This window comes from Stegodyphus dumicola, chromosome 12 (assembly GCF_044657685.1).
Source record: "Stegodyphus dumicola isolate Sdum_Otavi_A_Nest chromosome 12, ASM4465768v1".
NCBI lineage: Eukaryota > Metazoa > Arthropoda > Arachnida > Araneae > Eresidae > Stegodyphus > Stegodyphus dumicola.
Genome location: NC_140779.1, coordinates 34291150 through 34363238, shown reverse-complemented (window position 1 = coordinate 34363238; position 72089 = coordinate 34291150).

Below are 72089 nucleotides of genomic sequence, written 5' to 3'. Positions count from 1 at the left end.
AATAATGAGCGGGAAGTTCTTGAAAAAGAAGATAGAATTTCAACCGGATCGGAAGATACTGTATCTTATATCGCTGACAACGTACTGTCCTTTATTAATGAAAACTCTAAAGAATTGGATGAGGTTTTAGTAACCCATCTGATAAGGTGAACAAATCTGTAGGTAATAAAATTAGAGAAATATTTAGAAAACTGCAGAATGCAATGAATAATGTTCTTATTGAAAATGGTGAACTAAGAGGAAGATTGGCCGAAAGAGAAAATATTATAAGAGGAAAGCATAAAAAGCAAGCTGCTACTTATGCAGAAAAAGTTCAACAAAGATCAAGATCACGATCTAGAACAAAACGTTTTAAGAAACAAGAAGTAGAATTTGTGACTCTAATATATCCTAAAGAAAGGAATCAAACTTCTGAACAAGTAAAGGAGAAATTAATTAAAAACATTTCTCCAACTGATCTTAAAATAGGTGTGCAGAGAGTACAAAAAATAAAAAATGGTGGAGTATTGATTAAGGTCACTAAATACGACGATTTGTCAATAATTGAAAATGCAATAAGAGAAAATAGTACATTGAAAGAAGAATTGGATGTAAAAAGACCTAAGAAAATACATCCACGAATTATGATTTATAATGTTGATCCTGCCTTGAATGGAGAGGAAATAAAGGATTTACTGAAATCTCAGAATGTCGTTCTAGAGAATGCGATTATAGAACCGAGATTCAATATGAAATCAAATATGGGATGTCATTGGATCGTTTCCTTGGACCCACAATCATTTAATCTGGTTATGAAAGACAAGAAAATTTATTTAAAATAGACAAGGCACCAGATTAAAGAGTTACCAGATGCTTCCGATGTTATGGTTTTGGACACACTAAAAAAGCTTGTACATAAACCTCTATTTGTAATAAATGCGGTTTAGAAGGTCACTCTCAAACTGAACGTACCGCAACAGATTATAAATGTTATAATTGTACAATAGCAAATTCGAGATTTGGACTGGGCCTTAATGCTAAACATGAAAATACATTTAAAGAATGTCCTTGTTATATTAGACAAGTTGATTTATTGACCAAAAAATTGATTATGGCTTGTAAATCTCATACAATGAAAAGTTGTCAAATCAATTTACATCAGGCAATCAAGGCCACAGAACAATTGAGAGTTGAGGTTACAGAAAGTGATACTGATCTGATCTGCATACAAGAACCTTATGTTTATCAAGGAAAGATCTATGGTTTACCAATAAGTGCCAGAGCATATTATAATAAAGGTGAGAACATAAGATCTGGTGTCTTTGTATTCAAAGAAAATTTATCCATTTTACAAATTTATGCTTCTAAAGACATAGTTGCTGTTTTGGTGGATGGAAAAAGTCCTTTTTTTTCCCGTCAGAAACTATTGATGATCATTTACGTTGTTTATCTTCTTTGTTTGATAGATTTAAAAATACTTCATTAGTAATAAATGGTGATGTTAATTGTAAACATCCATTGTGGGGCCAAAACCACATGGATTCAAGGGGAAAAAATTAGCAGAATTTCTGCTTGAAAATAACTTTGTTGTAAACAAATAGAAACAGTTTTCCCACATACACTTCAGTATTAGGAAATTCATGGATTGATATTACTGCTTCCAGATTGATTAAAGACATTGAGATATGTAATTGGCAAGTTTCTGATAAAATTAGCCTTAGTGATCATAATTATATTCATTTTGAGATTAGAAATGTGATAATTGATGATACGCAAAATAACCAAATTAAGTTGAAGAGATTGAACTGGATTGCTCTAAAGGAGCTTATGTTTGAAAATTTTTCTGGTATTGAAATCAATGAAGATATAGAATCTCAATTACATGAAATTAATTCAATCATATGTGACATATGTGAAAATGTTCGGTTTAATTATAACAATACAGGAAAAAAGGAAAACTATTCTCCATGGTGGAATAATGGATTAATTACTGAAAGGAAAAAAGTTCGAGCTTCTAGAAGAAGACTTCAAAATTCTTGTGGCGAAGATAGATTAAATTATACAAAAAATTATTGTAAACATCTTGCAATATATAGAAAGAACATTAGAATTGCAAAGGAAAATCACTGGATTAAAATATGGGATAAATTGTCTCTGCAAAGTCCCTTTGGCACGCATTTTAAAATTGCCACAGATAAGCAGATGAATCCTGTCACTTTTACTGCTATCCGTAAAAGTAATGGTACTTACACAGAAAATAGACAAGATACAATAAAGGAAATTAATTATGAACTTCCACTTTGTGGAAGATAAAGAAGAGGAGGATGAAAGTGAACATCGGGATATCCGAAGGAAAATAAAATTTGATTTGGAATCTTTTAATGATGTTTTGTTTACTGCCGATGAGCTTTCTGCAGCTCTGGAGAGTATGAAAATGAATAAAGCTCCCGGTCATGATAACATTCCTTTGGAAATTTATAAGGAACTTTATTATGTAAATAGGAAATTCATTTTGGATCTATTTAATATTTGTTTTCAACGGGGACATTTTCCTGAGACATGGTTGGTTGGTTTATTGGTTTATTAGATTACGGGAAAGCACTCAAGGGCTATCTGCCTTAAGGGAGGGATGCCTTCGTGGAGGACTTTTTAAGGGAACCTGGCTCGTATACACATTACACATGGGGAAAACCACGAAAACACCCATGCAGACAGACCGTTCGCGGGATTCGAACCTCGGACCGAACTACCAGTGTTCAGCGACTTTACCGCTCGGCCGCTGGTGGGCCCCTGAGACATGGAAGATTGGCAAATTGGTTTTCCTTTTAAAACAAGATAAACCTTCTGAGCAAACGGCTTCTTACAGGCCGATTTGTTTATTACCCACTTTGGGTAAAGTTCTCGATAAATTGATTAACAATAGGCTTGTTTATTTTCTTGGTAGCAATAATCTACTAAATGCAAATCAATATGGATTTACGCCAGGAAAAGATACTATCTTGGCAATTAATAATATTATTGACACTATAAGAATTAATAAGATAAAGAATTTACATACTACTTTGATTGCAATCGACATTATCAATGCCTTTAATAGCTTATGGTGGTCCAGCATCAAATCAAGATTTAAAATGTCCTCAAAACCTCTTCAATAATTTTAATAGTTATCTAAATAATAGGAAAATTATTTACAGAAGAAATAATATAAATATTGGAAAATATTATAATAAAGGTGCTCCTCAGGGTTCTGTTTTAGGCCCTGCACTTTGGAACCTGGTGGCTGATACTGCCTTACAATTGAAATTTGAAAAGGATGTATTTTTGCAGGCTTATGCTGACGATTTTGTGTTGGTGATTTCTGGAAGTAATAGATTAATTATAGAAGAAAAAGCAAAGAATGCTCTAGATAAACTTTATAACTGGTGTAAAGTAAATAAGCTGGATATTAGTCAAGATAAAATGGCTATGATAACAATCCCAAAAGGCTCAAAATTAATCAGATTACCTTTATTGACGGGGAATGGAAAAAGAATCCGCAGCGAAAAAACACTCAAATACTTAGGTATAATTTTGGATACAAATTTAAGTTGGTTGCCACATTTAACTAAATTGAAAAAAAAAATTTTAAGATTATGAATAAGATGAATAGATTATTATGTATGGATTCTTTTAAAAGTAAAAGTATTTTAAAAGAATTATACAATAGAGGAATTGAACGAATAATCTTGTATGGCTCACCCGTTTGATGGACTGGAACGGAAAGGGTGAGAAATAAATTGCTACAGATTCAGAGGGTTGCAATGTTACCCATTACGGGATGCTACAGAACAGTCTCTACCACCAGCCTACAGGTCTTAGCTGGGGTTACACCTATAGACTTAGTAGCTGAAGCTGAAACGCTGATTTATAAAGCTGTTCATATGAAGAAGAATATAGATTATTGTGACCTGAAGATTTCTAATAGAGAAATTGATCCAAAATTAGAAAAGTTTTATTTTCATCCGGCACAATTTAAAGAGGTTACCTGGAAGACACTTCTTCCAACTGGTGTTGGTTTGGAATTATTCTCTGATGGCTCCGTGATTGATAAAAATGTTGGAGCAGCATTTGTTGCTTTTGCAAATAATAAATTTGTACATAAATCTAAATTAAGATTGAATAATAATTCAACTATTTTTGATGCAGAACTTATTGCCTTTGAAAACGCCATAAGATGGGCTAATGAGGAGGAAAATAAGAAATATATTACAAATTCGGAGATTTCGGTGTTCACAGATTCCCAGAGCATCCTTAGAGTTCTTAATTCTAGAAAATGTTTATCTGCAAAAGTAGAAAAAGTCAGAAATTATATTCACAATATTAATTCAAAAATGAAATTACATGTAAATTGGATAAAAGGACATTCGAATATTTATGGAAATGAAGCAGCAGATTCTGCTGCTAAGGAAGCATGCTATAATACAGATATTGATATCACGGTTCCTTTATCTCTTAATTATATTAAGAGTGTACTACATGACAAGATTCGCCACACATGGCAACAGAGATGGCATTATGACAAAACTGGACGAAAGGTTTATAAAATATTTCCTGTTGTCAAAGAGTAAAGATTAAGTTACAATAGATTGCTAAATCAATTGATAACAGGACATGGCCAATTTCCAGAATATCTAAAAAGGTTTCATGGGAAAGATATTCATTGCCGATGTGGTCAGATGCATCTGGAGCATCTAATGGACATTACATTTGGGACTGTGCCTTAACGAAGGAAATTAGAGGAGAATATTTTCGAAATATAGCTATAAATAATGAAAAATATCTATATAGTAATAATAAAGCTAAATTAGGACTTATAAAAATTATTACCAATTTGAATAATTATGTATATTTCGATCCTTTCGTTTAATTGCTTAAATTTTTGAGTTGAATTGCATAAATTATAATGTAATTTGTATACATACAATGTATAATTTACTGAAAACTGTAAATGCTTATTATTCGTTAAGCTAGGCAATATTTGTATTTTATAATTGTTGTTTAGGTTAGCAGTTGTCTTGAGTTCAATTTAATCATTTTATGTTAAGAAATAGGTGGTTTCTATTCTGAATGAAGGTCGAGATGACCCGTTGACGGCGCCGACACATCTCCAGCGGAGGATGAGGTTTTGGATAAGTAGTCCTATTCTGTTGTAGTGTTTATCCAGTTATCTTTCAGTTTGTTTCTTTTAAATTGCCGGTTGTGCCAATTTTGGCGGTACGGCTTATTTTCTTAGATTAGATTAGATATCTGGAATTTTCTTTTCCTGGATATGCTTCAATTTAATTAATAACTTTCTCATTCTTCATCTTACTTTATCATAAAATTTAGACTAAACGAAAGTTCCTAAAAATTTGATTTTTTAGTCTTAAATACTCTACTTCAGAGCCTCGACTTACCAAATTTGTTACTAAGTCCTCACTGTTATCTGGTGAATACTAAAGCAAACGTCACAGAATAGAAAGTATTAATCAAAATAAAAATGCAACATAAGATTATTGTCTTGTCTGTATTTCCTGTACATACACTGAAGTGACAAAAGTCATAGGATAGCTATATGCAAATATTATAGGCAGTATTATCGCGTAGAAAATGTATTCATGCGAAGTGCTTCGGCAGGGCTTTCATTTGTGTTCAAGTTATTCATGTTAAGAGGCTTTGACGTGATTATGGCCGCACGACGAGAATTAACAGACTTTGACCGCGGAATGGTAGTTGAAGCTGGAGGCATGGGTCATTCTATATCGGATATCGTTAGGGAATTCAACATTCCGAGATCCACAGTGTCAAGAGTGTGCCGAGAGTATCGAATTTCAGGCATAACATCCCACCATGGACAGCGCAGTGGCCGACCACCTACACTTAACGACCGAGACCAGCGACGTCTGCGTAGAGATGTCAATCTTCACAGACAAGCAACACTGCGTCAAATAACCGCAGAAATCAATGTGGGACGTACGAGGGACGTGTCCGATAGGGGTGGCTCACGTCCGTGGGCTCGTGAGCATATCGGTTGGTCCCTAAACGAATGGAAAACCGTGGCTTGGTCAGATGAGTCACGATTTCAGTTGGTAAGAGCTGATGGTAGGGTTCGAGTGTGGCGCAGACCCCTCGAAGCCATGGACCCAAGTTGTCAACAAGGCACTGTTCAAGCTGGTGGTGGTTCCATAATGGTCTGGGCTGTTTTACATGGCATGGACTCGGTCCTCTGGTGCAACTGAACCGATCATTGACTGGAAATGGATACCTTCAGCTACTTGGAGATCACTTACAGCCATTCATGGACTTCACGTTCTCAAACAACGATGGGATTTTTATGGATGACAATGCGCCATGTCACCGGGCCACAATTGTTCGCGATTGGTTAGAAGAACATTCTGGACAATTCCAGCGAATGATCTGGCCACCTAGATCGCCCGACATGAATCCCATCGATCATTTATGGGACATTATCGAGAGGTCAATTCGTGCCCAAAACCCTGCACCGTCAACACTTTCACAATTATGGACGTCTATAGAGGCAGCATGGCCCAATATTCCTGCAGGGGACTTCCAACGACTTGTTGAGTCCATGCCACGTCGAGTTGCTGCACTTCGCCGGGCAAAAGGAGGACCGACAAAATATTAGGAGGTATCCCATGACTTTTGTCACTTCAGTGTATGTAGTATTCTGTTTTACATAGTTTTCATTATCATTAATATCATACCAATCGCGCATGTGTAGAATTTAAAATGTATTTTCAAATGATGATTTTATTGCTCTCGTTACTTCTAAATTAAAGTTTTTCCTAAACTTTCATGCAGAATTTATTAACGGAAATATTTACACATATTAGACATTCACAAAAACGTTTCCTTTTAAATTTTCTATAATTATTTGAAATTTGATCGGATGAAATGATTTGGATGAAACTGATATTGTTTCCATAAAGTAATAGATGGTAATAATGAAAAAAAATAAACTCAGATAAATTTAAAATCTATTTGTTATAGTGATTGATTAAAAAGTTAATAAAGTGATAGGACTACCGGAAACTTTTTCTTTCCATCATCATAATCAGCATTCAAATTCTGAACAAGATTTTCTTATATTCTTTAATAATTTCTGCAGATTTCGCATTAGATAAAGTAAGCGTAATCAGTATTTAATATACAGTTAAGGAAGAAGAACAACTTTGTGTTTCCCCCGATTATTTGGAATTTGGTTACTCAGGCGGTATCTGTGATATAATTTGCAAGGTAATTATAGTTTCTTATTTTTATGTGTTTCTTTAATGGGACTATCACAATATTCAACCATTTAGATTATCTTAATGTAATAAATATTAATAAACAAATAAGACTTTATTAAATATTAATCTCACACAATGTTTTGGTTTATCTTACCAACATCTACGTCTGAGGCAGGTCGGAGATGCGAAAAAGTTGTATATCTGAGCTGTAGCGCCACCTAGCTGCAAAGCAGACAGGTTTTGATGGTATCTCTTCGTCTGATGCGGAAACAAAAATATTTGTGGAAAAGATTATCTAAGATCTCACCATCTTTACATTAAGCCGTATAAACACGTCCGCGAGCTTACAGGGCTAATTATCTTCAAAAGAAACAAACGCGTTACTTAAGTAATGTTTCCAGACTTGCAAGAAAAAGATTTTGGAATTTGATATGCTTCATATTTCATCTCAGAATTTTCTGTAATTTTCTGAACAGCAGTACATTTTGCGGATGGCAACCGAGTTTGCTCCAGGGGCATGAATACCAGGTTCTGTGTAATGTTTTGAGTTATTAATATTTCTTTTGTAGCATACTATAATGTGTAAGGAAAGAGTCAGAATTTAATAAAATCCAAAATCGCAAATTAATTTAGGAGGTATTTTTCATCATTATTTTACTGATTATCAACTTTTAGGCAACTAAGACTGCCTGATTCTATTTAACCCTTTTAAACTTTTGATGCTCAGATATTTTATATTGGCGCTGATGTATTCTGAAGTCTCCTTAAATTCAATACATAAAGTTTATAATAAAATTATTGTTTGATATTGAAACTGAGACCCAGAAACTGAAAACTCAGAATGCATTTGAGCATTTTCTCGCTATGTGTAACATATCTTTTACTTAATGAAAGATATGTTACTGTTTTAATGTGAAAATGTTTTAGTGACAAAATGCTCAAATGCATTCTGGGTTTTCAGTTTCTCAGTTTGAATAATTTCGTCGTTTCTGAAGCCACAATTATAATTGCCCCCTGTTATTTTAAGGCTTTAAAATTAGTCAGTTAATTTGAATATTACACATTTCATGCAGATCTAAATGCGTGTGCAGGCAAGCCGCGTAAGATATAGTGGTTAGTGACGCTGATTGCATTACTGATGGCTCCGGGTTCAGATTTCCGAGAAGGCATTAATATTTGTAAGTATATAGTCTCTGTGCGGCAAGGAAGCAGTCCAATTACACGGCAAACCGAACGTCCTCTCCAATAATTGGTGATAGGGAAAGAAGAATGGAAACCTCGGACCCCACCCGAGATGTTCTTCCTGAAAATCGGAGCTGAACCCACAGGCAATGTTGTAGTATCATACCCGTGCAATCTATGGTGGAATTATGATGTCCCGCCCACTTATACCTGCACATGCATGTGTAGATAACTTTCCGTTTTATTCAGATTGGATATAAAATAATAATATTTCTGTTCTGAATATATTGTTTGACGTATGCTTAAAGGTCGGGTTATGATATGACGCATAATGTCTTTCACTTCATGGCTTATGAGAGGTGTTTATATATATATATATATATATGCGATATACCAGCTTTTGTCCAGAATAAAAGATTGGTGAAGAATCATAAATGTAATCGTAGCTTAAATTATCAGACGATAAGTTTAAAAAACAGGATCTATTTATTATTATTCAGGAGAAATAGCAGTTACAAAATCAGATATCCGGAGTAAATAAAAAGAATTACTAATAACTTTTTGTATGAAGTTTACTGCATCGTGACATTTAAGAAAAAGCCCCGGTATTCCTTTGCGAGTCCTTTTATAGCCTCTGGAAAGGCGGAGCTTCCAAGAAATGACGTCAGCCTCGTCAGCCAATCCAGTTGGCTTTAAGCATTTCCAGAACATTCTATAACTGTTCGTGTAGAAAAGGCGGGAAAAACAACTTAACTACAGGGCTGTGGATTTAATTCCACGTACTTTCGAATAAGAGAACGTCGCCATTAAAAATGAAAAGAACATACAGTTAGAATTTTAAGTGTATTCTTGACTGTGGAATTTTATTATTACATATATATATATATATATATATATATATATATGTAATAATATATATATATGTAATGATATTTTAAAATCAATTGATTAAATTAAATTCTAATAATATTGCTTAATAATGTGTAGGCGATTCTCTACCTAAATTGCATCCCTGTTCCTAAATTTTGACGAAATCCTTTCTTTAGTATAAAATATATTAACCTGTTGGCGCCCGCCAAATCGCCAAACTCATAAATCTGTCATATTACATAAAGTCCTTAAGAACACTCCTGATGAGAAGATAGCGTCACCTCGTGATTTCAATTAATATCGCTGATTGGATGAGCCTCGTGACGTACACATATGTATAAATAGGGCTTCTGGTCAAGGTACGAAATTAACGCTTGTGAGATGGATGCTAAAATAAACCTACCACTTTATATTCCAAAATTTGTCTCATTCCTGTTGCCCCGGCTGCACAAAACAAATAATGTATGAGAAATTACATTTCATATATATATATATATATGTAATAATATATATATATATGTGTGTGTGTGTGTGTGTGTGCATGTATATATATATATGTAATAATATATATATATATATATATGTGTGTGTGTGTGTGTGTGTGTGTGTGTGCATGTATATATATATCTGTATGTATATAACACCTGAGGTTTTTTCTCATTTACATTAATATATATATGTGATGATAAAATTTAGTTTTGCAGTCGGGAACATTTGAAGAATCACAAAAACCACTTGTTATTCCAAATATACCTTTATTACTTGTGACACTTTACAATGGCGGGGGGAATTTTGATGATGGCGCATTACATTTTAAACATAAGCAACAAAGCAAGAGACGTCGTTCAGTCTGCAAGCACAAGCAGAGAAAGAGTGTGGGTATATTGCAACAATATTTATAATAAAATTTTTCGTTAATCTGATTTACTAAAATTTATAGGCAATGCAGAAGTTTCAAGATGACATAATGCGGAATACGTTTTCAGTTATGACACAGTTTAGAGAAAGTTATTAATAGAGACAAAGTACCCAAATTAAAAATGAGCAATTAAGAGTTATTTTAAATTATAATTTTGATTTTCATTTTTTTATCTTACATATATATATATATATATATATATATATATATATATGTATATATATATATATGTATATATATAAATGTATGTAAACAACTCTCATCATTTACTGTAATATAAACCAATAACCCAACATTTAGCAACAATGCATTCGTTAAGAATGGTTCAATGCTTCAGTCTTTAACCATCTTATTACCAAGCCCGTTGCCTACGTAATATTAACCGATATTACACCCGCAATAGGAAGAAAAGGGGGAACATGAATACCCAAGCCTTAGTTGGAATATAAACTCTCACCCTCGAGTTAGGATAATCACTCAGTCTCCATCAATCATCGAAGCATCCACGGCGACTGACAATGTTTCCCGATCTTTGGCGAAAGATGATACTGATGCTACAATACTTTACTGATGCTATAATTAGCAACAGTTTTTTAAAACACTTGCTTTGAGATGCTGATATATTTGAGATACTGATATATTTTGACAAACTATTCGTATTGTTGATATTTCGTTGCGTTTATATTGACGAGGAGTCTGTAAGATTTTGAATATTACGTAAATTGATGAGAAAGTTGCATAAAAGCTAATTACTATGGTAAACATTATAATTCCTTCGCAATGGGGAAAGATGCACTATGCCGAATGCCGACAACAGGGTTTGAAAAAAATTTTACCTGGGGAGATGATAGATAAAGGTAGTCAGTAGCTAAGAATTAAAAGGAAATTTACGTTTAGACAGAATTTCGTTTGCTAAAGTAAATATCTCTCTCTCTTTATGATAGAGATGATGAAACAAAGGCTAATCTGAATAATTCGCCCGCTTTAGGACTGTTTATTGCTTTATTTTTCAGGAATTAGCTAGCTCAAATATTCCTTGTTATGATATATATCCACTTATTTCAGTTCAAATTAATTCAGTTTAACAGGAATTAATAAATATTAACTCTTTGCGGTTATCATTTATTTTAGGTTTAAGGCGATGTTATGACTTAGTGTAAAGGCATTTACATAATCGAAGATGCTTAGCATAAATTATCAGCAAATATTTAATTACTTTCTGACATTCCATAAATATTCTGTAATAGAACTTATTATAACTACTTGGCTTAGGTGGAAAATAGATTTTCACCATGCGAAGATCTAGTTAACGATAATGATACGTATGGAAAAAAAGGTAACTCATTTTGTTTGCTACTGTTGCACTTTGTCGAGTTTTATGAGGTAGAATATTCTAAAAGCTTCTTTTCTTTTCTATAATAGAATAAACCAAGATTAAAACATAAAATAATTCTACTTTTCTTTCGTTAAAAATAGTTAAGAATTGAAAGTGTCTAATGCTAGAAAATAAATCACAGTATGCAAAAACTGTTAGGTTTAATGATTCTATGACCTTGCTCTCAAATCTGTGAAACCTTAGCATTCATGTAATTTCTTTAGTCGCAAATAAAATTCACTGGATGAATACAAGTCACAAACATTATTGGAACATCAGAGGAAAAATGTGCTTTTAGGAGAGGATTTTGAAGCAAAATTTGCTCGGGACGCCAGGAGGAATTCAGACTTTTGCTCTGCAAAGGAAAGTTATGGTTACTGGAAAATGGTGAAGCACACGAAAAGAAGAATGCTTTCTTGGAAAGTTTTCTAAGGTAAAATGACTCGTATTCACGTTACATATGGGGAAAATTTCTCTTTCTCTGCATGTCTGGATCCCCATGAAGACAACAGACTAGTTATTACACTTAAGTTCTTATTACGAGTCTTCTGGGGGGATACAAATGTACTATCTAAGTCTACACAACGGCAAAGGCCTGGGTGGGCTCTATAGGTGACATAATTTAAGGGGACTCACACACCTTAAACCCCTCATGATCTTCGAATATGTGACTGTTGCAAGAATTGGGATATTATATTTATTTTAAAAGCAATTACTTCCAACTTTTTAGAGCTGACTACATAGTATAGCTGCTTTGGAAACTAGTAACCAGAAAGTTTGTGTTGCCACAAATATTTTTGTAATTTAATCTTCTTTGTGACAAAATATTTCGTCGTGTTTCCACTTTGCGCGCATGATATTTTAAAAATGGCTAATGGTACATACTTGAAATTTGATGGAATTCTTTATATCGGCACTATTTTCTAACTGAACCAACAATCTAATGAATATTTTAATTTTGAAAAATTTTATGGGCGAAAAATTAAAAATTTTTTTAATAAAATACATTTTATAAACTCAACTCAAATAAAAATTTAACATGAAATTTTTAGAAATTTAGGTTCACAGTAGTTTCCAAATGTTATAAAAGCTATATATTAAATATGGAATTAAATTATGAAACGGAATGTTTTAAACTGTGCGCGCAAGTTGGAAACATGACGAAAAATGTTGTCACAAATTGGATTAAATTATAAAAATATTTGTGGCAACACAAACTTTCTGATTACTGTTTCAGAAAGCAGCTATATTATGTAGTCAGCTGTAAAAGGTTGGTAGTAATTGCTTGTAAAATAAATAAGTTATCCCAATTCTTGCAACAGTCAACTATTCGAACATTTTATGGTTTTTAAGGTGTATGAGTCCCCTTAAACAAATGTTGTTGCGCTAAATGAGTATACAAGGCACTTAAAGAAAATGCACTGGAATCCTGTGTTGCTACAAATGAGCAGTACATAATAATGTTGAAATACATAAGTTACAGGACTATTTACATCAATCTCATAGAAATACATTCTGTGCCGTATATTATTAAAATTATTTACAGAATATATGCAAGTATCAAAATAATAATTTATAACGTATTTCTCCTGCCTTCTTATCGTGACTTCGTGGTGTGCTGGTCTGCACGCTGGGCGCGTATTCCAGTGGTCCGGGGTTCAATTTCCGGCCAAGGCGTTGCTCATTTGTCATCTCTGCTGCTTCCAAAAAATACCTAATGTCTCTACAAATTCACAAAAATATTTACAAAGAATTTATAAAATAATGAGTTAAATAGTGTGAAGAAAACTTTCGCGACTTGGGGAAAGCCGCCAAATCCTATCATGATCCCGATCAATTGGGATCGAACTGGGTCGGACTCCATTAATTCAGCTGCCATACTCACTCGTGTTTGTATATGCTGTAATTTGTGTCTAACCAAGATATAACAAATCATTCGCCTATCGATCAACACTAATGTATTCTTAAGACGCCACTGTATGGTCATGCACAATTACGTAAAATTCTTCAATAAACTTTCGAGGTGGCCTCATAAGGCTCCAGGGAGTTGCTGCCACCAGATAAGTGAGAGCGCGGGACATATGCCTGTTTACCTCTGTTAAATACAAGGCGTCCCCTTCCTCCGTTACCTGTCACCTGTCATACTCACTCGAAGGGAAATTTCATTTGCGATTGCTTATATAACAGTCAAAATTGTATACATAGACATAAATACTACGGATGATTTTGTATTAAAGCCTTTTGACAATTGTGGAACAATAACGTTCCATTCTGGGAACATTAAGACTCACCAAAGAAATATTTTTAGAAGACCAGTGAAACATCACCTAATTCTCGAAGACATTTTGTACTGTAAATTCACCGGGATTATCGATATAGGAGATGGGTAAAAGATAAATTGCCCTCGCCGGGAATCAAACCCTGGATCTCTCGAATACGCACCGGGTGTGCTTTCGTTACACTACGAAGACATACTGGAAGGAGGAAGAAAATACATTATGTACTCTCCCTTTTAAAAGTGCGATTGGTGATTAGGGGGACCCAATCGATAAATCCTGGTGGTGACGAATTATTGTCTATCACCTTTTAGTTCGAGAGCTACTGTAGAATCATTAGGTTTATCGATGCAGGAGACTGGAAAATGGAGCACCTCGCCGAGACTCGAACCCTGGAGCTCTCGAATGCGCGCAGAGTGTGCTACCGTTACACCACGAAAGTCTGCTGGAAGGAGGGAGAAAATATCTTTTAGTACGCATACTTGATATACATAACAAACCACTTGTTGTTTCTTTCAAGTTAGATTAAGTTTCTCGGCTTGTTATATTCTAATGCATTTTGCCAATAATGTAAAGCCATTTGTACAACGAAGGTTTTATACTAACTCTCACTGTGCAAGACCTCTATTAGTTTTTCGATATTGCAATATTTTTAAGATAGCTGATACAGTCTAGCAGTAAATGTTGCTGCAGTGAAACATCTACACATCATTTCTCATTGTCAGTTTTACAGATGAGTTCAAAGTTCACCTCTCTCTGGTTATGAATGCCATTTCATTTGTAAAGAATTAATATTTCTCATAACTTAATTCACAATTCATAACATAAGTGACAATTATTTCTCAACCTTGATTATTTTGTATTAAACGTACATTATTTTATGTTTAAAAGAGGTCCTCTGCGTTCAGTTAAAGCTTCAAAACTTGATTTAAAGGATGTGGGTTTGAGTTACTTCGTTTCAGTAATGATAAATCTATTTTGCGGTAGTTCAGCTCACGAACTGTTCAGCTTTATGTTGTTGATACAATCATATTTTCATATTTCATTCCAACACGAGATATTTTGGAATACCCTGGCAAGACAAATTGTAGATCGAGGCGCTGTCTGAAGCTTATATGAATTAGATTCGTCATTCTGAATGTTGAAGGTACAGAAGCACCGAAATTTATGACCTCTAGAATTCCCCTTGCAACTTGCAATTAGATTCGCAGATGTCAGTTTGATGCTGTCAGGAAAAGCGACATTTCGGTGTTGCCCATAGCAATGGTTGCACGTAGGTATCTTTAAACTAGAAATACTTTTATACTTTACTCTTATATGTTTGTAAATTGTACATTTTTTGCTTTAAAAATGATTGAATTATGTTGTTTTTATCTTCCGGTTAAGGGTTTTATGCCTTTAGTAAATCTTGCGCAATATTTTTAGAATTATCAACAATTTTGAAATTGTTTAATTGCCGCTAAGCCTAATTTGATGGCGGCCATTCCTCTTGTTTACGTTTGAAACAGCTGAGTAGCAGATTTGTTGCCAATCAAGAGAAAGTTAGCTTCGCAACAACAAAGATAACGCGTTCATTTATTATTTAAATCATGCTTAATCCTTTCTGGAATTTTTTCGAGGAAATAAGCGTTTAAGATTTACTTCGTAATTTTTAATACAGATATTTTGAGTTTTTATATATTTTTGCCTTGTCGCGAAGTGAAAACTGAATTAATTGAATAAGAAATACTCAATCGTCTGTGAAAAACTGTTTCTTTTTTGTTTTGTTTCCTTAATTTCTTTTATACATAGTTCTAGCTTTATTATAGTATTTGAATAGAACATGTGGCAACGATTAGATAATTCTTTAAATGATATAAATTTTGTGCATTCTGAGTTATAATATGAACGAAATATAATACTGTTAAGTAAACCTAACGCCAGAGTGTCGCTATGGTAAACAAAGTGAATTTTAAAGAATGCATTTATTCTATTGTGGTTTATGCGCTGTCGGCGAAGTAGGTTTAATTCAATCTAATAAGTTTTAATAAAATGCAAGAAAGAATGCGTATAATTTAATATTCCGTACAAGGAAGTCATGTGGTGTACATATCAGATTTTTTTAAAAATAATATTTAATATTATCAAGAATGTTGAACATAATAATCTAGCAACTCTATGCTAGAATGAAGTAAATATTTTATGTGTAGTGCTCTGCTAACAATAAGTCGTGGATTCCTCCTTCCATTAGCCTGGGACATGTAATGAAATTCCTTAGAGATATGAAGAGTTAAATGTTTTCAGAATATACGCTGAATAAAAAGGTCTCATAACTGTAAATAAATTATCTCATAAACTAAATCTACACATTATAAGAGCTTTCATTTTCAAACATACATTTCACAGTTGGTGAAAAATGTTGAAAGAAACTGAAACAAAATACTTATAGAATTGATTAGGCATTTTAGGGACGGAGAAACATAAAACAGTTAGTTGGACCCTCACCGGGTATCGTTCTTTGGGTCTTCCATTCACTAGCTGGATGTGCAAGAGTCATAAGAGAAGAAATGCTATTATTTTAACGTGCTAATGAAAAATATTTCATTTAGAATTTATACTGTAATGAAACTTTCATTCTTGTTTTATTATTATAAATATGTTTATAAATACACTGATGGAAAACGAAATCCCGACATCAAGAAATCAGTTTAGAGGAATGAAATATAAGCAAAGTATTTTTCCCCAGGTAACATATTTATTTATTTATTTCAAGGTCACTGGTTAAATATACTTTAAATGTGAAATGGGTGGTACATTAAAAACCTCATTAGTAGTCACAATGTTGAGTGCAAGTGCACAGAAGCTCATGCAGTTTGTCGTACAGGTGCCGGATGTTATTTTGTGGGATGGAATTTCATGCCTGTTGCACTTGATCGGTTAAATCAGCAATAGTCCCTGCTTTTGGTGGATGACACGGGATTTGTTGTGCAGTCATATCCCACAAGTGCTTGGTGGAAGAAACAAGCTCTGACAGGATATGTGGTGATCTGGAGACACATATCGACCATTGCTATGGTGACGAGCGTTATCATTGTTGGAAAATTGCGCTCTGGAATATTGTTGAAGAATGGGAGAACAAACGGTCACCAATCTGACGTAGACATCTGCTGCCAAGATGTGTGGTATAACGACGAGAGTGCTGCTGCTGTCAGAGAGAATTTTTTTCCTCAGACTCTCCTCCTGGTATAGGTTCAATGTGCCTATGCAGAAAACAATTTGGTTCCAGGGGCTAACCTTGTCTCCTTCTAACCAGCATACCCACTGGCTCTAAGACAGCAACAGCTATCACTTGAGAAAATACAACAGATCTCCACTCCAAGCTCCAGTGAGCTCTAGTTTGATTCCACTTCCACCCAAAGCATAGGAGGTGGTTTTTGTAGTGCTACTCCAGGGCGTTCGTTTCAGAGCTGTCCCTCAAATAATCAATTTGTGGCAATTTACTTTGTGATTCTGGTGTCAATAAAAGCTCGCGTGTCTGTTGCAGATGCGCTGCAATGTGCCACAGTCATACGACGACTATGGAGGTCTTTCCTTTGAGTCGTGGGACGAGTATCTGGACCACGGCCTTCGTGAGACATTTGAGCGACCTACAAGTACCTCAAGATCTCTCATTAAAACAGTTATGACAAAAGAGATGAACAGATGCAGAAGCGAGACGGAGAAGATATCGACTTTTACCACAGATGAACTTAGACATTAAGCCCACCGTTCTCACCTCGCCCAGTTCTTGAAAGATCATGTCCTCTTCCAGACATACCTGCATCGTTTCCAACTCAGAGAGTCGCCAGTATGTAAACATGGTGAAGAACAAGATACATATCACTTCTCGTCTCACTGCCGAAACACCAGTCCTGGCATTGCAAAATGGCCTAGACAGTTTTGATTAAGAATTCACTGCTTAACAAAGCCGTATTACGGCGAACTGAAGAAATCTCATAGCACTTTGCAAGAAGGAATAGTTCTTAACGACTTATATACATATAGAGAAACGCAAGTCAGTTGGCAGTGTAGATAACAACATGTTTGAAATGTAGTGTGTTATAGATATATGTATTTGAAATTCACTGTTGTCCTTTCGTTTATTTTATCATCGTATGATTGTACATAATGGTTTTGTATCATTTTCTTGTAACTGCTTTGCACCTGCTCTGTAAATACACCTGTTTTGTAAAAATAACCGGATTTGTTTGCCGCTGTATATTACTTTTTGAAATAATAAATACAGCCTGGGCAGTGGTAAATCTTTGCTGGGATAGCAGAATTCCGTTTGTTTTACTTCCGTCGTCGGAAGCCAACAGAGGGGCGGATTTTTCTGTGACCAGTGATGCCAATATGCATACACAGTGCGTGCTTCATCTTCGCCAAGTCTTTCTGCAATATCGTGAAACTGAAATCTACTTCTTGGTAGCCTTATTACACGGCCTGGTTTAAACTCAGTAAGCTGATGCTAATACTGTTTCCTTTGTCTTCTTAAAACCATTAATGACTGACATCTTGCTCACAATACCCAATCGAGAAGATAACTAAAACACAGAAAGTTTACATCACGTTTTAAAGCAAACTGGATTTGCATGTTTTTAGTGGCGCTACTAACTTCACACTTATTCATCTAGCGAAACGTAAATAGATATTATCCTAAAATAACCGTCAAACACGCCTCCCAAATTTCTTTTATTTAGTGCAGCTATTTCTTTTATTTAGTACAGTATTGGTAATTTAACTTTCCATCAATGTATTTAATTAAATTTTCATAAATACAGGCTGGAATTATAGCACTTTTTCGGAATTAATTAGATACAAAATTAATAAATTAATTTAATTGCAATGAACAGAATGTTTTTACAGATGATTTAGAAATATGAAACATAAAGAACCACGTATTTCTTGTTTGTAATTTTTCAAATCGTTTTCCTCGCCTATTAGTGCAAACAATACATTGATTCTGAGGTTTATTTAAACTAAGCACACTTGAGCAAAGCACTTGAGGGCTATTTGCCTGAGAGGAGGGATGCCTTCGTGGAGAAATTTCTAAGCGAAACTGGCTCGTATACACGTCACACTTGAAGAAAAAAATGAAAACGCCTATACATCTAGCACGTTGGCCGATATTCGAACTCCCAGTGTTCAGCGATTTTACCGCTCGTTCGCTAGTAGCCTTAAATAAAACATCATTGCAAATAATCATTGCGTCTTACTCTTTTATCTAAAAATCTTAAACGCAACAGTCTGTGGGTTATACTAGGAAAAGTAGTACCAGAAAATCTAGAGTTGTCCCAGAGAATTTGAATTTAAGTTTTAGAAAATTATATTACAATTTAGTTTTAATAAACGTGTTTAATACTAAAATCAAAATTCTATCGTTTATTTAAATCAAGAGCACTTGCGTAACTAGGCATTAAATTAAAAAGAAGTAATTATTTTTACTAAAGAGGTTCAGTTCCCCATTTCACGTGAGACAACTGGCATTACAAGTTCAGCCAACTTAACTGAAAACAAAGAAACACTGAAGTCTAGTTACCTTTTGAGAAGGCGATAACAATTCCAAAACCAAAAGTATCAGCAAATTATCGGGAAGTTCTGATAGTATATACTAAGAATAATGCTAGTAGAAATTGCGAGAAAATGAAAAGTTTTTTTTTTTTTTTTTTTTTTTTTCAATGGCAGATTGTGAACAGTTACAATGTAACCCAGTCCATTAATCTATACAAGGCCAGATGTGATGGTCTCTTTACTATGGAGACACCTAGTAGGTGAGCCCCCATCGCCTCCTATGAAGGGACGGAGAGTTGCATCCATGCCTTCTCCGGGATTCTAACCACCTTCGGTATCGCAGTCAGCTTCTATAACCACTATACCGACTGGGCGCCTAAAGAGGAAGGATTATTTGTTGAACTTTGAAGTTCCTAAAAATATGAGAATGATATGTGATTTTGGGCGGCGAAAAATGAAAGATTATTCGTTGAACTTTGAAGTTCCTAAAAATATGAGAATGGTATGTGATTTTGATTACAATAAAATAATTACTGTACACGGTAGCTTCTCGGCGTACCTGAAATGATTTAACATGCAAAATAATAGCTTTTATAGTTTCTATAGTGCTGAAGGCAAAGCACTAGCATTTCGTCAAAGACTGCTTAGTATTGCGACATGTTGGTGAAAAGCATGGTAACACAAGGGAATTCTATAGCCGCAGCAAAGAATTTAGATTTGCAAAGGATTTGATGAACTTTATAAATGTCAATAGAACAATAGCTTTTGTAGTGCTGAAGGCAAAGCACAACATTTCGTCAAAGACTGATTATTGCGACATGTTGGGGAAAACATGGTAACACAAAGGAATTCTATTGCTGCAGCAAAGAGTTTAGATTTGCAAAGGATTTGATGAACATTAGAAATGGCAAAAGAACAATAGTTTTTGTAGTGCTGAAGGCAAAGCATGACATTTCGTCAAAGACTGATTATTATTACGACGTTTTGAGGAAAAACATGGTAACACAAAGGAATTCTTTTGCTGCAGCAGAAAGTTTAGATTTGCAAAGGATTTGATCTACTTTATAAATGGCAATACAATAGTTTTTGTAGTGCTGAAGACAAAGCACGACATTTCGTCAAAGACTTATTTATTATTACGACATGTTGGGGAAACAACATGGTAACACAAAGAAACTCTACTGCCGCAGCAAAGAGTTTAGATTTGCAAAGGATTTGATTAACTTTATAAATGGCAATATTTGGAATTTTGATGTTTTTAATTTGTTTTAATCTGTGTTGAGTGTGCTACTTTAACCATGAGGGCGATTATTATTGGCCAGAAAGGTTCCAATACACTCGTATATTACATTACATCAAATTAGTAAGCATAATGCTCTAGTCACCAATGCCTCTAAATTTGATACACTGAATATTAAGACTTCACCGAGGAAAAAATAGGCAATTTTTTTCCTTCAGTTTTAAACTTATTTTTTATCTAACCAGTTATTTTATTTAGCTTTATATCGTTCTCCCTTTCCATGTTCCTTCCAGAATGCTAATTTTTAGTTCCCGTCTATTCAGTAGAAGGAGTATTTAAAGGAAAGTTTTGGTTTATCAGAGCGTGTTCCGCATGCTGAAACCCACGTTGCTAGTTGAAATTTTATTATAGCTATATGTCTGCAACGTTGACTTATTCTTCCCGATAGTGCTTGTCACGCCGGTATAGGTTTGAGGCAACTTTTGCGTCTGTTTATTGTAACTTTATCTAACTTACAACTTAATTTAGTTTTAATTTGAGTTCATTACATTTGAGTTACGCTATAAATGCTGGCTAGTTTTTGTAAGCACCAGGATTGCCTTCTGATAAATTATTGAGTTCCTAATAAAAGGCTCTTATACATCCTTTTTACGTTTCTCTGTTTCCTTACTGTGACTGTTGCAAGAATTGGGATAACTTATTTATTTCAAAAGCAATTACTACCAACTTTTTACAGCCAACTACATAACATAGCTGCTTTCTGAAATAGTCATCAGAATGTTTGTGTTGCCACGAATATTTTTATAATTTAATCCTCTTTGTGACAACATTTTTCGTCATGTTTCCAACTTGCGCGCACAGTTTAAAACATTCTGTTTCATAATTTAATTCCATATTTAATATATAGCTTTTATAACATTTGGAACCTATTGTGAACCTAAAATTCTAAAAATTTCATGTTAAATTTTTATTTTTATTTTGAGTTGAGTTTATAAAATGTATTTTATTAAAAAAATTTGTGATGTTTTTGTCCATAAAATTTTTCAATATTAAAATAGATTGGCAACAAATCCACTATCTTGCTGTTCCAAATGTAAACACGCAATGGCCGCCATCAAAAAAATTATTATGCTTAGCGGAACTTAAACAACTTTAAAATTGTTGATAATTCTAAAAATATTGCATACAGATTTACTAAAGGCATAAAAACGTTAACCGGAAGATAAGAACAACATAATTCAATCATTTTTAAAGCAAAATAGTACAATTTACAAACATATAAGAGTAAAGAAACTGAGACCACTGAGCCGAGTAACAGAGTGGAGATATATATATATACTTTTGGCGCAGCCGATTGCAATCAAAATACGAGGTGTACATCTATCTTCATGTTATAGTTGTCCTATATACAAAGTTTCAACGTTCTGAGGCTACTCGTTTTTGAGTTATGCGAGATACATACGTACGTACGTAGTACGCACAGACGCCACGAAAAATTCTCTTTAGAATTCATTTTAAATTAGTATTACAATTTTTTTGGGGGAAAAGAGTCTTTTATTCTATCCTTAGGAACAGATGTCAAGCAAAAACACTGTTAAATTGCATTCGATAGTGATGAAAATGGATATTTGCGTTGAAATATGATGCCTGAAACTTTTCGCGATCACAATACTTTCTTTTTACTTCGTACAAGGAAGTAAAAATCTGACAGCTTTCAAATTTTTGTTCTTTATAATTTCTTCTTGCGTTCCCAAATCATTATGCAAAAATTCGCTTAAAATTGTTAACTGCGATATTTTCTCCTTTGCATCTTTTTTTTTTTTTTTTTTTTTTTTTTTTATTAAAACCAAAAGTGAGCTATATAATGAAGTAATGAAAACTTAGTAAGCACCAAAATCAAATTTAATTCAGGAATTTTATATATCTGCTAATGAATTTTATAATTTTAAGAAAAAAACTGTTTGTTAACCTTAAATCACATTTAACATTAACTAAGAAATATACGTTTTAAAGATTTTTACTTCGGTAATTTAAATAGAACTTTATTAAAATTCAAGACTGACATGGATATCAGAACTTATATAAGAGATTGTTTCTGTTATTAATATGCTTCAGAAACAAAAAACTGTAGATAGACAAAATTGTTTTGCTATTTCAATAACGCTAAAGACTAATGCTATGGAAAAAAATCAATTTTAATTCTATAGAATGAAACGTTAAGGTAATCCAATAAACTTTATGTTTCATTCAATAAAAAGTATTAATCCTTTTAGATGATATATAAAAAGAAATAGAGGTTAATGCTGTTAAGAATTAATCCTTTCGAAGGATATATAAAAGAAACAGGGTGATAATGCTGTTAGCAATATATTTAGAGCAAGCCATAGTTGGTTTCATCGATTTTACTTTCTTGTAAATCAATATAATATTAAAATAACTACTGAAGCGCCTAAAGGACTTCGAAAAACACTTATGGATATCACAAAAGCTTTGTTTTGTCAGCCAAGCAAGTAGAAGTTAAAGCAAAAGATGATAGATTATTTTGTAAACCTTTTGTATCAGAAAGCACATACATTTCAAAAGATAAAAGAAACCAGCTGTAGAAGCAAAATGTATAAGTTCTGCTACATACACCTGAAACGAAATGCAATTAAACATTACAGTATAAATGCTTCAGAGCATTCTTTCCAAACAACAACCAATTCGTAAATAAATCTTTTGTTGCCAAACCAGGAAACAAAAGTATTTGATATGACGTTATGATTTAAATTTAATGTAATCTAACGGTTTTCCTTAATATCAATAAAAGAATTAACGTTGCAATAACATGTGTTAATTTCGTAACCTGAAGCAAAACAGTTGTCAACAGCAGCTAGTTATTTAAAACGCTGACACTAACGAAAAATGTTCGACGTAAAATGACGTCACATGCAATCGTGTGCTTTGTTCAATGTCAGAATATGATCTTATATAACCTATCTATCTATCTATCTCTATATATATATATATGATGTATCAGCTTTAGTCGTAGAGTCGTAGCTTAAATAATCAGACGATAAGTTTAAAAAACAGGATCCATTTATTATTATTCAGGAGAAATAGCAGTTACAAAATTCATATCTGGAGTAAATAAAAAAATTACTAATAACTTCTTGTATGAAGTTTATTGCATCGTGACATTTAAGAAAAAGCCCTGATATTCCTTTTGCGAGTATTTTTATAGCCTCTGGAAAGGCGGAGCTTCCAAGAAATGACGTCAGCCTCGTCAGCCAATCCAGTTCGCTTTAAATATCTCGAGAACATTCTATAACTGTACGTGTAGAAAAGGCGGGAAAAACAACTTGACTACGGGGCTGTGGATTTAATTACACGTACTTTCAAATAAGAGAACGTCGCCATTAAAAATGAAAAGAATATACAGTTAGAATTTTAAGTGTATTCTTGACTATGGAATTTTATTATTACAAATATATAAAGAAGAAAGTTTTTGTGTGTTTGTCCTCTAGTAACTCAGTCACTACTATAGATATCGTCACCAAAATTTCTGGAATTCTTTTCTGGGTTCTGGAAAAGGTCAACGTCCACTTTTTTCCAAAAACAAATGGCCAAAATCAGAGATAATAATTAAAAACTCGAAACTACGACAATTTTCGCCCTCATTTTTCCGAATGGCAACAGTCTCGCACGCTCGAGATGAAAATCTGCTTTATATCGAAAGTTGTCGCCACTGCTCGCTTTCAAATCCTAGAGTTTGTTAATAAAAATTCGAAGTTTTACAATGAAATAAAAATAGCATTGGCAAACATTAAATACATTATTCCCGATTCCAAAAATTCGTGGGAAGCCATTTCGACTATTCCCTTCTTCGCAGAGCTTTAATCAGCCGAAATATTTGTAGAGACATTAGGTATTATGGAAGAAGGAATTATGATAAATATGCAACGCCTTCGTCAGGTATCGAACCACGGACCTCTGGAATACGCTCCAAGAGTGCAGACCACCACACCACGAAGGCATGCCATGAATGTGGGAGAAATACGTTATATACTCCCATTTTTAAAGGGCGACTGGGGTTTTTAGGCGACCCGATCGCCAAATCCTAAATGTGCAAAATCATCATCCACCACCCTTTTAGTGCGAGCGCCACTGTAGAGTCATTAGATATTTTGGAAGCAGGAAAGATGAAAAGTGTGAAACGCGCTGAGCGTGCAGACCACTACACCACGAAGGCTCGTTAAGAAGGCGGTAGAAATACCTTTTATAGTCATTAAAAACCCTGAAAGCCCTGATTTTCGCACTCATTTCTTCGAGTGGCAACAGTCTCGGGCATTGGAGATAAAAATACTTTATTTCGAATAGTGTTCCTGCTGCTGGCTTTCAAATCCTAGAGTTTGCTAATCAAAAATTTTTAAGTTTCACAAAATCTATGCAAATAAAGAAGATTGTCTGTTTGTGTATTTGTTGTCGTTATTGATTTCTGATCAATTATGATAAATATTTAGCTACATTTAATAGATTGAAATTGAATATATGTGAAATATTGGATGGAACTTAAGCTTTTACGACCATTTGATTAGAAACACGAAAATCATTAAAAACCACGTGCCATTGTTGCTGAAAGAATGAGAGAGAATTAGTTTATTTGATATTATATATTTATTTTTCTATCGATATATATATATATATATATATATATATATGATGTACCAGCTTTTGTCCAGAATAAAAGATTGGTAAAGAATCATAAATGTAGTCGTAGCTTAAATTATCAGACGATAATTAAGACACAATAACACGCCGAATAAATACTAATTCAGAAGTCAAACAACAAAAATCAACGCTGATTTTTGTTGTTTGACTTCTGTATCAGACGATAAGTTTAAAAAACAGGATCCATTTATTATTATTCAGGAGAAATAGCAGTTACAAAATAAGATATCCGGAGTAAATAAAAATAATTACTAATAACTTTTTGTATGAAATTTACTGGATTGTTACATTAAAGAAAAGCCCCCGATATTCCTTTGCCAGTCCTTTTATAGCCTCTGAAAAGGCGGAGCTTCCAAGAAATGACGTCAGCCTCGTCAGCCAATCCAGTTCGCTTTAAATATTTCCAGAACATTCTAAAACTGTAAGTGTAGAAAAGGCGGGAAAAACAACTTGACTGCGGATCTGTGAATTTAATTCCACGTACTTTCAAATAACAGACAGTCGCCATTAAAAATGAAAAGAACATACAGTTAGAATTTTATGTGTATTTTTGACTATGGGATTTTATTATTACAAATATTTATATATATTTTTCTATCGAGTTTTTTATGTGGGTTCCTCATCGCATCAGACTGAAAAATGTATGACTATGAATTGCATTAATTTGCATCGTTATTAGATAAAGATTACAGCGGTATCATTTTCTCTGCTGTTAGATACATTTCTCTCAGTCTAACGTAACTGGCATCGGGTACTTCTGCTAGTTTTGTATAAAAATGTGAAATAAAAATATCTAATTCTGTATTCATAGCCATTGAAACTCAGTTAAACATTGAAACTCAGTAAAAAACAGTTTAAGAACCGTTGTTGAAGCACCATCACGAGTTTGCAGAATTAAAACATACTTCCCTAGAGATTTATTTGCCAAATCGAGAGATGTTGACAAGGCAGGAATCAAGATGGATGGTATCAAAATCGATGCAATTCTTTTACTGCTGATAGGTGGTCTCGTGTGGGTGATGAGATGGCTAGGCTGAAACTTTCCGCTAATAGAGATGAAGGGAATTAAGTAGATTAAGTGGGATGAAAGAGATAGGAAATACCGTGTTTTCGACGTGATGTCTTACTTATTTTTAACGCTGTTTCTCAGTGTTACTATTTGTGTTACTATTTGTGTTACTATTTGTGTTACTATTTGTGTTACGTGTCGTTTCAAGTGCAAAACATTAACTTGAAAGCTTTCTCTCTCCTTAAACCGTCCTACAGTAGTGCAATGCTACTCTTGGTAATATTTAGAGAAAATTTACAGAGTTTTTGTTGCTATTAAGCTTTCGATATCCTTTCGAAATACCTCTAATCCTCATTGCATAGGCTAAGAATAAAATCTCGTACGAATTTCTACCATCAGAATACCTAAAACGAAAGTAGTTTATTTTTAAACGTGGGTTTTCAGTCTGGTGATTGAATGCATTTACTTCAGAGTCTGTGAAACATTGCATAAACGGTAGGTATAAATAAGCCTTCATCCCCCCTTCGGCGTTACTTCAAGTACTTCCCAATGAACATGCTTTTGCGTGCATCTATCCGGTATGTATTTAAGTGAACTTCTTATTTACTAGTAAGAAACACATAAATTATATAATATATCCAAACATGCACTTGAGCCAGAACTGCATATGACATACCTTAGGAATTTTGAAGCCAGTACTTCTATGGATCCATTAAAAGAAGAATATCGTATTTATTCCACTGTTTTATTTCTCTTTGTATGTACACTGCGGGGGAAAATGGGACAGTTCTCTCCCGTTTTACTGGGCCGATTGACGAATTTTCATGTCTCGAATGAACGCCACGACAGAAACCTAGACCGCGACAGAAATTTAAAAGCATGATTTAGCAAATCTGAATCTATCTTCAATCTACAATATCCACGTCAAGCGTTGGAACGATAGAAACCCCACCCTTGGCCAGGTGCTTAAGACCGCCGAATACTGGTAATTCGACCAGGTTTGGGTTTGATCTCAGGTTAACTGGTTAGCTTTATGGATGTTTTCGCTTCTTTCTATTGTATAAGATGAATACTAGCCAGTTTTCCTCAGAAAGACACCCACGAAGGCATCCTTCCTCTTAGGCATTGGCCTTCTTAGCTTTGCCATATTCAAATAACCTAGCAAGCTTTGGAATCAGCAATAACGTAATACCTTACTCGGAAAGGCTGGTCAAAACTCTTATACAGCTATTCGCAGTTCTTGTACTGTAAAACTGCTTGTCACTCGAATTTCAATGTATTTCGAAAGTATTTCACTCTTTGTATACCTATTTGCCGTTTCATATTCGTTTTGTGGGTGCATTTAAATTATTAAATATGAGGATTTTAGTATTAAAGTTAAGCATTAATTTGTTAATTTTCGAAAAAAGCATAATCATGAGAATCATCTGATGAAGATGTCAGCATTACTATTTAAGTATATAATGTAAGTAATGTAATAAGATCTGATTCCCATGAAGTATATCTGAAAGTTGAGTGAATATGCTTTACAATATATTTATAAATACTTTACATTATAAGCTATGTCTCCCACCTTCTTGGTATGCCTTCGTGGTGTAGTAGTCTGCACGCTAGGCGCGTATTCCAGAGGTCCATGTTTCAATTCCCGGCGATGGCGGTTTCTCATTTTTCACTTTGCCTGCTTCCAAAATACTTAATGTCTCTACAACATTATTAAATATCAGCTTAGTTTACGTTGACGATGTATCCAAAATATTCTGAAAATTATAGATGTTGCAAGTATTTTCTATTAAAGTTATTATAGGATTTTTATAACCAAATATAGAAGTGCACAACACTGCAACAGCTTTAATATCGTTATTAATCTCTCATGCAGTTGAAATAAATAATTTACAGTTTACTGGAAATATTTAAACGCAGGCTCGAGAGCCGCATTCCTTTTCTCGCACGAAGCATGTAATTATTTTGTTTAAATAAGTACATATTTTTTTCTTCTCTGGTTTGTATGTTGCCTTTTTTTAGTGTAATATAAAAGTTATTGCTGTATTCCATCATTGGAGTTTACTTCAAATTGTTAAAGAAGTATCACAAAACCGTAAAAAAGTTAAAACTGAGAACTGTTATAGAAGAAATACATAGTTTCAGGCAGCTATAAAAAGGCACCAAGAAAGACATGGCATTTAAATTTGAAAGAATATGTGCAAATTAAATTTCCTGCATTTTCTTTGCTGAAATAGTATTTGTATATCATCGCATTCAGTGGGGAGAAAAGGTTTCGTCTGCAGAGACAAAAACATTTTGTGCTTTTAAAACCATCAAAATGGAATTCTTTAACATAATTTCAACGGAAATTTCCTTTACGCTTCAAAAGATTCCCTTCAGGAAGAAACTTAATGTGGAATTGGTGCAAGAATTCTAAGATTGTGATTCTTTATAAAAATTTAAAAATTCTGGTATATTTCTTGTATTTAAAGGAAAAAAAAACTAAATGGAATTCGCTGCACCTTCTAACTACGCCCAAGAAATTAATAATGAGGTCTAATTTTGAATTAGACGTGCTACAGCATGTAATTTTAAAATTCTGAAAAAATCATTAAAATTCACTTACTACAAGCTGCAATTATTGCAATAATAATCATGCATCTTGAAATATGCCATAGAGTCATATGGTTTGATGCATTTAGAATTAATTCCAAGAAACTCCAACATTATAATAAATTCAGCCGAAATCACGTTAGAAGTATTTGTTTCTTATATTTTATCTTGCATCTATATGAATATAGATAACATGAAAATTTTTATTACGTATCGTTAGGTACATAAAAGGATTGAAAAATGAAAGAAATTTTATGTCAACGTATTTTGTCTGCCTCTCTATTATCAATAATAATATGCGAATGATATTTTAGTCAAAAGAATTTCTACATTACGGGCAATCATAAAGGGATGTAGGTACACAGAGATCTGAAATGAGAAAACTTCAAAACAGTCTGTAGTTGTTCTGACGTATGCAACTTGTCTGACAGTAACATTATAACAAGCCCACGAATTTTCATCGGGTAGAGGCTTGCGAGATAGCTCCTGTCATTGGCAAGTGCCTTGGGCACCACACAGGAAACAGTACGATTTTACTCAGTTCCACCCCAAGTTTGAGGGAGAGCACCTGGGACGGGGTCCAAGGGTCTCTCACCACTCTTCCCCTAGCACCAATCTACATGAGAGGACTTTCGGTTTGAAAAATATTTAGAGTGTCCCCATGGCGCAAAGACACGATATATATTTACAACATCTATCGCTTCTCCGAGATTTGAATCCAGGCCTTTCGGTGCGGTTGCCAGAGTTACTAAACACTATTCCGTTTGGGCGGCGAAAGTGTGTTTTTGATGAATCTAAATTCTAACAAATACTGAAGTTAACTAATTAATGCGAGAAAGACTATATGATAAAGGCATACTAACCTAAGTTATTAATCCATCTAGAATTCAGCAGATATAGGAAGCATAGTTTATCTGAATGGAGTCTATATTTCTAGGTAGTTTTTAATAACCCCTTCCGTTGTGTTTAATTTTAGGTAATTCAGATTAGAAGAAGTTTCATGATGAAAAATGTGATGCTCTCCGCAAAGAAAGGCTTCAATGCTTCCGTAACTAATCATCACATTTAAATTTTCTTATTTGAAAATTATTCAAAAGTTTCGTTAATTAATACTGTTACGAAATGTAAAGGCGCGGTGAGATGGCTTCCCCGCAAAGCAGTTTTAGGGTTGCCATAAAATAGAAAGGAGAACAGGGTTGCCACATTTGGCGAGAATCGCTCATTTGGCGACATTTGGCTACAAAATTTGCGATATACCATGGATGGTTGGAGAACCTTCTGGAACGAATTCTTATCGGTTTAGTCCAGAATGTTCCCGAACACAAGCCGAAAGCTATATAAACCCTACTGGTCCGTAGTTAGTGAGTGTGCTTCATCGAGAGTGTGTGAGCCTTGTCTAGCGAGTCAATCCTTGCGGAGTCGATCGAGTTGACAGCCGGGCAGCGAGTGCCGAGTGGGTTGTCGAGTCCACCGTAGCAGTCTGTTAGTGTATCGCGGTTAGTGCATCGTCGAGAGAGCGTGTTGAGCTCCGGAAACGACTGAACCGAAGAGTCAGGAGCTGTGCTCGTGTGTCGTCGGGTGCATCGCGAGTTGTAGCGTGGAGAGTCTCGAGAGTACGTGGAGTTCCGAGAACGACTAAGCAGAGTCGGGAGCCGTACTCCGGAAAGCAGAGTCAGCTGCTTTGCAGGAAGCTGTCTCCACCGTGATAGCCTGATAACCTGAAGGCTGTGTCGCTGATCGTGTCAGCGTGTTTATAGTAAATCTTCGACGATTGTAAAACGTGTTTTGGAGCTGTCCTGACAATACTGACAAATAAAGTGTGCTTCGATACTTCATAAAGTGTCGTCGTTATTCACTCCAAATCTACACGAACCCCGTACTTACGTGAACGAAGAAAGTAACTCAACAACTGGGGTCAGAATAATCAAAAGAAAAGAAAACGTAACAATACGATTGTTTACAATATTCAAACAAATCTCAAAATTCTTCGTTAATACGTAAGTTAAATCTCATTCCTTACCATTCATATATCCATATTTTTATTCCTTAAATAGAATGTGCTATTCATCTTTTCTCCTAGATTTGAAATTTTGGTACTTAACATTTTTTATGCATTATTAGTTCATTTAAAATTGTTAATTTTCATTTTATGAATATCTAGAGATTTTTCTTTGAAAATTATTATACATTTCTACTTCCTGCGTGACATCTTGTACGTACGGACAGAATAAACAACTGCTTTTGCCAAAAAGGATTGTAAAATAGATTTAAAATAGATCCAGACGAGAATTTTTCTTGACGTTTATACGTACGTACGGATATATGTATCTCGAAAACCTCCAGAACCAAAGACGTAAAAGGTTGAAATTTTGTATATGTAACTGCTACAACATGTAGTTGTGCGCCTCCCTTTTGTAGTTGTGCTGCAATCGGCTATATATATATATATATATATATATATACTCCCATTCTGTTACCTGGCTCTATGAGCTTAGTATATTTATTCTTATATGTTGGTAAATTGCGCATTTTTTGCTTTAAAAGTGATTGAATTATGTAGTTTTACGCTTTGGTTAGGGTTTTTATTCCTTTACTTAATCTGCACGCAATAGTTGTAGAATTATCAACATTTGAAAACTTTAAGTGGCGAGTTAAGCCTAACGATCCGCCATTTGTTTACATCTGAAACTGTAGAATAGTGAATTATGTCAGATTTTGCACCTTCAGTATCTTTTTGCCGAGTGCGACCAATAGTAAACTTTCAGTTTTGTGCGCCGAAAAATCTGCCTCCTTACCCGCTGACCGAATATTGCTTGTTTTTTTTTTTTTTTTTTTTTTTTGAAACTCTAATTTTAACTGTAAAAATTATTTTTAACTGTATTGGTGTATTATGTTTCTCTGTATTTTACAATTTTTAATGAAAATGTTTTGAGTTTTTATGTATTTTTGCTTTGCCGCGAAATGAGAACTGAATTACTTGAATGAGAAATATACCTCTAATAAAATTCGAGGAAATAAGTTTAAATGAAATGCAGCAAAAAATATGTAAAATTTAATACGCCATAAAAGGAAGTGATGTGATGTCCACAACAGGTTTTTTTTTTTCTTACAATTTAGCCTTGTTCATAAAATCCACGTCTTTATATGAGCTAAATCTTAAAATAACTGAGCTTCATCCATTGAAGTCAAACTTAATTAGAGTATTTCATTCACTAGACATGAAATTTCAAGTAGGCAAATATCTCATCAAATAATTATATGAAATATTATAATGTAGTTACAAACTGAAGCAATAAATAAAACAAAGAAAACGCACAAAAAATATTGCTTCCGTTTCAACAAACCGAAACAATAAATGAAAATAAGTCTTTATTCTTAATCCTAAAAAATCTGATGTGTACACCACATGACTTCCCTGTACGGAATATAAAATTATACGAATTTTTTTCTTGAATTTCATTTAAATTGATTGGATTGAATTAATTCTACTTCGTCGACAGCGCATAAACCACGAGAGAATAAATGCACTCTTTAAAAATCACTATATTTGTTTACTATAACGACTCTCTGAATGCAGAAAATTTATATCATTTGAAGAATTATCGTTGCCATATGTTCTATTCAAATACTATAATAAAGCTAAAACGATGTATGAAAGAAATTAAGGAAACAAAACAGAAAAGAAACAGTGTTTCACAGACGATTGAGTATTTCTCATTCAATTAATTCAGTTCTCACTTCGCGACAACGCAAAAATACATCTAAGCTCAAAATATCTGCATTAAAAATTACGCAGGAAATCTTAAACACTTATTTCCTCGAAAAAATTCCAGAAAGGATTAAGCATGATTTAATTCGCAATAATAAATGAAGGCGTTATTTTTGTGTTGCGAAGCTTAGTCTCTCTAGATTGGCAACAAATCTACAATTCTGCTGTTTCGAATGGAGACAAATATGTCCCCCATGTTATTTAAAACTTAACCGCACTTAAACAGCTTTTAAATTGTTGATAATTGTACAAATATTGCTTCCAGAATTACGAAAGGCATAAAAACCATAACCGAAAGATAAAAACAACATAATTCAATCATTTTTAAAGCAAAAAATGTACAATGTACAAACATATAAGAGTAAAGAAACTGAGATCACTCAGCCGGGTAACAGAGTGGATGTATATATAAATATATTTATATACATTTGGTGCGGCCGATTGCAACCAAAATACAAGGTGCACATCTACATGTTATAGCAGTCCTATATACAAAATTTCAACGTTCTGAGGCTACTCGTTTTTGAGTTATGCGAGATACGTACGTACGTTCGTACAGACGCCACGAAAAATTCTCTTCGGAATTAATTTTAAAGGAGTTTTATAATATTTTTGGAGGAAAAGAGTCTTTTATTCTGTCCTTACGTACAGATATCTCGCAAAAACATCGTTAAATTCCATTCGATAGCGGTCAAAATGGATATTTTCGTTGAAATATGTTGCCTGAAACTTTTCGCGATTACAATACTTCCTTTTTACTTCGTACAAGGAAGTAAGAATACGCTTTTGTAATACTGCACTTTTTAACATTATTTACATAACTGCGTTCATATCAAACATCTTCCGAAACGGTATCAGTAGCATCTAATTTTATATGACTTCCTATTTTAACTTTAAGTTATTTGAAACATTAATTTACTCGAAAATACAGCTCTAAATTTGTGAATAAGAAAGGCTACTGCTACCTTTCTAGTATTTGTTACATAACCTTATGTGATAAATATTGCATTTTCCATGCCCCCCTGAATTGATAAATATATTACCTATCATCCATGGCTTTATGGCTAGAAATTCAAATAAAGATATGTTGGCTGTGGTATTGAGCTATTGGGTAAATACGCTGTATAGCGAAAGGTATCTTTATACGTTTATTATCCTATATGTGGCAATTTTGTTTTAGCATGGGTAGATAAGATTGCATTTGGTGATTATACATGAGATCGTTGAGCAGCGTGGGGTTATTGTGAGCTAAGATCCATATCCGCTTTATTGTTCATATTCCTGCAGATAGTCCTGAATAATAGAGATATGAGTAAGTGGAGTCTTCTGACAATTATTGGACTCTTAAAATAGAAATACGCGTCCAGTTGGAGAGCCAGCCGAGATGAAACTTCCCAAGTGAAGGCATACTGCTTAAATATATGTCCTGCTGGGAGAGGGTAATGAATCTCTTCCAATCATAATTGTTGCCTTTCGTGAATATTCGTTCTTTATGAAAGTGCATTTTCGTCCACAAGTTTGAAAGGGTTTTGATTCTAATAAAAAAGCTTTTAAATGATCGGAGTCATCCTAAGTAATATTTTTTATCAATTAATTATTAGTTTAATGCACTTCAAATGGTTCATCTATTTTTGCTTATATTTCGGGTTTAGAAGATATATATTCGACGTTTCAAGGCAACTGCGCTGTTTCTGAAGCCTAGAATTATTCTCTATTTTGATAATCTTAGCCTTAAACATGTTTAAATTTAACTTTATTGTATTCAAAAGAGGAAGTTGTGCATTTGACATAATGCTTGTCAACAAAAATGTAAAATTTTTGATTTTGTGTACCTTTGTCTAAGGTAAGTTATGTAATCAGAACCACTTGTTAAATGGAGTTATATTAAATCTTGGCCAATGGAAATTGATGCTTTTACTGTCTTTTTACTTCCTTGTACGAAGTAAAAAGGAAGTATTGTAATCGCGAAAAGCTTCAGGCAGCATATTTCAACGAAAATATCCACTTTGACCGCTTTCAAATGCAATTTAACGAGGTTTTTACGTGATATCTGTACGTAAGGACAGAATAAAAGACTCTTTTCCTCCAAAAAAACAAAAAAACTGCTTTAAAATGAATTCTGAAGAGAATTTTTCGTGGCGTCTGTACGAACGTATGTACGTACGTGCTTGCGTACGTATCTCGCATAACTCAAAAACAAGTAGCCTCAGAACGTCGAAATTTTGTATATAGGACTGCTATAACATGTAGATGTGCACCTCGTATTTTGGTTGCAAACGGCCACACCAAACGTATATTAATATATTTATATATATATATCCACTCTGTTACCCGGCTCAGTGATCTCAGTTTCTTTAAGTTTGTAAATTGTACATTTTTTGCTTTTGCTTTAAAAATGATTGAATTATGTTTTTTTTTTTTTTTTGTTTTGTTTTTTTTTTTTTTTTTTTTTAAATCTTCCGGTTAAGGATTTTATGCCTTTAGTAAATCTTGCGCGATATTTCTGGAATTATCAGCAATTTTAAAGTTGTTTAATTGCCACTAAGCCTGTTTTTAATGGCGGCCATTGATGTTTACATTTGAAACAGGACACTACTGGATTTGTTGCCAATCTAGAGAAACTCAGCTTCGCAACAACAAAGATAACGCATTCATTTATTATTGCCAATTATATCATGCTGAATTCTTTCTGGAATTTTTTCGAGGAAATAAGCGTTTGAGATTTACTTCGTAAATTTTAATATGGATATTTTGAGTTTATTTTTGCCTTGTCGCGAAGTGAGAACTGAATTAATTGAATGAGAAATACTCAATCGTCTGTGAAAAACTGTTTCTTTTTTGTTTTGTTTGCTTAATTTCTTTTATACATCATTCTAGCTTTATTATAGTATTTGAATAGAACATGTGGCAACGATTAGATAATTCTCTTCTTTAAATGATATAAATTTTGTGCATTATGAGTTATAATATGAACGAAATATATACGTTAACTGTTATATAATTATTGGATTATATAACAGTTAACTTAGTTTCCGTTATATAATTATTATATAAGTTAACTGTTATATAGTTATTAATACTGTTAAGTGAACCTAGCGCCAGAGTGTCGCTATGGTAAACAAATACTAGAATGAATTTTAAAGAATGCATTTATTCTATTGTGGTTTATGCGCTGTCGGCGAAGTAGATTTAATTCAATCCAATAAGTTTAAATGAAATGCAAGAAAATATGCGTATAATTTAATATTCCAATTTAATATTCCAATACAAGGAAGTCATGTGATGTACACATCAGATTTTTTCTTTCTGTTTTGTTACTGTTGTAAGTATATGTAATCTGAATTAACTTTCCACTCTGCCTTTGTTTCTTGTTAATTAATATCTACAATCGAGTGCAGCTCGTGCATGGCGCACTGGAACTTGCCGTTTATATAAAAGAGGAAGTTCTGAAACGTTTTTGTAGCATAGACCACTTCCCGATTTTTTCTGTCTTTCATAGATCCTTTCCTATGGGACGTTCCAAAGCCAGTTAGGCAGTGCAATATTTATACTAGAGCGTTCATAAACAGAGTGAAGCCAAGGGTAAAGGTTCACAATATTCCGTACAAGGAAGTCAAATGGTGTAGAAATCAGATTTTTAAAATTAATTATTAGAATAGCGTTCTAAAACAGCTCAAAAAGTGTAAAATTTCACCTGCCACCTGTCACTGTCCGGTAAACTTTCACCCTCTCAGGTAAACTTCGCGCTTGCCAAGTGACATTTCCATATATTTTTCTTTTACCTGAGGGGTTTGAAATGTGGCAGGTGAAATTTTACACTTTTTGAGCTGTTTTAAAACGCTATTCTAATAATTAATTTTAAAAATCTGAATTCTACACCATTTGACTTCCTTGTACGAAATATTAAATTATACGTATTTTTTCTTGCATTTCATTTAAACTTATTAGATTGAATTAAACCTACTTCGCCGACACCGAATAAACCACAATAGAATAGAGGCATTCTTTAAAATTCACTTTGTTTTCCATAGCGACACTCTGGCGCTAGGTTCACTTAACAGTATTATATTTCGTTCATATTATAACTCAAAATCCACAAAATTTATATCATTTAAAGAAATATCTACTCGTTGCCACATGTTCTATTCAAATACTATAATAAAGCTAGAACGATGTATAAAAGAAATTAAGCAAACAAAACAAAAAAGAAACAGTTTTTCACAGACGATTGAGTATTTCTCATTCAATTAATTCAGTTTTCACTTCGCGACAAGGCAAAAATACATAAAAACTCAAAATATCTGTATTAGAAATTACGAAGTAAATCTTAAAACACATATTTACTCGAAAAAATTCCAGAAACTATTAAGCATGATTTAATTCGCAATAATAAATGAAGGCGCTATCTTTGTTGTTGCGAAGCTAAGTTTCTCTAGATTGGCAACAAATCCGCGATCCTGCTTTTTCAAATGTAAACAAGAGCAATGGCCGCCATCAAAAACATTATTAGGCTTAACAGCACTTAAACAATTTTAAAATTTTTGATAATTCTAAAAATATTGCATACAGATTTACGAAAGGCATAAAACCCTTAACCGAAAGATAAGAAAAACATAATTCAATCATTTTTAAAGCAAAAAATGTACAATTTACAAACATATAAGAGTAAAGATACTGAGATCACTGAGCCGGGTAACAGAGTGGATATATTTATAAATATATTTATATACGTTAGGCGCGGCCGATTGAAACCAAAATACGAGGTGCACATCTAAATGTTATAGCAGTCCTATATACAAAATTTCAACGTTCCGAGGCCACTCCTTTTTATGCTAGATACGTACGTATGTACATACGTTCGTACAGACGCCACGAAAAATTCTCTTCAGAATTCATTTTAAAGCAGTTTTATAATTTTTTTGGAGGAAAAGAGTGTTTTATTCTGTCCTTCCGTACATATATCACGGAAATACGTCGTTAATTTGCATTGGAAAGAGGTCAAAATGGGATATTTTTCGTTGGAATATGCTGCCTGAAACTTTTCGCGATTACAATACTTCCTTTTTACTTCGTACAAGGAAGTAAACATAATCAGTTTTAAACGTGTTTTTGATAGCTGAAACAGACCTACTCACTTTGGTAGGATTTGCTGTAGAGTAGAAAATTTTAAAATAGGAAACCATGCAAAGATTTTATTCATACAACGTTATTAATCAAAACGGCATGACTCGAGAGAAACTCTCGAATGTCCCCATGTCACACAGACACTATACATTTACAAGCATCAATACCTTTTCCGGGATTCAAACACGGGCCCTTCGGTACAGCAGTTCTTTTTTTACATTTCATAGTAATTTATAATAATCATACTTCAATGCATACGAAATCAAGCAATAAAAATTGCTCATTTACGTTACATTTCACGAAAAACTGAACGCGTTTTCAAGATTATCAAAACATGCTAGACGATGCAAGACCCATCCAGTGAAATGTAGTCAATGCACTTTAACTTATAGAACAAATGAATGAACGCGTTAAGGTGGATCCGAGGATGAATTTCGCAAATGAGACATCGACTTCAAGCAGCACACTCGTCAAACATACTTATTGCGATGGGAGACAAACTAGAGCTACATACCGCAGTATTTATTACGCATGATCATTCCTCACTACCTGTCATCATTGTTTGCTGTGTTTTCTCAAACAATATCCGGTGAAGTCAGCGCTAAATTTAGAAATCGAAATTTACTCCGTTTCCTTATGGCAGGAGGAAACTTAGCATCGTCGTCAGCTTCTCATTTCAGTACCAGTAATAAAAGTTTAATTAAAATTTTCCTAATAACTAATATTTCACATGAAAATAGTTCATTTAAAGTTTGATAAAGACTAATTTTTCACATCCAAGTTTTCATATGAAGGATTAAAATTCCTTTAAAGCTGTTTTTCTTCGCCCAAAAAAGGTGCATACATAAACAAAACATGCATTCTAAGAACTAAAATAATATTTACTACTAAGAGATATTTAAAAAAATCTGATGTATACATCACACGACCTCCTTGTACGGAATATTAAATAATGCACATTTTTGCTGCATTTCATTTAAACTTATTTCCTTGAACTTCGTTAGAAATATATTTCTCATCCAATTCATTCAGTTCTGACTTCGCGGCAAGGCAAAAATACATAAAATCTCAAAATATATTTATTAAAATTTTTAAAAAATATAGAAAAATATAAATAACTAAATACAGTTCAAACAATTAAAAACAATACTTAAAATTACAGTTTTTACACAAAAACAAACAATTCGGTCAGCAGACAAGAAGGCATGTTTTTCAATGCAAAAAAACTGAAAGTTTACCTTTGCTTCCATTCGGCAAAAAAGGCATTGAAGGTGCAGAAACTGTCTTAATTCACTATTTTGCAAAGTTTGAAATGTAAACAAATATGGCTGCTGGGGAGAAAAATAGGCTTAACCGCAACAACTTTTAAACTGTTGATAATTCTCTGCAGATTAGCTAAAGGTATAAAACGTTAACCGGAAGATAAGAACAACATAATTCAATGATTTTTAAAGCCAAAAATGCCCGATTTACCAACATATAAGAATAAAAATGTTGAGCTCACGGAGCCGAGTAAGAGAGTAAGGGTATATATATACCTACTCTATACAATAGTAGCATATATATGTTTTTGTATATAAATATATATACTTTTAGTTATAGCTACATGTTACAACTACATTTTATAGCTGTTTATATATATTTCAACGTTCTGAGGCTACTTGTTTTTGAGTTATGCGAGATACATACACACGTACGTATGTGTCTTTGCTGTTCAATAAATATACTTCATCTACAACAAAATTGTCTTTGAGTACAATCTAACAAAAGGATTCTATTCCATTTAAGTTAATTATGTGTTGAACATGTTTCAAATCATTTCTATTGTGACAGCACGATTTTAAATATTAATATAACACCAAAATTTAATTTTTACGAAATTTGAGCGAAAGTTTGCATTTTAGTATTTTAGCTACATCGCCTATAATTATCTGATTAAAGTATTAGACATTAAAATAGAAACTGTAATGTGCTCTTAATTTAAATTCTTTCTGTCAGGTATTTGTCGACATTCGGTGGCAGCTTCGAGAAATCTCTAATTTAATATATTTCGGATCCGAAGGGTTAATTGAGGTAATTAGATTTATAATTAATTGAGGTGATTAGAATGTAAGAACCTGGATTCAACTACAAACACGTATGTTATTTAATATAAAATGGTAAAAGAGAAGCATACGACGTCAAAATAAAGGTTATTAGCAAACAAATGAATCTTTTGACCCATATGCAAATTCACTGCTAGAAAGTTATTTCTGATTTTGTGGGTTATAAGGGAATTTTTCTTATTGTATAAGGTATTTTCTTCCTCCTTTCCGCATGCCTTTTTTATGTAACTGGAAGCCAGCTCTACGCATCAGGTTCGGAATTTGAATGGCGTCGAGGGCAATGGCGGGTTAAGTTTCCTGTTATTAAAAAATTCTGAATGATTCTAAAAGTGGCTGTCGAAGTAGAACTTGGTTCACTATAAACCTCATCATTATAATTTGGGGAATAGGTTTTCTATTCAAAATTGTTTTCCCTTATCCCTAGTTGCCCTTTATAAAGAGCAGCATATAAGGTGTTTTATCTTTCTTTTCCCTATGCTTTCACCCACCAGCAGACGAGCGGTAAAGTCGTTGAACACTGCTAGTTCTGAACTGGGCTTTATTCCAGACGAACGGGTGGGTGCACGGGAATTTTTGTGGTTTCCCGCATGTGCAAAGTGTATACGAGCGAGTTTCTCTTAGAAAATCCTCCACGAAGCATCCCTCCAAGTAGACGGATAGCCCTGGCGTGCTTTGTCATAATTCAACAAGCCAATCAACCGTATGCCTTCGTAGTGTAACTGGAAGCATTTCTTTTATTGCAGTCATTTATATGCACTCAAGGTTTATCTATTCTGACAACATTTTTCCATTTTTGCTCAGACAAATGTTTCTAATAATTAATTCTACAGCACTTCGGCGATATGCCATGGAGAAAGGGGACACTTCTTATGTTTTGTCTTCTTAAGATTCAAATCAGTATTAATCACTTTGTTTACTGTTGAAACTAAGCATTTTAATGATTTTGCAACTGTCCATTGACTTGCCTGATTTTCTATTAGCATTAAAGATTTTCTATAACATTCCTTTACAACATTCGAAACATTCCGTTTTTTTTTCCCTTCGGTATGTATTTGGAACAATTTTTCCACTTGAAGCCAAATTTAGACCTTTTTTTTTCCCTTTCTTGTTGACAAAGTTACCTGCCATTTAGATATCCAAAAACCATACTGTCACGGTGGGTTTTTAATAACTAGTAATAATTTTCTAATAATAATTTGTAAGTAATAATTTCTAATATTTTTCTTCGGAAAGAGCGCAATTTCTATTTTTTCTTTAGACGGCCATTTTGCATGAAAACAAAACTGTCAAGTAGGAATTTACACTTTCAAAATTATAGTTGTAGTCATCAAACATTTTCAAGCAGACGATTTTTTAAAGCAAAGCAAAATCGTCTAAAATATATGGGAACAGCCTCTGTGCTCGTAGCTTATGATGTGCATACGTTAAATGTAGTACAGTGAACAATGTTTAAGGCGATGTAATTTCTAAAAATGTGACTAACCATAATTAGATATGCATAAGGGAAAATTCTGTCAGAAAAATTATTGTGTTCAGGTGGTGTATAAATGACTCTTTCTCTGAAAATTATCTTTTTTATAACTTCCGAAATCTTTATACGGATTTACGCTTTTTAACTGCACATGTTTTTAAGACAAATCCTTCAGGACTTGGACAGTAAGGTAACAATCTGTTATTCAGTAATTGAACAAATAATAATTGAGTCTTCCCACTCCCCATAAACACAGGAGACAAAAGCCACTTTAGACAGCTCTGACGGTAAACTGTGGGGGAAAAAAAAAAAAAAAAGACAACTATATTCCCGTTTAGCTGGGCCGATTGACAAAATTCAAATTGCGTTTTTCATGTATCGAAAGTGAGATTTAGGATATATATTAGATTTATATATATAGCATTGTTCTTACATAGGTATTTTGACACAAAATCGGACTCTTTCTGAAATAACATACCAGTTTTTTTAAAACATCGATTCTACGACTCAAATTATGCCTAGATATTAATTTTTTTTCATTTGTTGCGAAATTAATGGAGAAATTTAAAACTTTATATTGGCGCAATTTGTTTCAGTTTGCGCCAAGAATAATTCAACTTGGCGCACTTCTTAATATCAATTTTCCAACCAATTTTCATTTCCCTTTCATTATGCTGGAGCGGAAAAAAAGGCACCTCGTTCTTACATTTTTACATTCTGCAAGACCGGAAAAAAAGTGACATCGCTCTTACGTTCAAATAATTTTAGCAAAGTGTCTAAACCACATATGATGTTTTATCGCTTTGAACAAATATGCCAAATTTCAAAACGCGCCGTTATATAAATTCACGTATATCTTCGGAAATTTTGAATAAAAAAACTGTAATTTTTTGCAGGTATGGTTAAAAATACGTCTACTTTAAGGTGATGGTAAAAATGTTAGAGATTATAATACAAATGTTTTTTTTTTTTTTTTTTTTTTTTTTTTAAAAAATTATAAAAATTATTTAAAAATACAAATTTTAAAAAGAAATCATAAAAAATGGGTGAATTTTATTTGGAATGAACCTGATTTTCTTAATGTCAAAGAAGAATCAAATAAGTTTAATAAAAAAGAGAGATTAATAAATATATACCAAGCTCAATTAACATTGAAGAGCTAAAATTTTCAGAGCTAATTTTTAAAAAACTACTTGTGCGATTTTTACAAATATTAGTAGTTTGGCATAATTTGAGTCGTAGACTAGAAAATATGAAAAAACAAATTCTTATGTTATTTCAGAAGAAGTCCGATTTTGTGTCAAAATACCTATATTAGAACGATGCTATATATAAATCTAATATATATCCTAAGTCTCGCTTTCGAGACATGAAAAACGCAAGTTGAATTTCGTCAATCGGCCCAGTGGAACAGAAAATATAGAAATGTCCCTTTACTGTCCCTCTTTTTTTTTTTTTTTTTTTTTTTTTCAACCGCTGTGTACATAGATTTTGGTTAAATATGGATCACAGCCTTTCTTTCCCTTTTGCTGATATTCCGCAGAAATTTTCAACTATATCTGCATTGTTCGCATTCTGATCATTCTGCTTACCATTGTTTTCATAAATTTTATTTAATTATTATTAATTTCATTAATACAATATATTATTAAAAAACTTGTAAACATTTTAAGATCCCATTAACGACAAGAAATGAATCTTCGGAATTTTAATATTTAGATAATCACTTTACAATAGAAAAAATTTAACATTCTCGAAAATAATTGATTCTGAAGCAAAAATATATTTAGCGTGTTTAGAAAAATATAACTCGGATATTGGTAACGCGAATGTTTTCATGCCGTTAGAGTTTAAAACTTACCCGATTGTTTATAGTTACGTACATGAAAAAATTTCGTGTATGCGCGTTTCTCAAAAGTAATGTATTTTTGATGTAAGTTCAAAACTAATTACTTTTCTATAGCGAAACATGCAATCCTTTGTTTTGCAATTCCTTGAAACAAACGTAGAGCGAAAATCGTGCAAATTAACTGCTTAGGAAGATATTTCTACATTTTGTCCGCAAAATGCGGAGGTAATCGTAATCTAAATCGGTTTTTGGATTCAGATTTCCCATTTCGTTTCAGGCAATTTCTGGGTTAAACGTTTTGATGCAATTTCATCATTTATTATCACATTTTTTTGGTATAAAATGGAATTTCAGAATACAAAAATCATAATACTGCGTAGAAAAGAGTTAAGATTACTCCTTTTTTGCTCAGTATTATTATATAATTTCTTTCGTGATTACAATTATTTGTGTAGCACGTCAAATTTAATAGGATTATTTTTTTAAATTTTGTTCACAGATATTTTTTTGAATTAAATAAGAAGTGGCCGAGCGGTAAAGTCGCTGAACACTGGTAGTTCGGTCCGAGGTTCGAATCCTGCAAACGGGCTGGTTGCGTGGGTATTTTTCGTGTTTTTCCCCATGTGTATCGTGTATACGAGCCAGTTTCCCTTAGAAAGTCCTCCACGAAGGCATCTCTAGCCCTACGCAGATAGCCCTCGAGGCTTTTCCGTAATTAAATAACCTAACCCCGTGAACCACAGATGTACAACACGGGGCTTACAAAAGTAAGTTAACTAAAACATTAAAAGTAGCATGCATAAATAAAGCTAACAAAAGCAGAGATCAGCAGTCTGGACTTCATAAAAACCGATAAGTTTACCGGCCAAGTAACACCGAACATTTTAAAATCATTTCGCAAGCATAATCTAGGGCCATCAAATGTAGGACATGAGAAAATCAAATTTTCCACATCCTGAGGTGCTCTTTTTGAACATTCACATAAATTGTTTGATCTTAGATTAAAACAAAACAGGTAACTTGCAAATTTAATATTATTTAAGATTTTGATTATTTATTATTACATTCTTTAAATAAAAATTAAAATTCCTAAATATGTGCATATGCTATAGCTCATTTTACTTTAATTTTATTTTAGTAACTAGACAGCCGTAAAATATATGATACTCATCTAACTTGCTTATAAAAAGAAAACTTTAAAAAACAAAAATGCTTCAAATAATAAAAATATAATATATATTGGTTAAAGAGAGAGCATATATGCATAATTGGAACGATGAATTTAATTTTTGTAAATATATTTGAAGTGGAGTAATGAGAACGCAGATTTCATGCCAAAGAAAGGAGCAGCTGTGCTGCAGATACTCCAGAATTTAATTGCTTTTCATTCAGTTATACAATTTAGAAAAATTCATCATTTAGTTTTAAACTTAGAGTAAAGGGTGTGAGAAAGGCTTATTTTATATTCTCCTGAATGAAGAATAAAAAATGTCAGATTCTCATTCAGATTCTCATCGTGCTACATCACTGGCGCCATTCCATCTACTGGCATCATTAATCTAATTGGGCATTAATTACTTTTATCTGTTTTACATCAGATTTAGAAAGTTTCCCCTATACTCTCTGTGTAAATGTGGACAGCTCATCTACAAAGAACAGTTATAAACATGTGCTCTATTCTTAACTATTTTAAATATGTAATCCTGAAGTTTCAGAAAGCAAAACAGCTAAAGATCTTAGGTGTCAAAAACAAGACATTTGTAAATTAATAAAAATCATCAGAAGCTGAGAGTTTAAATTACTAAATCTGCTATACTTATTTCAGCTAGTTGAAATCAGTTCATGAGCAAGTGTAACGTGAATTTTCTGTGTTATGAATATTGATTTCGAAAAGAACGTTCGGTACAAAAAATTACTCGTATTTAATTTACAAATTGAAAAGTGCGAAAATAACCTTCAAATCAGTCTGTTACATCGAGAATTGAATACTGACCTCTAATGTGCAGGAGTTTCAACCAGATGGGCTCTTATGCTTCGTTTAGACTACGGTTTTGACGTTCTAAACCTCTGTAGTTTAAGGCATAAAAGTCATAAAGTTCATTTACACCTGTTTAGCTGGGCTTAAGAAATAGCCAATCAGGAAAAGAAAGTTGCACATGCGGTTTTTTTTGTTTTGTTTTTTGTTTGTTTGTTTGTTTGTTTTGCTGTTATTGTTGTTGCTGATTTAACGAAGCCCGTTGACAGATGTTTGCTTTGTTGTGATTGGTCAGCTGTTATACCAGGTGGCATTAAGTTGAAAAGTTTGGACATTTAGGTAAAACCCTTATACCAGTTTTTCTGACGTACCAAGGTTTGGTTGCCCTGCAGCGAAGGTAGGCTTAGATCACTTATAGTTTTAAGACCATCGTGTGAACAAAGCTTGAAAAAAAGCTCAAACGGTGGTTCAAAGCTCAGACGGTGGTATAAATGTCATAAGTCGAGCTTAGACTTACGTCATAAAAACTGTTTAATTGTTTTTGGTCATAAAGTTCGCAGTTTTCAACTTTGTGCTGATGTGGTATAAGAATCGACTAATCAGAATGAACGCGGGAAACATATTGAGCGAGAAAACATAACTGGAAAGTTGCAGATACATATAAGCAATCTAGCGCTGCGCAAATTTAACTTCTCTAATTGGCTATGGCTTGTGCCTTGCGTCGCAGGTGGGAATAGAGCTACCGCATTTTATGCCTTATGGCTATGCCTCTATGACATGTATACCACATCTGAACGGAACTAATGGAACTAATGTTTTGAACAAACGCGAATCATACTTCATCTTACATCATTATATACAATTAATTGGGTGTCAAATGGACTTCCTGAGGTTATGAATATCTTAAATAAGCACACGAAACATCTTTGAAGGATTTCATTATGTTGCTTTTCAACTAAAGTAATGATCATATAAGAAATATGACTATCACTCACATATTTCGACACTATAGATTTATCATTTGTTAGCGCTGTCCGATTTTTGAAATTTTGGCAAATATATAGGATTTATTTTTGGTAAGAGGAATTAATTGGCATATATTAGTGTTCTGGGACCTTTACTGAAATTGAACACTCTTGTAAATTTACGGATCCCGAAATAAAGAATATTAATTATTTAGCACTAAAAGTTCTATATAGCGCATTCTTTTCACTGATGGATTCAGGTTTGGATTTGGAAAGTAAAATCCTTACTTTATCATCTTTTGGCCAGGGATTATAATTTTTTTGTTGCAATGTCGATAGGAACTGTACTGAAAAAGATAAAAATTCCTTAAAATTATTTTTTTTCAGAAGGAAAAGGTTTTATACTTTTTAATGTTTTAGCTGTTATTAATAAAAACAGCGCAATTCTTTAATTTAATATATACAGGGTGTTTCAGCAAACCAGTTACAAATTTTCAGAAGAGATAGAGTACACTTAGACAATGGAAAATCAAACAGCAATGCATGGCCGAAAAGACATTCCTGCCGCGTTAGTGACAACAAAAAGAAAGGGCGCAAACAAGGTGAAGGAACATGCTTATTATGCTTAGTACAGTAGAAATCAAGAAATAAGAAAAAAAATAGTCAATGATCATGGTCAAAGAAGGAGCTCGTAACTACGACCCCAGACCCGGATACAGGCCTCACATCTCCGGCATATGCAATTTCTGATGTTTCAGAGAATACCGGGTATTTCCCGGACTTTCCCAGTAGCTGCCACGATGCGTGCAAGTTCCTGAATACTTCTAACGGGGGTTTCGTATACCAATATCTTGACGTACCCTAATTGTAACGGACCATCCCTGCTGATCTCATGTTGAGGATACGTTTCGAATGTAACTTTGAACACCTTCTTTGATGATGATCGTCCGTTTTGGTTCTCACGGGGAATGAGGAAGCTGATACAGCTGCAAAATCAGCATTAACATGCAATAATACACTAATAATATAGCATCCTTGGCCAAAATCTATCTAAAATTTTATCTTGAAAAAATTTAAATAAATATCCGAGAAAATGAATAGCAAAATAACAACACAGGTATAAGACTGTATAAAATCGCTCCTTATGTTAACGAACAAGGCACAATTGTCAACCACTACATAAATTGCTTTCTCACAGAACATGGCCCATTCCCCACATACCTTCAACAAAGAAACCTCTCTACTTCTGATCGATGCGTATGTGGGGATAGGGGAGACCCTAATCATTATATAAATACCTGTCCCTTAACTAGATCATTTCATATTAAATTAACTACCTCAAACGCAAATGTTTTTCTTAAATTTGCAATTAAGAATAAGCATTTCAGAAAGAAACCAGAAAATAACATTATGTACCTTTCAACCAGAGACGAAGAACTTTCTGCTAATTAATTAAATACAGCTCAGTTACTCAATAACTTCAATAATTACAACCTCGCAAATTATAACTATTAATACTCCTATTATAACTACAAATAAATTTTACTATTACAGATCATTGAATGTAGAAACATATATACTGGTGTGCAAAAATTAAGGACGAGACGGTTTTTTCAATATAACTTTGTACAAAAGCTTTCCAAATCAACACATTTCATACCGTAAGATCCCCAATACGTAAGGACATGAGTAATGTAAGCAACACTTACGAAAAGAGAAATCAGAGGGATAAAAAGAAGCTTTATTGAAAAAGTAGCATGGAGCGCAATGCGACTGAAGGCCGAAACATCCCTGTGATGGGTGTCCAGCAAGAAACATCCGGTCTTTAATAGGGGATATGATCTCCCCTGACTGCTAGGCAGGTTTCACAGCGTCTGCCTATGCTGAGAATGAGGGTGTCAATGAGTTCTTGAGGCATTGCTGCCCATTCGTCTTGCAGCGCCAATCGAAGCTCCGGAATCGTTACTGGTGGTAAGGTACGAGCTGCCAAGCGTCTGCCTAGAAAAATCCCATACATGCTCGATGGGATTGAGATCCGGAGATCGTGCCGGCCAATCCATACGTTCAATATCCTCACTCTCTAAGAGCTGTTCGGCAGCTACTGTGCGATGACATGGTGCATTGTCGTCCATGAAAAGGAACTGCGGACCCATAGCGCCTCTAAAAAGACGCACATATGGAAGAAGAATCTCGTTACAATAACGGGTCCCGTTGACTGAACCTGCGTCGAAGATGTGAAGGACTGTACGACTACCAAGCATGATGCCTCCCCAAACGAGAACACTCCCACCTCCATACCTGTCCCTTTCAATGATGTTCGAAGGATGATTGCGGCTTCCCCGCTCTCTCCAGATGAGTATGCGATGAGAATCGCTACTCAGACTGAATCTGCTCTCATCTGTAAAGAGTACTCGTCCCCATTCATTGTCTCTCCAATTCCGGTGTTCCCGGCACCACAGAGAACGCCTTTTCCGATGGGCAGGCGTTAGAGGTACACACCGTACAGGGCGTCGTGCAAACAGACCGCCACCGTGCAGTCTTCCGGCCACGGTAAAACGCGATATCGGTCGTCCAGTCGTCTGTGTCGTGTGTATAGCGATTTCTTCCGCTGTCTGCCGCCTGTTTCTTCTGGCCTGTAAGGCAATATACCGGTCATCTGCGGGTGTGGGTCCTCATGGACAACCACTACTAAACCCCCGGATAGCTGTTCCTGTAGTTTGAAATTGTCTCTAAAGTCGTGAAACGATGCTGTGAGCAATTCCGAACTCTGCAGCCGCACTTGTCACACTGCGGCCTTCCTCCAACTTCCCAATGATTCGACCTCGGCTAAAAGCATCCAGATGTCGTCTAACAGATTGATTATTCGCCATTTCTCGCTGAGGCAGCAACTCGGTGTGATTTTAACTGCTATACGGCGTGCAATCTCTTTGCCAGAAATACTGATCTTACACCGACAACATGCTTTATACTATTCAGACACTCCCCCATTACGTCTACCTGCATATCTGCGCATGTGCTACCGTACATCACCTTACTTAATCTCCTGATTGATCTTTCTGTCCGCTCTGCCTCTTCGTTCAGCTGAAATGCTAATTTTTCGACTTCGTCCTTAATTTTTGCGCACCAGTGTACTACAAAGGATGAACTATGAAAACTCTGATCTATGATAAGCCTGATCCTAAAGATCTAATATGACTAATTGACAAAATTCAGCAAACTGAAAAAAAAAATGCGTTTGTAACAAAATTTTTACTACCAAAATTCTGGAAAAGTTTTTTTTAAGTGCAAAGGCACCGACTGTAAACTATTGTTTATTTATTACATTCTAAATTAATAAAAATTTAAGTGTAATAGGGCTATACCTATTACTTATAGGAAACATAGGGTGCCCTATTACATTTCAACCTGTATCTGTTTTGGCTCTTATTTTTTAGTTTCCGCTGCAAAAAGCATAATAAACATGTATTTTCATCCTGTTCGTGTCCTTCCTTTCTTATGTTATCTATCGTCACTATGGCGTCGGGAAAACGTTTCTTACCATGCATTGCTATGTGTTGTTTCATTCTCTAGGTGTACTCTATCTCTCCTGAAAGTTAACAATCGACTTGTTGAAACACCCTATACATCTGTATGTATGTATAAGATAAAAATATATAAATATAATTTATAATTTAATTTAGCAATAGCCCCTTAATTACTCTTTTTAATTTTCCCTCTCCATCCTAAAAATATTAATAACTTTTTCTTAACTGCGCCTACGAAGAACTAACTTGCAATGTCTTCTGCACTGCAGAGAGCTCTTGGTCAGTCACCATTCAAAACTTAAACAAAGATTCCAAATCCTATATATAGGCCTTGCTGAAACTCGCATTCGCGTTACCCTGAAGGGTTGTTCCTGCACCATCTATTATGTGTTCAAGATGTATTTATTTATAATTATGTAAATCTGTGATTGTCAGCAAAACGGTCTGAAAGCTACTCAGCCAATGCATTCAAAGTGCAGACGTGACAATTGTCCCGCCTCTTGCCCATTTACAGTGCTGCCCTCCTGGACCCACTGTTCTGTACTCAATCTACTAGAAACGCCCCTCTTTGGCACGCTTAAGTTATGACAGACGAAACACAGCATGCTAATCACTGCATACAGTGGAAGCTGGAGCTGGGCGCATTTACTTAGCTTACCTTGCTATTGGCTACTATCGGCTTAAATTGCCAGTGAGTTTCTTATCGCTTCCCTGTATTTATTTGTTCACTGTTTTTCAAAATGTGGTAAGGGTATATAATTTTTGGGTGCTTGACGTTCCCACTGTAACGGGAAAATAAAAAATATATATTCTAAGAAATTATTTTTCAAAAAAGAAAAATCTGAAAGGTTTCAGATTTTAAATTACGTCCGAAGGGGCATTTTCTTAACGTTTTTTGTGTTACCTTTATTTATTAAATATTATGTTCATGGCACTTAAACCATAAAAATTCAGTTCAACAGCAATGTCGAAAATAATTTTAAAATGAGCATATCTTTAGAATTTCCGACACACATTTTCTCGTGCTGGAGATAAAAAGATATTTTTTTCCTTCCGTAGAGTGTTACCATTGCTCGCCTTTAAGTAGTTGAGTTTGTTAATCCAAAATTCGTTAAAGTTTTACAAAATATGAAATTGATATTAAAAAAAATTCTAAATTTCAAATTTGTACTTTCAGATGCCCATATTCGCTGTAAGATTACGTCATTCAAAATTCGCTGGTTATAGGTACCGTTGTTTTACCACAATGCGAGAAACGTACATACATTTATGCAGGTTCGTCATCACTTAATTTCTGCAAATATAATACAGGGCGATAGTATGTGGTAGCAATGATTTGGAAAGTGTTACAGCCTTTTAAAGTTTTCAACGCAAAACAGCGAAACGAAAACAGTAGTCCTTCAGAGACAAAGCCCCTTTTGACTAATAAAATAATGATATATGGCGAATATACAGCTATTGTGGTTTCCATCCATTTATTACGCATGCCACTTCTGTCCGAGCTATGTCTTTCTACAACATCTCTACCATGGCTAATAGGTAGCCCCATCTATAAAATCATCAAAAAATTATATATATTTATATATAATTTAATAAAGAATATATAAATGTAAAAATATCTCCTAGGAAAAGTGAATTAAATTTAGATAGTTAAAGTGCACTATTGTGAAAATCAAACGTTATAGGTTTTTTTAATAAATTAAATTGGAATTCATAATTAAGAATGAAAAACTAATAAAAGAAAATTTATCCAATTAAAACAGGAATATCATTGTGATTCCATAGAAAGATCCCGACTTTTCAATGGAAATTATAATTTCTATAATACTAAAAATCTCTCCTCCTTTTAAAAATTATATATACAGACATGTGTAAAATAAATAATATGAAAACATACTCTTAAATGTAATTCACTATAACGTCTTTTATTTTTTTTTATTTCATTTAGAAACTTCATCGCTCTGTCCTAAAAATAGCGCTGTAAATCTAAAATGCATCATTCAAATTAATCATGCGATCTTATGTAACTCTTGATGTACGTGCGAGTAACACGTGCATACGAAAATATCCCTAACATTAACTAGGAAAGCCGAAATCTTAGTTAAGATAGACATGTTACAATTAATAATAAATTTAATAAGGAAAAGTAACAGTTGCCGGGTACATTATAACGACTTAAGAAATTCAGAGCACAGTATAGATGCGAGTACACAAGTTCACATATCTCGGCGAAGCAGAGACGCACACATTTGTTGAAGCAGTTCCACTTGACTGCCGGGGAAAATTCTTCTCTCCCCGTCAGCCTGTAGGTTTGCCAAACGGGTTTACTATTTCGCCAATTGGCGCTTTTCTGTACAGTTTTTAAGTCCGTATCGCCTGTTTGGCGCTGCCGCTGCATACTCCCTCCGCAGTGTCAACGAAATGTGACATACCGATGCGGGGGTCGGATTAATCGTCCAGAACGGGTGATACAAATGTCCGAAGTTTTTTTTCACACTCTTGGAAGCAACTTGAGAAGAGTCCATGGTTACAAAAGCGGGGTTCAGTCTATCTATGAAGATCGTTTGCTTAGTGCCTTTTATTTCGAGATCAAACGTTTTATCTCGTCTTTCTAGCACCTTAAATGGTCCATCATAAGGAGTTTGAAGTGGTTTTCTAACTCCGTCGTGTCGAACAAACACATATGTGGACTTGTGAAGGTGTGGATGAATGAAACATGTTCGCTGGCCGTGGCTAGAAGTCGTTGTCGGGCGGACACTGGCAAAGTGAGATTTTAAATCCTCCACAAACTGTTTGGGGGACGCATCCGGACGTGTCGGATTGAAAAATTCTCCTGGGAGACGGATATTCTTTCCATACACCAGTTCAGAAGTGGTTGCTCCTATGTCCTCTTTGAGAGCGGCGCGGAAACCCATCAGCAGCGTTGGAAGGGCAGCCACCCAGTCACTGGTATCGTGCGCTTTTAAGGCAGCTTTCAAAGGACGGTGGAATTCCTCGATCAGTCCATTCGCCTGTGGGTGGTACGGAGACGTCCTGATCCTCTTGATTCCCAATAATTGGGAAAGGGCTCGAAATAAGCCGCTTTCAAACTGTCGCCCTTGGTCGTTAGCAATAACAGTCTGACAACCAAATCGAGTAATCCAGTGGTCATAGAAAGCCTGTGCTACTGTGCGTGCTGTTATGTCTGGTATGGGTACTGCTTCGGGCCATCTAGTAAATCTATCTATTATAGTTAGACAGTAATAATTATTTTGAGAAGGAGGTAGGGGACCAACAAGGTCAAGGTGGACGTGATCAAACCTCTGTGATTGGTCTGGAAACTTCATTAACGGGGTTCTAGTATGCCTGCTTACTTTTGCTTTCTGGCACGGAATGCACTGCCGTGCCCATTTCGTGCAATCTTTGCGGATGGAAGACCAAACCAACCGTGAACATACTAACTTTGTTGATGCGCGAATGCCGGGGTGAGACAATTTGTGCAAGGTGGCAAAAACTTTCTCACGGAATGCCGGAGGAATGTAAGGGCGGGCGTTACCTGTTGACACATCACAATATATCGGTAAGCTACAATTCGGTAAGGTAAGTTTTTTGAAATGTAGAACTTTTGACTCTTTAAGCAATGTTTGTAATTCTGGGTCGATTTCTTGCATTTTAGCGATTTCCTCATAGTCGATAGGGTTAGGCATGCTTATTGCTTCTATACGCGAAAGTACGTCGGCAGCGATATTCTCCGAACCTTTTATATGGCGAATTTCAGTGGTGAATTGTGAGATAAAGTCTAACTGCGTAGCCTGACGAGGTGAACACTTATCCAAATGCTGTCGGAATGCATACGTGAGCGGTTTGTGATCGGTGATTAAAGAAAAGTTCCGTGCTTCCAACATATGCTTAAAATGCCTAATAGCAGCATAAGCTGCCAATAGCTCTCGATCATACGCACTATAGTTCCTTTCCGCCTGCGAAAGCTTTCGTGAGAAAAATGCGAGAGGCTGTAAATTTCTATCAACTATTTGTGATAGCGTTTCACCGATCGCGAAGTCTGACGCATCAACCTGTAAAACCAACTGGGCATCTTTCTTCGGGTGTGCCAAAAGAACAGCATTAGCGATTAGCTGTTTGCACTTTTGAAATTCACTCCGCGCTTCCTCAGACAAATTCAGGATTGTCTTATCATTTTTCTTAGCCCCTTTTAAATACGAAGTTAAATGTATTTGATTCTGGGCTACGTTGGGTAAAAATCGACGGTAAAAATTTAAAAATCCTAAAAATCTCTGAAAATCTTTTACCGTTTTAGGAAATGGGTAGTTAAGTATCGGTTCCACTTTGTTCGTCAGAGGCTTGGTATCATCTTTATTGATTATATGGCCTAAAAAAGATATTTCCGGAACGCCGAAGACACATTTCGAAGCGTTAATTGTCAATCCATATGAAGTTAATCTTTCAAAAACAGTACGTAGGTGAGATTTATGCTCATCTTCCGTATCACTAAATATCAAAATATCATCTAAGTAGACGTAGGCGAATTTTAGATCTCCAAGAATTTCGTTCATAAACCTTTGAAAGGTTTGAGCACAGTCCGAAATTTAAAAACGGAAATTCGAAAAGACCAAATGGGGTGCAAACTGCAGTTTTCGGTATATGATCTGGATGGACTGGTATATGATGATATGCCCGAACGATATCAATTTTTGAAAAAATTGTCTTTCCGCTAAGCGTATTATTAAAGTCTTGTAAATGCGGGATAGGGTATCTGTCGGGTTGGGTGCACGCGTTTAGTTTTCGGTAGTCTCCTACTGGCCGTATGTCGCCCGAACTTTTAGAAACTACATGAAGAGGTGATGACCATGCTGATTTTGATGGTCTACAAATACCTTGATCTATCATAAATTGAAATTCTTTTTTTACTGCTTCGTATAACTTAGGGCTTAACCTACGCGGTTTACTGTGCACAGGAGGACCGTTTGTTTCGATGTAATGAACCGTACTATGCTTTACTCTACCCGAATCGGATTTTAACTTCAGTACTTCCGGAAAGTCTTTTAAGATTCTGTGATATGGTGAATCACCAGATATTAACTTTACCGAAAAATAATTTTTAGAATCGGAAAGAGAACCAATACGAGTTAATTTCGTAGTATTATCGATAAGCCTACCTCGTTTTAAATCGATTAAAAGATCAAAATGCCTTAAAAAGTCGGCTCCTATTATAGGCACTGGTACATCGGCGATTAAAAACTTCCAAGAAAAGTTTCGTCTAAGTCCTAAATTCACAGTTAACAATTTTGTTCCATACGTAGAAATTCTGGAATTATTCGCGGCAAATAATTGAAGTGAATCAGGATGCATTTTCTTAAACTTAGAAGTCAGTGTCACACATGAAACATCCGAGCCCGAATCGATCAAAAAGTTTAAATTTAATCTGTTATCGTAAACATGTAAACGACATGAATGCGCGACTGCCGATGAATTTCGATCGACAGCCGCTACTACTAGTTTTCCTGGGCCGTAGTGTTCTGAGAAAAGGAACAAGGTGCTCGACATTTTCGTGCATTATTACCGAATCGCGAATGAAAATAACAATAATTGTTCACACGCTCTCGGGAATGCCCACGCGAAAAACTACGTGCTTTGTTATGTTGATCCCGGGGGAAATTATTCCTCGTTTTTCCGCGGGAGAGTCGCTCGACTTGTTTACTTAGGGTAGAGATTTCACTCCTTAAGGCCTTAAGCTCCTCGGAGGGGGGCACCAGAATCGTTAGGGTTTCTGGGGGAACTCGCCGAAGCTGCCTGGACCGCGAACACGCTGTTGTTCGTTGGCGTGCGCACTTCAGCTATCTTATCAGCCATTTTTGCTAAATTGTCTAAGGATTCCGAACTTATTGATAAAATGGCATGCACCTCGGAAGGTAACCTTTGCAGCCATAATGATTTTAAAAATTCGTCAGTTATACAGTTTCCACCTAATTCTCTCATTTTTCTCAATAAGTGAGATGGTTTGTCGTCCTCTAAATGCAATTCAGAAATAAGTCTGCGTATTTGCTCGCTTTCCGAATCTGAGAATTCTACTATTAACCTAGCTTTAAGGGCATCATATTTAGCCGTCGCTGGGGGATTAAATAAAATATCTGATACTGCGGAAAGAGTTTCAGGGTCTATCGAAGAAACCACGTGGTTGTATTTTGTACTATCGCTACTAATCTTCGCTAAAGCAAAGTTACTTTCAACTTGAATAAACCAAAGTTTAACATTCTTTTTCCATAAAGGGGGAATTTTAACTGCCACGTGTGAGATTTGTGGCTCCTGAACCGCCATATTCGATTCCTCGTTGGTTTGGCCTTCCGATCCTGGCATGGTTGCCAATTAGAAATATATCGTAAATCGTAAACTTAATGTTTTGCACTATACCTTATCAAAACAGTATCAATTTAGAATAAAATAATGAAGACATTCAATATCTCAATAAAAGTGTGAGCACAAATATTACCCAAAGATCAATTTTAAACAATCAATAATTAAATTAAAACTATAATTTTAGAGCAAAACATATCACAAAAACATAAGACCAATCACAGATAATTAAAAAAATTTGACCACATACCTGTAAATCCTCCTTAAGTGTGATAAACCACGTGTAATCCGTACGATAAAATGAGGAGGAAATAAATAGGGTGGAGCCTTTATCAGTCATAAGGAAGAGCATTGGCATCAAAATAAGGCATATTTTTAGTTTTTTAACAAAGATTGAGACAGATAGTCATTAGGGATCGAAACAGAAGGAGCGAGGGACAGGGTCACCAAAGATGTACGTGTGAGTAACACGTGCATACGAAAATATCCCTAACATTAACTAGGAAAGTCGAAATCTTAGTTAAGATAGACATGTTACAATTAATAATCAAATTTAATAAGGAAAAGTAACAGTTGCCGGGTACATTATAACGGCTTAAGAAATTCAGAGCACAGTACAGATGCGAGTACACAAGTTCACATATCTCGGCGAAGCAGAGACGCACACATTTGTTGAAGCAGTTCCACTTGACTGCCGGGAAAAATTCTTCTCTCCCCGTCAGCCTGTAGGTTTGCCAAACGGGTTTACTGTTTCGCCAATTGGCGCTTTTCTGTACAGTTTTTAAGTCCGTATCGCCTGTTTGGCGCTGCCGCTGCACCCTTAATGCAGATGCCTCTTGACCAATCACCAAATTGTAAACCAAAACTAAAAACTGAAAATTTTTACTCCTTCCCTTTTTTCTATGAACTGATGTGTCACTTTTGCTTGTGTTTTCCTCTTGGCCAGACCCCTTTCTGCAATTATGTGTGTGCTGCTACTTTCGCTTCTATGGCAATTATATCAAAAATTGAAAATGTCATTTAATAGGCACGAGTAGGCCATAAAATGGAAATTTAAATAAATAAAAGGAATTTAATCTGGCTCGACCGCTCCTTCTTCAAACATGGATGAACGCTACATGCTTTGTATATCTACGCAATTAGTATTTCTACCCATCTACGTCTCAGTTATCTTATTTCAGTGCCTCCAAAAGTGTTCTGTCATTACAGTCTTCGGCCAGTCCTAATTATGAAGAAATCTACATGTGTTTGTTATTTTGTGTTCACAGTGATTGTGCTTTCATTACACACACACACACACACACATATATATATATATATATATATGCCCAATCACTTTTAATCTTTTTTGTGAATTAAATATTGCATATCTTCAACTTAGATGATCCAGTGAACATTTATTTCAGTTATCAGACACAATTGCAAAGTTAGCAGATACACAACTTTCGACAATAGAGAAATTAGCTGACATTAGCTTCAATGATGCGTTCATTCTGATTTATCGTAAATAACTCTTCAAAGGAACTTTCTAATCATACTTCCCTCGAGAAATATATCATAACTTCCGTCTTTCCTGCATTATCCGAGAGTTATGAACAACAATAGAAAGGATTCCAATGTTCTAATCCAAAAGCAAGAGGAGTTCCACCGACCATGCAGTATGACTCGAATACCCTCGCAAAATCTTTGAACCGAGACACAAAGGGAGAGGAGAAGCAGTGAAATCAGAAACATTTCTTGGAAAACCACATTATGAAAGCATCGGGGGATGAAATCCGGACGCGGGGTTTTTCCCGATTTTGCTTATGATTTCTGGGTCGCTGTTTCACGAAAACGCAAAGAGGCGGAAATAATCGACTCAGTTTATTTTTGGTAAAAGCAATGATGGATAGCAACAGACGTTTCTTTAACGCCTTACCATGCGATTTGCGAAAAAATGAGTGTTCCGAGAAAGACCCATGCTTTGTATATTCGTTGAAAATTTGTATTCTTGAATCCTGACTGACAGAATTAGAACTTAAAAAATCGTGAAGTTTATCGTATTTTCTCACAAATGTTTTGCGCATTTTGTTTCGTTATAAGTTATAACAATAATGTAAAAATAAGATAAGGTTATGATAGTAACTCATACAAGATACTTAAAGTAAAACAAGATGTGATTTTATTATACAGCTGTAATAGCATGAAATTTAACAAATGTAATAGTCATTTGAAAATTTTTCCAGTGTATTATTGCATGCGAGTAATTCGTTTATTACAGATGAGACAAATCTTGAACTCGTCTAAATCTTAAAATTCTAGAATTTTCCGATCTTGAAATTCTTGAATCTTCTGTATAAGAATATTGATAAGAATGAAAAAAGTGAAATTTAAACCTTCACTTTATATTTAATTTACTAATTAGAACATACTTTGAAATCTACGTTCAATGGAAACCATTTAAAGAATGCAAAATTTAGATGGGCTTATAGGAATGCAATTGGGTGGCTAAAGTATATAATTATTATAAATTTTGATATTTAAAGCTCATTTTCGCAATATAATTTGGTAAAAAAGTATTTGAAAAGTTAAATTATTTTATATTTTTTTCAGCGACATAATTTTTTTGAGATTTAACAGTGATTAGAATCCTTGAATAAATGGAACATTTAATTCTCTCGAAATCGGCGTTAGGGCCGACACGTGGTGATATTGTTGTTCCAAGTTCACTAAAACTGCAATAATTGCATTATTTTTAATGCAGGTTTTTATTGGATGTTAATAAAATCAAGCTTTTCAAAGTTAAACATTTAATAGTTTTCAGGTTACCTTTCAAAGTTTCAAATGACGGGGAAAAAAAAGAGATATTTTCGACATTCATATTACCGGAAGTTTTGAATGCTGAATTCTCTAATCAAAATACTAATGATTTACAAATTTTCCCGTTCTGATGAACCGCTATCTCTATGCACGGAATCTAGCACGGAATATCATTTTCAATATCTTGTTAAGTTAAGTTAGAATACGCATAGCATTGGAAATCCTGGTCTCTTTAAAATTTTCTCTGTTATAACAAATAGTTTCCATGTTGCAGGATTGTTCGCTAATTATTTTCAGGCATAGGTATTACATGTTTTTGAAACTTCACATTATACTTAACTTCCCCTTTATTGTACTTTACGCTATAAATACAGCAGCTGTCAACTAGAACTAAAGGATGGTGCTCATCACCATATTTATGCCCAATCAGTTATTCCACTTTCGTTAACATGTCTAGAAACATGGGAATTGTCTTTGTAGTATAAGGTATTTCTCCTGCCTTCCTAGCGTGCCTTCGTGGTGTAATGGTCTGCACGCTGGGCTGGTATTCCAGAGGTCCGTGGTTCGATTCCCGGCGAAGGCGGTTGCTCATTTTTCATCTTTCCTGCTTCCAAAAAAAATACCTAATGTCTCTACAGTGGCGCCCGAACTAAAAGGGTGTTGGATGATGATTTTCGTCACCCAGGATTTGGCGATTGGGTCCCCCAAACACCAGTCGCCCTTTAAAAGGAGGAGTATATAAAGTATTTCTCTCGCCTTCCTGGCGTGCCTTCGTGGTGTAGTGGTTCTGCACGCTGGGCTGGAATCCAGAAATCCGTGGTTCATTCCCATCGAAGGCGTTTGCTCATTTTTCATCTTGCTTGTTTCCAAAATTACCTAATGTTTCTACAGTAGAAAAAGCCAACAAAAAAGCAATGTAAGTGGTGACGACAGGCATGCGATTGCAAGCATTCTATGTTGATTGTTTAGCTGTAAAGTTAACTGATACAAAATGGTACTTGCATGTGTTGTTCTTTTAGATTAAAATGGAGCTACTGTTTTCTTCCGTGGTTCTTGAAATTTCGCATTTATTCTGTGTATATAGATAATGTACATCGTTACATTACTGTTTCAAACATACTGACGTACTTTATAATTAGAAAAGTACATAAACGAGACATATAACTGTTAAAGATATACAAACGTAGTAATACTGTATAATGTATGATATAATTCATCAGGTAAACATTCTTAAAAATTGAGTGCATTCCTATAAGACCAATACACGGGTTGGACCACTTGCACGTACATATCTACAATGATACTATACTACTGCAAAACGATACTATACTTCTGCACTATATTCAATACTAATGCACTGGCTTTACAAATCTATTGATAGGAGGATGTTAATACTATTGAGAGGATGATGCAATCTGTTGATAGAATAATAATAATCATACTGTTCTGTAGAATTTATAATGGGAATACGAGTTCGATCTTGTAAAATGCGTTATTATACCATAAGGTACTTTCCACCTCCTTTCCGCATGCCTTCGTGGTGTCATTGGAAGCATACTCGACGCATATTCGAGAGGTCTGAGTCTCGGCAAGGATATTCAACATTTTTACGTCTCCAGCATCAAAAACACTAATGTCTCTACGATACTACTGTCTTAAAACACATGCAGATTGCATACAAAATTAAGAATGCTCTAGCTGCACTGTCAGAAATGTGTTCACGCTTGTAAGACAACGCAGCAGCTACACACTGCAGAGTAATATTACGCACTACTCTGTTGTGCGTAGCATTAGGCACTACTCAAATACTTTAAATTAGTTTCGCAATTTGTAGCTTCCACTACCTATGCTACGTGGAATCTTTAAATGCATGTTTAAAAATTTATCAATAAGATGCTGCGGAATTACTGGAATTATGTTAAGCCACCAGAAATAATAACCATAACCGATTGTTATTCCTTTAATAACGGTTTTCTGTTTTTCCAGTCTAATGTAGCTAATCTTACGTTTTCAATAAGAAAAACACTATCACATTTTTCTTTTTACGAAAATACCAGTTTATTTTTCAAAAAAGGGAAATACATAAAGTAAAACAATGTGCGAGGAAACAATGTTCTTAATAAGACAAAAATAACAGTTATTTTACCCTATTAGTTAAACTATATATTATAAAGGCAAAGCTGAATTCGTAGTATATCCTGAAAGTTATGTTGTTTCTCTCCATATGACAACCCTAGCTCGGTGCCGAAAGATGAAGACATAATTGATATGGTATGCAGTATAAGTTTTGTTTGGAGGAGATGCGTCTAATGTGAATAACGACTTTTTATAATATTGATGGACGAGAGAAAGCAAAACATTTATGGACTAAATCGCCGTCATGTAAATTTCTAATCAAACTTAAAAAGATAGAACTGAAATTCATAAAGTGTTGAAGCAGCTTTATCAGCAGCAGAATCTACGATGCATTTGTCAGCAGCTTTTAAATGGGTTAAACATTTTGAAGAGGAACGAACAGTTGTTGACTGAGCTGAATAAACTTCAGCTGCATTCATTTAAAAAAAAAGCGTTGTTTCTTTGTGCGCAACGTGATCGACAGCTAAGTGTTAAAAAGATGTTGGAGATTTATATTTAAAAGAAACGATTTTTCGCGGTATTTCAGCTGCGAAGTTAGAATTGAAAAGTTTGTGTGCATAAATCCGATTTGACATAGAAGTACTGAGAGAATGATATGGGAGATGAAAGAAAAATCGAAAACAAAATCTCAGAAAATCAAAATTATGAATTAGCATCATTGTTACATTTTTTCGATATTTGTTGAATTGGGCATAATAAATTCGTCTCGAAAAGGCAGCCCTAAATTCAGCTTACTACAGAAATAGGAATATCTTAAATTATCTACAAAATAATATACCACTTGGGCGAAAGCAGTTGTTGAATGAAAATGGTGAAATTTGCGTCCTGACAATGCACGCAGCATTAGTTATTCATGAACTGCTAGCCCTTAATTCAACATTTGTTCTGGAACATGTTTCTCCTTTTCCTGGCCTAGTCCCCTAAAACGAATTCTTTTACAAGAAGAAAAACGAGTTCTCAGAGATTGCATTTATGAAGCGCAAGAAATATCAAAATACATGTGAAAACCCCGTACCTATTTCTGATGTGATATGAAATACAATGCCCATCAAAAGAAGTTGTGTTGGCAAGTGTATTAATAACTAAAAGGATTACTTTAAAGATGATTATAATGATATTATTAAATAAGATCGAATAAAAGTTTTTTTGTAATTTTTTTTCTAAAATTTAGTGTAGATTATATAAATAAGATGACTGGACCTCTAATATTTATACAGTGTCTTATTTTTTAAAAAAATCATTCAATTTCATTTTTCAAATTTAAAAAAATGTTTATGATGAACTCGTTTACATTTTCAACTGAGGTATACAAACTGTATTCATAGTTTAACTTTGAGAAAATGCGAAAATTATGAAGGTGTACTGACGCAGATGTAGTTGTGGTCTAGAAACGATCGCTCTACAATCAATTTAATTTAAGACAAGATGAATTGGTAGAATAAATTCTTTTAAAATTTCGTACATGTACGGATAATTTTGTGCAGTTGTATGTGAAAATGTTGTAATTCTTTTGTGTAACGTAACAAGAAAATCTAAAGGAAGCGAAGTATATCGGAATAAAGAATACAGGGCAAGTCTATTTAGCATTGAGTAAATGACTATCTCACTAACTTGGCGAGATATCGCCAAGCTGGCAGCGATTTTGTCGACTAATTTGTGCCGCCGAATTGCCAAGAAATCGCCAAAAGTCGTTAAACTTTGCTACATTTTAGTCCGGTCCCTGCATCACCGTAATATGCATAACTGTAATTGTGTTCTGTGTACCTGTAACCGTAATTCGGCCCTCATATGCCTTCCGGTAGAAAGTACTAGAAATATTTTGGTTGCAGGGTGAAAACTTTATGAAGACGGGGAAAGCATCTGCCTTCAGTAGTTTTGTCTTTAGCTGTTAGTTCAGCGCGAGTTTGGAGTACTATGTCCGGTTTAGCTACGCTTTACATTGGGTTGTATTTAACGATCATAGTAGTTTGAAGTGTCAATTGATTGCGCTGCGTCGCGCTGTGAAGATTTATAGGATTATTTTGTGGACAGTTTCAGAAATCAGAAGTATTTCTTTTGATAAAACAAATTTTATCAACCTAGCATTGAACTTTTGTGCAATGAATCTATAACCAACCCTTACGCATGCAACAGTACTAATTTCATTTCCATAAATGTTATTTTTAAGGGATTTTGAAAATATACGTTAGGTTTTTTTTTTTTTTTTTTTCAAATTATCTGAGATAAAGCCATTAAGAAAAGTAAGTGGTTTTATAAATTTATAATTAAACTTGTTTTCCTCAGGAATGGAAAGAGGCATCTGTGTATCCACATTTTGTAACTTACTGACAATGGTGTTACATTTGAATAAATCTAGCATTAAAAAACAAAAGAAACCCTCAAAATTTATGTTTAAAGCTTTCGCTCGTTTCATGCAAGTGATATAAAAAAGGAGTAAGCATCTGTAGTTACAAAAGAAAAAATAAAATTTTCTTTCTATTATAAGTCCAAAATGGCTTTGTACCTGAAGGACTATTTTTTTCGTTTTGCAATTTTGCGTTGAAAACTGTAAAACGCTGTATCACTTTTCACATTGTTGCCACCAAATACTATCACCCTGTATTTTATTTGAAGAAATTAAATAATGAAAAATCTGCATAAATGTATGTATGTTTCTCGAATTGTGATAGAGCCATCCACTTTTGAATGACGTCATCCTACTGTGAATATTGCCATCTGGAAGACCAAATTTGAAATTTGGAATTTGTTTTATGACCGATTTAATATTTTGTAAAACTGTAACAAATTTTTGATTAACAAATTCAAGGATTTCAAAGAGAGCAATGGCAACATCCTACAGGGGGAAAAAAAGCATTTTTATCTCCAGCGCCGGAACTGTGTATTGGAAATTCTAATGATAGACTCATTTTTAAAATTATTTTGCGACGTTGCCGATGAACTGAATTTTATGGTTTAAGTGCTAAGAATATGATATTTAATAAATAAAGGTAACACACAAAATTTTAATAAAAATACCCCTTTGGACATAATTTAAAATCTGAAACCTTTCAGATTTTTTTATTTATTTATATTTTATTTTTATTATTGTTACTGTTTTAAAAGTGTTAAAATAATGTCGATGAATAAAGCTGAGTAAAACGCATGATGAAAATTGCCAGTACTATAGTTTAAACGCGTGGGGTATTAAAAAACATGAAAATGCAAAAAAGGAGCCTTATATCTCATGAATAGCCATAAATGTCTAGCTCAATGATTTGCAGCGTATCATCACCATCAATGATAGCTGCACTAATGACTTTCATGGGGAACGAAAAGAAACGTTCAGGCTAGATGCTCTACAATTCTGTTCGATTTTCCAATTTCATTTTATTCAAATCTACTCCAGCGCCGGAAAATTTAACAGTTCATTCGTTTTTGAAGCCTTTATAAGAAAACAATTCTAAATGCCTTAATCATCTGAACGCGTAGATATTTGAAAATGATCTTTGCACAGATTTCTCAGTTCACTATTTTTATGTAGATTAATATACATTTTGTCACTAAAAGATATGTGTTTACCTTTTAAGGCTATAAGGTACTAGAAATGGGCGCATCCCCACCCACCTAACCAAAAGGTTATAAGGTATTTTCTTCCTGCTTTCTGCATGCCTTCGTGGTAGCACACTCGGTGCGTATTCGGGAGATCCAGGTTCGATCCCCAGCTAGGGCATTTGCTCATTTTTCAGGTCTTCTGCTTCAAAAAAACTTAATAAACTCTGCAGTGGCACCCGAAATAAAAAAGGTGGTGGCTGATGATTTTTCACCACCAGGATTTGTGGACTGGGTCCCATAATCCCTAGTCGCCTTATCAAAGGGGGGAGTATATAAGGTATTTTCTCCCTCCTTTCTTCATGCATTCGTGTGTAACGGTAGCACACTCGACAGGTATTCGAGAGGTCCAAATTCGAGTGCTGGAGAAGTCACTGCTCATTTTTCACGTTTTTCTGATATCAGAAAAACTAATAACTCTACAAGACAATAAAATATAGGCAATGTTTGTTTTTAAATTTGCCAAATTTATCAGTTTTGCTACTGTTTTTTTAAGAGAAGTTGAGTAGACTTTTATTACAACTGTAAAAAGAACATCAAATTATATAGAATTTCTTATCCATTCGTCTTTGTTTCCTAAAATGCATGGTGAAATTCTTTTGTTTTTAAAACTTATGTTTAAAAGCTTTGTTAAAGGCATAATATACTCAGGTTTTTGTTATTATACAACAATGGGTTATAATATGCCTAATGAAGAAGTCTTTATGGAGAGCTTTGAAAGAAAAAGGTGGCTCATTTGCATTGCAGATCGAGAAAATAAGAGAAATCTCCAAAAGAAACGTATTTCAATCACTGAATCGCATTTAGAAGGAAGCATCACCTTTGATAGCTACACCCATTCATCTGTTCATTGTTAAACTGCTTGAAATTTCGAAAGGAATTGCATGAAATAATACATACATTTCTCAAAGCAATGTATATTATTTTTAACATTAAAAAAATCTGACTAATAACTTTTAGTCATCAAGAAAAATCGATTACTGGCAGTTAAACACATTAAAAAATCTGCATATTGTGCATGGTGATGTGGTGCATTTCATGTCGTACATGTTAATCTGAATGCCTGAACATTTTATAATATATATTGAATACATGCACCGGTCAGAGAGGACGGTTACGAATTGCTTGTAGACCTCATTAAGTTGACGTAAATTGAATACTGGAGGAAATTTAGTTACGTACTGTCTGGCAGTTACCGTAACCATTTCTGGTAAAAGCGAAAACACGTTACTCAGAATGTAAAAACGTAAAGTACAATGTGAAATTTTTATCTTTGTATTTTAAACTAGATTTTTATAGGCTTTGAAGTAGTTTTTCAACAAGTATTTTCTGAAAACCTGCCATTCCACCCAAAGCTGTTAAAGATACCGATAGAAAAAGCGATGGATAGGCTTATAAATAGTGATGAGTATATTGTTTTCATGAAAGAGTTGCCAGAGAAATTAATAATGCTGTCATGGGAAAAACACAAGAATACAAAACGTTGAACTACATTGCTGTTATGGAAGAACGCGTTAAATCTATAATCAAAGTTTAAATGCTTTATTTGTACAAAGGTTATTATTCGAGCTTCGTTATTATGCTATTATTCGTGCTTCGTGGTTATTATTCGTGCTTTATTTGTGCAAACAAAAGATTAATTAGATATGTAACTTAAAACTCCATACACTGGAGTGACCGTAGAATGACGTATGTCTGTTTTCTTAGACAAGGAAACAAGTACTTTTTTTAACGGGTAATTAGTTCTGGTATTAATAATTTTGATTATTTCAGTTTAAACCTCCCAATAACTCTAAAAAAATGCCTATCATTTCTTCCATATCTGATCTGTAGTGGAAGTAATTCATTTAAATTAGGAATCTTACGAGTTTCCAGAAAAATCGTAAATTGAAAAATGCATATCTTGAGTTAGCAACCACAGAATAGGAAATATTTTCATTTAATTTGAAAATGTTTGATATATGTGAATGACATTAAAATAAATTTAAGTTATATTTTAGATTTTTTATAATTGCACTTCTCTGCTAGTAAGAATGCACTGTTAATTAGCGCCGGTACTCATGCAACAGTTATCTGTGTGCGATTTGTGAGTCGCGTTAATGTACACAAAAACGATGATAACTTAAAAAAATTATTTTACCAAAAGGAACAAGTTACAGTTCTGGAACATTCCACAAAAGTACTTGTACAGCTCTTCTCAGTATCGCAGAACATAACTAGTAGTTACACACCAAACTATTAAGAACGTTAAACACAACGCAATGAAAAGCGCATCTAAAGGTTAAGCTCACATGGAGATCTCTCATAACTCGATAGTTGACTCTGACCTAAGACATTGAGATCTGATGCTTTATTCCGTCTTATATAATCCCCCCGGGCTGCCGAGAAATATCTAGTAGCTTCCATTTCTCGAAATTACCCGAAGGTACATCCGTTTAAAGTTGCATATAACGGCGGAATACGGTCACAGTTACATATAGGGATGAATAAAATTTATACAAGGATCGGACAAAAAGTCTCAGGCTATTTCTCGCCAGATCGGATACGAAAATTAATCGCCAACCCGTCGGCAGTTTGATGATACCTCTCCAATTTAGCGAGACAGACATTTATTTCAGTGTTAAATACACTCCCCCCCCCCCGTAAATCTTATTTTTTTCGCAAAGCTTCGACTCTTCATATTTTCATGTTACTAGCAGGCAAGCGCGCCAGATGAGAGCAATGCGGCGAAAGCAAAATTTATAAGTTCTATGTAAACCTAGAAAGAAAATATATAAAAACATTTCCATATGAATCAAATCAGTTCAGTCTTTACAAGCAACAACCAATTCGTAAACAAATTTTTGGTTGCCAAACCATGAAACAGAAACTTTTGACGCTTTAGGTTAATACGTACACGGATAACGTCATAATTTTAATTTAATTAAAAAATACACCTAAAAAATCTGAAATATTTCACATTTTAAATTACGTCCAAAGGGGCGTTTTTTTAACGTTCTGTATGTTAAATATCATGTTCTTTGCACTTAAACCATAAAATTTAGTTCATTAGCAATGTCGCAAAATAACTTTAAAATGAGCCTATCTTTAGAATTTCCGATACACAGTTCGAGGCACTGGAGATAAAAGGATTTTTCCCCCCGTAGAGTGTTGCCATTGCTAGCTTTTAAATCGTTGATTTTGTTACTCACAAATTCGTTAAAGTTTTAAAAAATACGAAATCGATAATAAAACAAATTCCAAATTTCAGATTTCAAATGCCCATATTCCAGTAGAATTACGTCATTCAAAATTGGATGGCTCTAGATACTGTTTTTGTTTTATCACAATGCGAGAAATATACATACATTTATGCAGATTTTTCATTATTTAATTTCTTCAAATATAATGCAGGACTCTAACATTTTGTGGCAACAGTTTGAAAAGTGAACCGACATTTATACAAGGAGGTTAGAATAGAAGGAGGGAGGGTTCGCCGTTTCCTCCACTATCGGGGAATGAAACCTCGGCCGAACAAGCGGCGTCCATGTTTGTGACTTCAAAACATTGCATTACGTCAGTGACATGTACGTGTTTCTAAGCTGTTCCGTGCATGTATTTTCCAGTAAAAATGTGTTAAATTTATAATGAAATGCCTCGCTACTGTTGAATTTTTGTTTTATACTTTAAAAAGATGATATCCATAATAAATAAAGATGATATCCATAATTTACTATGTAGAGCAAATTATTAAGAAATAGTTCGAAATCTAAATGCATGCGCAAAACATTAAAGCCTTTAAAAAATGATGTTTCTGCATATTTCATGCATTTGCTTAGGTTTCATTAGCAACCTGTTGGGTGTACTTCCCAATTTTTCCTTTGAAAAGTGATATTTCTGATTTATTCACAATATTATCATAATTTATTAAAGAATCATTTCATATACAAAGTTTAAGGTATAAGAAAGAAAGTTATTTTATTTTACTATGCTTAAATACATCAGCTTTTATTAGTAATACACTAAAACAGAAATTCACATATTATTTATTGGCTATAGCAGTTGTAATAGCTAATTTCAGGAGACTGGTACTTGATGCAAATAGTATTTCATTTTTTTCAAGCACTTGTTGGCATACTTTAAAAATTTAAATAATTCTTAATTTCAATTAGAAAGCACATTGTGACTTTTATCCTTTTATCAATTTTTAGAAATATTTTAGGGGAAGGGAAGATTGTTTTTGTGGAAACCTGAGAAAAGGGTTAATTTTGATTAAGCTACGGTAAAGGAAATAACTTCATGGAATCAGAAAATCTAAAATGCTGAACAAATAGAGATAAAAACAAGCAGCAAATAGATTTGCATAATACATGTCAAAAGTGACAGATCATTAAGGGACGATGGATTTACATGGTTGCTCAGCTCAGTGCATCTCCAAGTTAAAAAAATTACAAGATTATTTAAATTATATTCTAACTTACTTGATATGCTTTCCTGATCAGAAAATTTCTACGCATAATGGGAAAATGTCTTTGTCTGGTATTAAATAAAAAAATTCCGCAGTGAAAAAAGTTTTGCCAATTTTTATTAAAATCATCACAATACCACAGTACAGCTATTCCTAATAGATTACAAAAGTATCTAAAGATGTTTATAAAAAATAAATTATATTCAATTCTATCCTTGGCAATTAAGTGAGAAAATGATGTTTTAAAGAGAATTCAGAAGTTTACATACAAAATTACAAGCACATTCCTTTTATTAATTTACAACACTTTCTTTTTCATAAAACAGTAGATAAGTATAATAAAATATTCATTATATATATATATATATATTAATCATTTCTAGAAACACGCAACCAAGTATTTTTTAACTTCAGGTTATTTACTAAACCTTACATACATAGAAGAAATACACCTGTAATGTCTGATACCTCCCTCCCCCTGGTATTCGAGGGGAAAAGTTTGTACAACTCCCTCTGGCGATTGATTGCCGCAGGGAAGAGTCAGTTAGGGTTTAGATAGCGTCGAAGGTCGAAGGTGACTGCACGATTATCGCAAGCGTGCACTCACCGTATGTCTTAATAGGACTACACGATAATATGCAGGCGTGTACTCTCCAATTGACTTTAATTAATGTTAATCTTATGCAAATATTTTGTAATCTACTTAATACCTCTTATGTATATAAAAAAATAAAATAATGTGTGAGAAGAAAGAAGTCCCATTATTGGATTAACACCACGGATGACAGCAAACCAAAGAACCTTTCAAAAACAATCATCACAACACCTATATAAGTTTTTGGACACATCTTTCCACATGTTCAATTGTGTAAATATTTTACTTAATTTTATCACTATACTGCCCAGAAATTTGTAAGTTTATGCAAAAAAATTTTAACAACAGAACAGTTTATCTTAACTTAAAAAAGTGAATAATAATGAATATATAAAGAAAAGCATTGCTTTATTTAACACCTTTACAATTAATAAAAATAGTAACAATTGATTTCTTACTTTTCATGAAAGTTATAAAACGAATCACCTAAAATGTTCAAATTATACAATTTAAATCCTACCATATATCATTGTATCTTAAGGAAGGAAGATACCAGCTATAAACAGAAACATTAAAATGTATTTAACATTTTTTGATTATACTTATATTACATAACATGTTTTGATTATTTAAGTCCTTTTTTCACATCTGGAAAGAAAACAACATGACATTGTGATATTTTTTAACATAAATGTCATATTACATAAAAAAGAAAATCAATACTTACGTGTGAAAAGTTATGCCCGGAATTTTTTTCGAGAATCTATTTGTGCACCTATATACAACACAAGCTGACATGCTTCAAAAAGAAAAGAAAAAAAAATGTTGCAATGACAGACTTCCTTGCACAAGTCACGGTGATAACAGGAAGATGGCAGCCACGCTTCACCGTTTAAGTTGAACCTTCCCTCCTTCTATTCTAACCTCCTTGCATTTATAAGGTTCCCCCCCCCCCGTAGAGTGTTGCCATTGCTCGCTTTTAAATCGTTGAGTTTGTTACTCAAAAATTCGTTAACATTTTACAAAATATGAAATCGATAATAAAACAAATTCCAAATTTCAAATTTTAGATTTCAAATGCGCATATTCCAGTAGAATTACGTCATTCAAAATTGGATGGCTCTAGATACGGTTGTTTTATCACAATGCGAGAAATATACTGCATACAGTTATGTAGATTTTTCATTATTTAATTTCTTCAAATATAATGCAGTTCTCTAACATTTTGTGGCAACAGTTTTGAAAAGTGAACCGACATTTATAGCAGTCCGACGCAAAATGCCAAAACGAAAATAATAGTCCTTCGGGACTTAAATCCCTTTGGACTAAAAATACACTACAATTTCTCAACATCAATAAAACAATTAGCGTGGCATTAACAAGTCGTTAGTTATCCTGACCCGAAACAGAAAAAATGCCAACAACAGCTATTTATTTAAAATGCTAAAACTAACGGAACATTGTCGACATACAAGGATGCCAAATGCAATCGCTTGCTTTCTGCGACGTCATAATATGACCTTGCATAGTAATAATATGTTCAATGTCTGGCAATGCTATTTTTATTTCAGATTTTTCTTAACTTAGAAATTTTTCATTAACAACCTACACGATTTGAAAACGAGCATATCTACACTTTTCGAAATAAAACAGATTTTTATCTCCATCGCGCGAGACTATTGAGAATGGTCGAAATGGCTTCCTACGAATTTTTGGAATTGAGGGGTGGGGTACCTCTTTCGAAGCTCAAATATACAAATAGACAGACGCGCGCAGATTTTAATAGTATAGATTATACAAAAGATGTTGTTACACTTTTAAGCATAACTTCACTAAAATTATTTACATATATAACAAAAATTCATAACAATACTATTATAATTGTTTGTTATTAAACTGTAGTAAGCATAGACGGTAATGTATAGCTGATTGGTCAATTAAAATAAGGTTGATTTTTACGAAGACCTTGCTGTTACATTTTATATTTATACAATGTTCGCAGTAAAAAGTGTTGAAAAACGAATTCTAAGTTTCAACCTGAAATTGCCAGGCGAATATTTGCTTTTAATTAATTGTCTTACAAACTCCTGTACAAACCACCGAATAAACTTACCGAATCTTTAACATTTATTTATGCTCTTGAAAGGATTGAAAATTTATCACGAAAAAGAAGGAAATATACTTCTTCCACTGAAAGCATGTCTAAAATGAAATTTACTACAGCGAGATGAAATTGGACATCTTACAGGCAACATTTGGAGTTCCGTTTCGAATTTCAAACAGTTTGTTCTAATAACAAGACTTCTGATTCATAAGAAAGCTTGAAGAAACGACATCCATCATAATAAAGCATAACTGATCGTATTGCACCTGCCAGAAATGTTACATAAATAAAAGCTAATACAAAAATACTTCAGCTCGTATAATGCCTCTGACAGGAAA